Source organism: Hemitrygon akajei, chromosome 16 (genome assembly GCF_048418815.1).
Source record: "Hemitrygon akajei chromosome 16, sHemAka1.3, whole genome shotgun sequence".
Classification (NCBI taxonomy): domain Eukaryota; kingdom Metazoa; phylum Chordata; class Chondrichthyes; order Myliobatiformes; family Dasyatidae; genus Hemitrygon; species Hemitrygon akajei.
The window spans coordinates 33,446,509-33,518,597 of NC_133139.1; the positions used below are offsets into that span (position 1 = coordinate 33,446,509).

Below are 72,089 nucleotides of genomic sequence, written 5' to 3' on the forward strand. Positions count from 1 at the left end.
ACCACCTTGCACTATGTCAGTAAGACCAAGGAATTGATTGTGGAATTAAGGAAGGGGAGGTTAAGGGAACACACACCAGACTTATCAAGGGATCAGAAATGGAAAGGGTAGGATCTGGACAGTCGTTATCGGTGTACAAGGTGACAACAAGTGAATTCTAACAACAGTGCGGAACAGTTCACCCCACTGAACGGCACCGCCCTTCCACTGCTGCCCGGTTGTCAGGACCAAACAAGACGGCCTGCGATTGGCTGGACGTCCCACCAGTGAAAAGCCTCGGTGTTGAACGTGTCGTAGAAACAACATGGCGGTCAGGGCAAGTGTGAAAGCGGTGACCTCTCGGAGACTGAGACTACCGACCAGAGCAGCCCTGGTGCTAGTAAGTTGGGTTAATTATTTGAATTAATTTAAACTAACCAGTACAGTTTGGCCTACTAAAGTCATCGCAGCATATTGATTACATCGGTAATAGAAATTAGTAGGTCGGGACGCTGGAAATCAGCAGGTCATGTATCTGTGGTAAGAGAAACGGGGTCAGTATTTCAGATGGGAAACCCTTCTCAGAACTGCAGGAAGCGAGAGAAGAAATGACCCTTTTGGGTGGCATGCAATAAAACTTTTCATTGTATCTCGGTACACATGACAATAATAAGCTGCAAGGATGCCAGGACTATGTCTTTGATAAGAAAAAAACTGGGCTGACTATGGGGATAAAATGTAAACTAGGTGAAGTGGGCAGCGAGTCTGCGAGCAGTTAGAGAGTGAGAATATAAAGATAGACAAAAGAATATGGGAGGTACGAAATGCAGAGCTGAAGGACAAAGTCATCAGGTTGGGTCGCGCAGGTCCTCCACTCCCGGGGAGGAAGAGAAAAACAATCTAACTTCATTAATGGATGACTGTTACAGATCCAAAAGTCAGGTTACTTCAAGTTCTACAATTCAGTGTTGAGTCTAGACGGTTGTAATGCAGAGAATGAGGTGCCTTTGCTTATGTTTGTATTGAGCTTGTTTCTTATTTCTCAATGACACTCCACTCTCCATTTCAAGAGGCCTAAGTACAAATGCAGTGGTCGAATACTATATTTGTAATGGTATTTGAGAAGTTATGGTTAAATATCTTAATGCAGTTGAATGAATTTTATGTTGCCATGTTGGATTTGGAGAATTGTATGCAGTTTTGGCCTCTTTACCTTATTAAAAAAATTGCTCCAAAGTAAGACCAGCGAAGATATTTTTTCCCAAGATATTGAGAAGTGGTCTCTACCAATGTGTAATTAATACATAGAGAAGTTGTTACACTGGGACTGGACCTCAGAAGTCTGAGTCTAGTGGTATAAGTTATCGTCACAACTGGGGTCTTCCTTGGTTGACCATGATTTTTGTACCTCGTCATGCCTTCTCTCCCCAAAACGTTGCAGAGCAGCTTTCCTGGCCTTTGGATGACACTGTTGATCTCATCTGCCCAGTCCGGTGGAGCTGTCTTTGCATGCTAAGATGAGCATGTCCCTATCTCACCTGGCTGTCTGGCTGCCCTCACCTGGTTTAGCTTGCCTGTCAAAGGGGACAGGGTGTGGCCACTGTCGCATGCTAATGGCTACTTGGAGCCACAGGTGAGAGCAGAGTGTCCGGGGGTGCGGGGGGGACCAACGGTGAGTGTGCTGTCCCAGAATGGACACAACAAGCCCCTTCATCAGAGATACTACCCTCCCTGGACACCCCATACAGGTTTCACTGTGCACTGTGTACAGGTGCACAGGTTTCTTGTCAGTGTTGGACGTGACGGACAACCACCAATCTACACATGAATGGAAATTTAAACAAGTAGGTAAACACTCAGCCCTGACACAGCAAAGACTTACTTGGAAGAGAGAGAAAATGATTAAAATATATTCTCAGATTCTCCCAGCAATTGGAGGGTGGGGGTATTTAGGGAAGGAAAATAGTTTAACATCCTCATTGACCCATTAGCTCATTACTACTCAAAATGCAGAATGAACATTCTGAATGGCATGGAGAGCCTGATCTTTACAGTAGCACATAAAAATCTAATGAGAATTGAAGGCGGAATGCATCACCTACAGTATTACCCATCAAGTAATAAGCTCTTGTCCCATCAATGGCTGTCTATAGACCCCTTATTTTGCTTTTTTTATGTGCTTCATTAAGCATCTTGGAACCCACAAAACTGGAGTAGAAAGAAATCATCTTTAACCTTGAGGAACCTCCTAAGATGAAAGGTTGATGATGACAAATTCTTTGCTTTTTTTAAATTCCCCAAGAATTTTTAAATATCAGCAGATTCAAATCCATTTTAACATAATAGCTTAATACAAATACATTGCATTTGTGCTTTCCACAGAAGCTCGAGGCAAAGGAAATAGTGCAAACATTAGTAGATGCAGATTCAGATTTATTTATCAGATATACATTGAAATATACAGTGAAACAAGTCATTTGCATCAACAACCAATACACCCAGGGATGTGCTGAGGGCATCCCACAATTGTCACCACACATTTCAGCACCAGCATAATGTGTCTACAATGCTTGGCAGAACAACACAGACCACAACAAGGAACAAACAATAACAACAGAACAAGCCTCTTTTCTCTCTTGCACTGTTCCTCTCATCCACACATGGGTCCTTCAAATCCAGGACAAGCCTCTAGGCCACCAGCCCTCCAGGCTTTGGCTATTGGGCTACGACTTCAGGACTTCTGATTGAACTTTGGGCTTTAATAGATGCAGTTGTAGTGAAGGAAATGGTTAATTATGTAAATTATTTAGTCTTTGAAGCAAGGCATCCAAAAGCATTCTTAACGTCTAATGACTATGTGATATATTATATAAACTCCATCAACAATTGACATCCACTGGTAGTGAAAGCTGCTTAGACCATTAAGTATCACTGTCTTAAATGATTCATTTGTAAGAGCAATTCATTTAACAATTGCCTTTCGAAAGGTACTCTGTTCTTGTGTATATATTAATGCAATAGACACTTTGCAGTAATAATTAATGTTAATTCTTTCACAGAAGAATATTGCTGTGAAATTTTTAATGTTATCTAGAAAAAGCAATGGATGCTTTGTTTTTACCTGCTTCTGAGCAATAGCAGCACTGATTCATACAATTGCTTGTGCCTGGTAGGAATAATAAATACTCTGCTCTGTTGTATTCTATATTCACAATAGTTTTTACCGTTTTACTATTCTTTCCCATTGTGACAATCCAATTCTTTTCTAAGTATGTATTCAACATCCCATTTTCATACCTTGGGCTATGGAACAGTACTTGGAAGGCATGTCATATATAAGATATATATTTATGCTGTTAAATTAAAAATCTTAGATTAAATATGCAGAAAAGAAACAGTTAACGTGTCTGAGTATTCAGTCCAATATCTTTAGATCCCTACCATCACAGACAGTCTTCAACTAATTCTGCTTTGCTTACGATATTGAGAAACAATGCCATTAGTTTCAAGGTAATTATGGAAAAGGATAGGTGTGATGCTTGTGTTGAGATTCTAAATTGGAGGAAGGTCAATTTTGATGGTATCAGAATGGATCTGGTAAGTGTGGATTGGGACGGGCTGTTCTCTGACAAATATGTACTTGTTAAGTGGGAGGCCTTCAAAAGTGAAATTTTGAGAGTACAAAGCTTGTATGTGCCTGTCAGAATAAAAGGTATAGGCAAGAATAATAGCTTTAGGGAACATTGGCTTTTGATAGATATTGAGGACCTGTTTAAGAAGAAAAAATTGCATAGCAGGTATAAGCAGGCAGGAGCAAATGAGGTACCGTATTTGAGTATAAGAAATGCAAGAGAACACTTAAGAAAGAAGTCAGGAGAACTAAATGAAGGCATAGGATTACTCTAGTGGACAAGGTGAAGGAGAATCCTTAGGGCTTACAGATATGTTAAGAGCAAAAGAATTTCAAGGAACAAAATTGTACCTCTGGAAGATCAGAAAAGTATTCTCATTTAATTTTAAAATCTTTTTATTAATTATTATTGAAGATTAACCCAAAAAAGATACATTAAGTCAATATGTCATTATAAACAATAAGGAATTAAATTAGCAACCAACTGATTAACAAAGCTAAGCAATATATCAATAATATTAAGAGAAAATAAAGTGTTAAGAATATTTTTTTTCTTTAAGTGGATTTGAGTTGGCGGATTGATTTTTTTCAATGGAAGCTTATATGATGTATAGCTCTGGGGTTATGCTCCCAATGGGTTATTTTTTTTGTTTTTTTTTCAGTTAGGGGGTTTTTTGCCTTCTTTTTCTTTCAGAAAAGTAATCTTTGCATGGAGCCAAAAGAGATGGGGGAGATCAAAATGGATTTTTTTTGTGTCTGTATTCACTCAGAAGATGGACACAAAATCTATGGAAGTGAGGCAAGGCAACAGTAAGGTCATGGACCCAAGACAGATTACAGAGGAGCAGGTGTTTTCTGTCTGAGGCAAACTAGGGTGGATGTGGACAAATTCCTCAGACCCTGTGGGAGGCTAATGCAGAAGTTGCATGGGCCCTAGCAGAGATATTTAAATAATCCTTAGCGACAAGTGGGGTACCAGAGGATTGCAGGATACCTAATGTTGTTCTGCTGTTTAGGGAAGTCTCTAAGAAAAAAACAGGAAATTATAGGCCACTGAGGCTGATGTCAGTAGTGGGAAAGTTATTGCAAGGTATTCTAAGGGACTGGATATGTGAATATTTGGATAGACATGGACTGATTAGGTATAGTCAGCATGGCTTTGTATGTGGTAGGTAGTGTGTACCCAATCTAATTTAGAGTTTTTTGAGGAATTTACCAGGAAAGTTGATGAAGGCAAGGCAGTGGATGTTGTCTACATGGACTTCAGCAAGACATTTTTCAAGTTCCCACATGAGAGGTTGGTCAAGAAGGTTCAGTCACGTGGTGTTCAAGATGAGGTAGTTAATTGGTTTAGACATTGGCTTTGCTGGAGAAGTCAAACAGTGGTAGTAGATGGTTACCTCTCTTATTGGAGGCCTGTGACTAGTGGAGTGCTGCAGGGATCGGTGCTGGGTTGGTTGTTGTTTGTCATCTATATCAATGATCTGCATGATCATGTGGTTAACAGGATCAGCAAATTTGTGAATGACACCAAGACTGGGGGTGTAGTGGATAGCAAGGAAGACTATCAGTGCTTGCAGTGGGATCTGAGTCAGGTGAAAACATGGGCTGAAAAATGGCTGATGGACTTTCAAGCAGACAAGTGTGAGGTGTTGCACATTGGGAGGACCAACCAGGGTAGATCATACATAATGAGCAGTAAGGCCCTGAGGAGTGTGGTAGAGCAAATGGATATAGGAATAAGGTCCATAATTAATTGAAAATGGCATCACAGGTAGATAGAGTAGGAAAGAAAGCTTTTGGCATTTTGGCCTTCCTATTGATTACAGGAGTTGGGATGTTTGTTCATGTTGTGTAAGACATTGGTGAGGCCTAATTTAGAGTATTGTGTGCAGTTTTGGTCACCTACCTACAGGAAAAATGTAAATAAGATTGAAAGAGTACAGGCAAAAATTACAAGGACATTGCCAGGACTGGAGGACCTGAGTTATAAGGAAAGATTGAATAGGTTAGAACTTTATTCCCTAGAACGTATAAGATTGAGGGGAGATTTGAAAGAGGTATACAAAATTATGAGGGGTATAGATAGGGTAAATGCAAGCAGGCTTTTTCCACTGAGGTTGGGTGAAACTACAACTAGTGGTCATGGGCGAAAGGTGAAAAGTTTAAGGGGAACTTGAGGAGAAACTTCTTCACTCTGAGGGTCATGAGAGTGTGTAATGAGCTGCCAGCTCAAGTAGTGGATACTATTTTGATTTCAATGTTTAAGATCAGTTTGGATAGATACATGGATGGGAGGGCAATGGAGGACTAAGGTCCAGGTGCAGGGCAATGAGACTAGATAATTTAAATGGTTCAGTATCGGCTAAAGGGCCTATTTCTGTGCTGTAGCATTCTATGACTCTGTGACTCTAAATAGCTGGATGCATTGGATATATCAAGGCTGTGGGTCCAGGCCTACAACACTGACATCTATCTGATATCGGGCCGCAAAGCACTCTAGCATGTGGTGAAAACTGCCCAGTGGATTATTGGCACTCAATTGCCCACCATTGAGAACATCTACCATAAATGCTGCCTGGGCAGGGCAAAAAGCATTATCAAGGATGCATCTCACCCTAACCATGAACTTTTTACTCTCCTCCCATCCATTAGGTGCTACAGGAGCCTCCGCTCCTGCACCAGCAGGCACAGAAAGAGCTTCTTCCCTGAGGCTGTGACCCTGCTGAACCTCACATCACAGCGCTAAGCAGAATTGCACCCATATTGTGCTGTGTCAGTACGTTTATATTTGTGTGCTGTAGCACTTACTTTTTATTCGCAGTTATTTTGTGCACTTCTGGTTAGATGCTAACTGCATTTCATTTGGCTTTGTATCTGTACTCGGCACAATGACAAAAAAGTTGAATCTAATCTAATGTGATTTGTCATGTAAGCAAAAATCAGGACAAATTCAATCTAATTACTGCCTGATCCGTTTGCTCTCAAGTGTCATTTGGTGTTGTCAGGCAGTCGTGTATTTGCCAATAAGCTGAACACAGATGATCAGATTAGGTTTTGTCAGACCACTTAATTCCAGGAATTAAATTTCAGAGGCAAGATAAAATTAAATGCACCTGATCTGTGACCATTATAGCGTTAAGGGACACTGGTAAAATTTAGTCGACATCAAGGGTTGGTCTCATACTTTGTTCAAAGGAAGTTGGTTGTGGTAATTGGAAGTCAATCTCCTAGGACATCCTTGTAGGAATTCTTCAGCAATGCCTTAAGCCTAACCATCTTCAGTAGCTTCATCAGTCATCTTCATTCCAGGATAAGATCAGAAATGGATATAGTTACTGTTTGCAAATTGAATTCAGATTATTTAGCTCCTCAGGAAATGAAGCAGTCCATGCATCTCACAAAATTGTTGGTGTCCATCCCCAACAAAAGTCAAACAATCTGTCCTTGATATTCAATGGTATTGCAATCAACAAGTCCCATGCCGCCAACATCCTGGAGTCACCAGTGGTGAATAAACTTGGCTAGATCAGCCATATACATATGGTAGCTACCAAAGCGGGTCAGAGACTTGGTGTTCTATGCTGAGTGACTCGTGATTTATTGATGCTGAAAACGCTGTAGGTATCAGGAGACAAGTTTGATGGAAACCTTCCCCTTGTCTAGAAAAGTACAGTTCCAACTGTTCTCAAGAAATTTGTCACCGTCACAGAAAAGCAGCATGCTTAATTGATACCACAGCCACTACTACTTTAAAAATATTCATTCTCTACCTCATCAATGCACTGTGGTAGCTGTATGTACTGTCTTCAAAATACACTTCAGTTACTTGCCTAATCTGCTCTGACAGTACTTCCCAAACTCTCAGCCTCTACCACTTAGAAAGACAAGAGCATCAAGAGTACCCCTTTCTGCAGGTACTCTTTCAAGTATGTCTGGTCCTTCATCATCATGGGGTTAAATCCTGGAACACCACCACGTGGACAGATTAGGATAAATATAAATATTGACCGTGTTGGTGCTATCTGGATGGCAAAAACAGAATTTTTAAAATTAAAACTAGTTTTAAATCTGCCTTTAAATTCATCTTTGCTAGTTTTGAGACTAGTTTTGAAGTCTATTCTTCACTTGTTCCGTCTTCTAGCATTTGACTCTACATTTATTTTTCATTCACAGACCTCATCTGCTGTCAACAGAATTAAAAGTCTTCTACAAGAGAGACCAGAATGCGTAAGTAAAAGTGTAGTTAATGTAAGATTTTATGCCCCAAATAGCAACTGGCTTGTTACTCATACTGTGAATGATGAACATGATTGTAAATTCCTTTGGAAGAGTGGATTTTGTATATGTGTGGGTGAGATTGTAAAGGTTTGGTGGTATTTCTTGATGGGTCGCACTTGCGAGTCTCAACTGTATAGCTATGGAAGAATCTCCTCTGTTACAATAATGAATCTCAGATCTCCCAGGCCCATGTTATTAAAGACTGCGTTGAAACTGATATTTTCCACCTGGTCTAAAGAAGTTGCTTTTAAAATCTATGTCCTAAATTACTTTTGCCAACTTTTGTGGTGTATAGTTCTCTTTTTTAATCTTTGCTTAACACAGTAATTAGGTTTAGTTGTGTGTCTCTTTGACTCTGGGAATTCTCCATTCAAATTATTTTGTTTGATCATACAGTATATAAAATTACTGAGTAATTCACTCATAACAAGGCTCTGTGCTTAGCCTGCTGCTTTACTCACTAGCTGCCTATCACCTCTCATATGATTCTGCCTTCTACTACCCATAGTGCTTTCCCCTTACATTCCTCCTCCACCTCTCCTGCCTATCCCCTCCCTGCTTCCCCTTCCCCACCCCTTGATCTTTCCTCTGATTGGTTTTTCACCTGGCACCTTCCACCCTCCCCCACCTTCTTTATAGTGCCCCTGCCCCCTCCTCCTTCAGTCCTGACGAAGGGTCTTGGCCCAAAACGTTGACTGCTCGTTTCAATGGATGCTGCCCGACCTGCTGAGTTCCTCCAGCTTGTTTGTATGTGTTGATTTGACCACAGCATCTACAGTGTACTTTGTGTTTACTCACTTTATACTTGTGATTGTGTGGCTAAGCACAGCTCCAATGCAGTATTTGCTGATGACACCAGTATTGTTGGCTGGTGATGAATCAGCATATAGGAGAGAGATTGAAAATCTGGTTGAATGATGCCAGAACAACAACCACCTACTCAATGTTGTCAATGCAAAGAGTTGATTACCATGGGAGGACCCCTCAGCTATCAGGCTCTTGAACAAAAGGGGATAACTAAACTCATTTAGAACTCCTTTATATTTTTATTTCACACTCGTTATTTATATCTGCATTTGCACAGTTTGTTATCCATTGATCCTGTTTACAGTTACTGTTCTATAGGTTTGCTAAGTATGCCTGCAGAAAAAGAATCTTAGGGTTGTATGTAGTGACATGTAAGTACTCTGGTAATAAATTTTACTTTGAACTTTGAGAAAAAAGCTGGAGGTCTATGAGCCAGTCCTTAGGGGATCTGAGGTGGAGAGGGTCAGTAGTTTTAAATTCCTTGGTGTTATCATATTGGAGGATCTGTTCCGAGGGTAACATGTAAGTACCAACACAAGGAAGTCACGACCGTGCCTCTGTTTTCTTAGAAGTTTGTGTAGATCTGACATGTTACCAAAATCTGTGACCAACTTTTAATAGGTGCACTGAGGAAAGTATCCTAACTGGTTGCAGTTAGGATACAGCCATCACAGGCAAAGATCTTGCACTATTGAGTATGTTCACATGGAGTGCTGCCACACCATCCAGGCCATGCTTTCGTCTTGCTACTACCATTGGGTAAGAGGTATAGGAGCCTTAGGTCCCACATCATCAGATTCAGGGACAGTTATTACCCTACAATCATTAGGCTCCTGAACCAGTATGTAAGACTTCACTCACCACTACTGATTCCACAAACTTTCAAGGACTCCAGTATTGTGTTCTCAGTATTAATTTTTTGCACATTTGTTGTTTGTCAGTCTTTGTTTATGTAGTTTTTTTGTAAATTCTGTTGTATTTCTTAATTTTTATGTAAATAACTGCAAGAAAATTTCAAGGTAGTATATGATAAACATATGTACATAAATAATTATTACTTGAAAAGGCAATATCAAAAATCTACCTCTGTCTTCGTGTATTAGTAGGAATCTCAATGTGTTGAAGCCTCGTTACATATCCCATTAATAGTAACTGATTATAAAATGAAAAGTCATTTTTCTTTTGCCAGCTGGTAGTAATTACTGACTGCACATTTATATTGCTGTCAGTGTTTGATAAGAACTCACACCCTTTATCACTTGGTGAGAATTGGAAGAGCTCTATTACATAAAAGATTAACAAGCTTATTTACTTAAGTATGTTGTACATGTTTGAACTATGGAATTAAAACAACTGTTTCTGTAAAAGGAAAAGTGGGAAATCTAGGAACTTTGTCCAGTTCCAGTGTCAGAATTTTTTTTTAAAAAGGCTAAAAAATAGATAAAAAGGTTGTGGATTCAAATTTCACATCTAGAGACTTGAACAAGCAAACTATCGTCACTCCAAAAGCCACTCCATTTTTTTAGATGTTAATGTGAGCCCCATCTTACCTTACAGGTAGATTTAAAAGATCCTATGGCATTATTTTTCAGAAAAGGCAGTATTGTTGTTTCTGACTAATATTTATTTTTCAAAACATTTACCAAAAAGAGTTTGTCATATTGCTATTTGTGTGAACTTGCTGCACTTAAACCAAAACAAAATGGCTGTGGAGTTTAACAGTAATGGCACTCCAAAGTGTATTGATTGGTAGCAAAGCACTTTTAAAATGCTTTAAAAGGCATACAATAGGAATACTAGAACAGCAAATTTTTCTTTCAGATTTATAATAGCCTATGTATACTTAAAACATGATTTTTTATAATATTTTGAGGTCAATTTTGTAAAATGCTATTATTTAATTTGACTGTTTACATTTTAAATTGCATTCTATGATATCTGTCAATAAGCTTAATTTTTTTCAATGGCTCAAAAAAATGTGTTTTTATTGAGTATTAGTGAACTTTTGTCTCAAAAATGTTTTACTAAATTACTGATTTCCTCAGTGGTTGTGAAGATGTTGCAGTCGATTATTCAGGATGAGGTCTCGGGGTAATTGGAGGCACATGATAAAAAAGGCCATTGTCAGCATGGTTTTCTCAAGGGAAAATCTTGCCTGACAAATCTGTTCAAATTGTTTGAAGAAATAACAAAGGAGAATCAGTTGATAAACAAAGTGCACTGCAGATGCTGGGGTCAAAGCAACATGTACAAACCAGCTGGAGGAACTCAGCAGATCAGGCAGCATCCGTGGAAACGAGCTCGCTTCCACGGATGCTGCCCAACCTGCTGAGAATCAGTTGATGATGTGTACTTGACAAGGTGCTAAACATGAGGCTGCTTAACAAGCTACGAGCCCGTGGTATTACAGGAAAGATTTTAGCATGGACAAAACAATGGCTGATTGGCAGGAGGAAAAGAGTGGGAATAAAGGGAGCCCTTTCTGGTTGGCCAGTGGTGTTCTACAGGGGTCTACGTTGGGACTGATTCTTTTTACATTATATGTCAATGATTTGGATGATGGAATTGAAGACTTTGTTGCAAAGTTTGCAGACCATATGAAGACAGGTGGAGGGGCAGGTAGTTTTGAGGACGTAGGGAGGCTACAGAAGGACTTAGATTGGGAGAATGGGCAAAGAAATGACAGATGGAATACAGTGTATTGTCGGGAAGTGTGGTCATGCACTTTGGTGGAAGAAATGAAAGAGTGGACTATTTTCTAAATGGAGAGAAAATACAAAAAACTGAGATGCAAAGGGGCTTGGGAGTCCTTATGTAGGATTGCCTAAAGGTTAATTTGCAGGTAGAGTCTGTGGTGAGGAAGACAAATGCGATGTTAGCACTCATTTCAAGAGGACTAGAATATAAAAGCAAGGATGTAATGTTGAAACTTTATAAAGCACTGGTGAGTCCTCACTCTTGGAATATCATGAGCAGGTTTGGGCCTCTTATCTTAGAAAGGATGTACTGAAACTGTAGAGGTTTCAAAGGAAGTTCATGAAGGGTCTCGGCCCGAAACGTTGACAGTGCTTCTCCTGCGGATGCTGCCTGGCCTGCTGTGTTCACACCAGCATTTTGTGTGTGTTGCTTGAATTTCCAGCATCTGCAGAGTTCCTCCTGTTTGTTCATGAAAATGATTCTAGGATTGATGTCTTGTCATGTAAAGAGTGTTTGGCTCTGGGCCTCTATTCACTAGAATTCAGAAAAATGAAGAATGACCTCGTTGAAACCTATCAAATGATGAAAGGCCTTGATAGAGTGGTTGTGGAGAGAATGGTTCGTATGGTGGGAGAGCCTAAGACCAGAGGACACAGCCTCAGAATAGGGGGGCATCCTTTTAGAATGAAGATGAGGAATTTCTTTAGCCATAGAGTGGTGAATCTGAGGAATTCTTTGCCATGGGTAACTGTAGAGGCCAAATCTTTATGTATACCTAAGACAGAGGTTGATAGATTCTTGATTGCTCAGGGCATGAAGGGATATGAGGAGAAGGCAGAAGATTGGGGCTGAGAGGAAAATTGGATCAGCCATGATGAAATGTCATAGCAGACTCGATGGGCCAAATGGCCTAATTCTGCTCCTATATCCTATGGTCTTATGGAATGTGTTAGCATGAGGTCAAATGGGAAGACAAATAGTTAGGTATGGCATTGGAAATAGTCAAACTGCCACTATGATGGTGAATTTGGGAAAGCAGGATAACGTTTTTAAATTGGGGAAATGGCGGTACTTTATTCATAACTTTTGGGATTGCATTCTCTTTTCAGACCTATTCATACATAAAAACTGTGATTTTACGAGCCTGATTGAATTTTTTGAGGTTGTGACTAAACACATTGATGAAGGAAGAGCAGTAGATGTAGTGTATATGGACTTCAGCAAGGCATTTGATAAGTTACCATTTGATAAGGCATTTGATGTGGATCTAGAACTGGCTTGCCCACATAAGGCAAAGAGTGGTTGTAGACAAGTCATATTCTGCGTGGAGGTCTGTCACCAGTGGAGTGCCTCAGGGATCTGTTCTGGGACCCTTACTCTTCATGATTTCTATAAATGACCTGGATGAGGAAATGGAGGGATGGGTTAGTAAGTTTGCTGATGACACAAAGGTTGGAGGTGTTGTGGATAGTGTGGAGGGCTGTCAGAGGTTACAGCGGGACATTGATAGGATGCAAAACTGGGCTGAGAAATGGCAGATGGAGTTCAACCCAGATAAGTGTGAAGTGGTTCATTTTGGTAGGTCAAATATGATGGCAGAATATAGTATTAATGGTAAGACTCTGGCAGTGTGAAGGATCAGAGGGGCCTTGGGTCCAAGTCCATAGGACGCTCAAAGCAGCTGAGCAGGTTGACTCTGTGGTTAAGAAAGTGTATATAGTGTATTGGCCTTCATCAATAGTGGAATTGAATTTAGGAGCCGAGAGGTAATGTTGCAGCTATATAGGACCCTGGTCAGACCCCACTTGGAATACTGTGCTCAGTCGCCTCACTACAGGAAGGATGTGGGAGCCATAGAAAGGGTGCAGAGGAGATTTACAAGGATGTTGCCTGGATTGGGGAGCATGCCTTATGAGAACAGGTTAAGTGAACTCAGCCTTTTCTCCTTGGAGCGACGGAGGACGAGAGGTGACCTGATAGAGGTGTACAAGATTATGAGAGGCATTGATCATGTGGATAGTCAGAGGCTTTTTCCCAGGGCTGAAATGGTCGCCACAAGAGGACACAGGTTTAAGGTGCTGGGGAGTCAGTACAGAGATAGATGTCAGGGGTAAATTTTTTACTCAGAGAGTGGTGAGTGCGTGGAATGGGCTGCCGGCAATGGTGGTGGAGGCGGATACGATAGGGTCTTTTAAGAGGCTTTTAGATAGGTACATGGAGCTTAGTAAAACAGAAAGCTATAGGTAAGCCTAGTAATTTCTAAGGTAGGGATGTGTTCGGCACAACTTTGTGGGCTGAAGGGCCCGTATTGTGCTGTAGGTTTTCTATGTTTCTAATCTACACCTGAAGATGTGGTAGTCTCCAATTTCATTTTGTTTGAAGTTTTGGGAGTATTTATTGTTTTGATGCAGTTCAAGCCATTTTTTCCCTGCGTTTCAGGTTGGTTTGAAGGTAGGAGTCCGCACACGTGGCTGCAGTGGTCTGTCATATGTCATAGAGTATGCAACGGAGAAGGGAAAGTTTGATGAAGAAGTTAATCAAGATGGTATGGAATATCAACAATTACCATGTTTAATTGTTGGAGTTACCGTGCTTTATCTTAATCCTAACTGAAAATTCTCAATTTGCTATAAATGTAGTCTTACATAATGTTAGCTTTAAGACTTCATTGTCTCAAGTTGTTGGCCTGCTAATTATGAACACTTAATATCTAGGTTGGGTTTGATGGTTGTAGCAGAAAAACTGGGACTTCTGTCTCTGTCTTTAAGAATTGCTTCTGTTGAATACTGTTTTAAATTCATCGTGCAATTGCAGTGAAATTGTGACTTTTATCTGTTTTATTAATGGAAAGCAATGAATATAGTTTGTTCCTCAGTGTCATCCAGTCTATTCATAAACTTTTGTTTTCTTCACAGGTGTACGTGTGTTCGTTGACCAGAAAGCACAGTTAACCCTACTTGGAACTGAAATGGATTTTATTGAATCAAAACTCTCTAGTGAATTTGTTTTTAATAACCCAAATATTAAGGGAACGTGTGGATGTGGTGAAAGTTTTACAGTATAAATTAAATATTTAAAATATAAGCAATATGGGATCATATAGATTTATTTTGAAATTCACAGAAGAATTGGATAAGTGGTTGAGAGCCTTGCAGTTCTTTTGGAAAGAACAGGTGTAATGGGACATTTGGGATTATTCCACGAGGAGTCAGTGTATACGTTAGTCTGAACAACCTCCATCTGTGCTGAGAGATAAACTGTCTCAAAATCATACAGTTGAACATCTTGTCTTAAAGTCTTGAAGCAAAGCTATTTGATATTTACACCATTTGCCAAGATATGGCTCATCATTACTGCTTAAAGCCCTTGCAATGTATAAACCAAGTAGAATTTTGCCCTTGAAGGTATTCAATTGAATTGTGCATTTGTTCTAAGTAAAAATCCTGTGTGCAAATATTTGATTTATGCTGCTATCTTGCTAAATCAGTTAGAGGCAATGTGCTTAACAATTGAATCATTGTATTCAACTTTGGGGGAAAATCTTTAAGTAGTTCCAAATCATGGAGTGTATCTGTGAATTAGGAAGTACTTTACTCATTGCTTCACAGCTGGACATTCAGAAACCACACAACTTTGACTTAAGGGATGAGAGTTATTTGGAAATGCCTTATTGTCTAATAAAATAGGCCATTGCAATTTGAGCTTAGTGGAATGTGGGAATGTTCATTCATTCAAATTTGTAATGAAAGAAATATGCTGTAAAATTTTTGTAGAATAAAGTTTAACTTGCCATCTGAAAGCTACAAATTTCACTAATTTACTGCATCTGTTAATATTTTAGGACTTTGAGGATAAAATTTTACAAAGAAGGTCAAGACTAGAATGAAGATTTAGCTCCACACTAATCAGGATTTGATTTTTTTCCACTCACATGTGCATACCCAGATATGATAATGAAGCAATTGAATCAGGTCGAAATTGAAGGTTTTATAATAACTTCTATTGGGCTCTAACAATAGTTATTTAATTTGAAATGAATATTCAAGTATGTTTTTTTTCCGCTAGGATAATAATTTCCCACCATCCTATTCACTTCACAGAACACAAATCAGGTCTGTGCTGTAATTTGCATTCATCATCGGACTTCGAAGAACACTTCCCACAATGTTCAAATGATATGCTATAGCTGGCTACTGCTATCAAGTCAATTCAAGTGGAGGCGTAGTGTGCAGAGTTTGAAAGTTTAATTTTCAGCTTGCTGAAAGAACTTGAAAGATCCAAGACTAAGACAAATGCTGAAACACAAGTTTGCAGTTATTATAGCTCATTACACCTCATGCAAATACCATTCTCTAATGTACCTTAGAGAAATCTGCAAATTTTATAATCAGTGAGGTCATACCTTTCCAACTCCCAAACTGACTTATTCATCTGCTTTACTTAATGTTTCATTGAACAACTGTTTTGATTTCCCCCCTGCCCCCCCCCCCCCCCAAAATCAGTTGCTTCGAGAACCTATGGATCCAAGCTATGAACTATAATCCGGAGCAAAATTTGGAACAATGTCAATCTCAGTCCTACTTCTCCCTCTCTTTCACTAGTACGAGGGTAAGTTTTTCAGCATGCTGCTTGTCCTGGTCTAAACTAAGAAAAAAATCATTACTTTTGCTGCTAATTTCCATTTTGCACCAGGGTTCCCTCCCTTAATTACTATTTTAGCGTATGGTCTACTGTTCAGTATGCCCTAAGACAAGTTTCCTTGACTACACTTCCCTCCATCCAGCCTTTTGAAAGGACTCAATTGGATTCTTCCATTACTAAAATCTGAGGAAAAAAGTCCTTAATCTCACTAGTTACCTAGTTGTCACACATTTCCAACATCTTCTGCTCTAATTTCAAAATGCATCTCCATTAGTTCTGGCAATGATTGTGTTCCTTTTCATCTCAAGTATTTTTTTTGTTTTAGCATGCTGCTTGGTATTGAGGCTTATCCAGTCACTTAAAAACAACATTCCCAGAATTTTGCTAATGAAAAAAATAATTAGTTAAGTAAATGCACCCAAACTGTAAATCAGTGGCAACTTTATTAGGTATAACTAATGCAAATTTGTGTTCAGCCAATCATGTGGCAGCACCTCATGCAGATACAGTCAGGGGTTCAGTTGTTGTTCAGACCAAGTGACTTTGACCGTAGAATGAAGTGGTTGCAAGATGGAATGCAAGATGGAGTGGTTTAAGTATCTCAGAAATTGCTGATCTCCTGGAATTTTCACACACAAGTCTCTAGAATTTACAAGAAATGGTATGAAAAACAAAACTAAAATCCAGTGAGTTCTGTGGGCAAAAACACCTTGCTAATGAGAGAGGTCAGCAGAGAATGGCCAGACTGGTTCGAACTGAAAGGAGGGCAGCAGTAACTCAAATAATGCATTACAACAGTGGGGTGCAGTAGAACATCTCTGAATGCACAACACGTCAATCCTTGAAGTGGATAGGCTACAGAAGCAGAAGAGCACACCAGGTTCCACTCCTGTATCTAATAAAGTGGTCACTGAGTATAGATATTGGGAGTTGGTCAGCACTTATCTTACAAAGCACCTTTAAATGTTTTTGCAATGTTGACTGTGGGTAGCGCTTGTCAAAAATTAGTTCACTTTGCACAGAAATGAACAGGAGATCAATGATAACGTGAAGCTTTGTTGTAATATGGCGCTTTTGTGGCTGATTATTCTGATCGCCAGTAACTAAAGAAATCCAAACAGCATGTTTATGCAACATTTACACAGATCCAGTAGGCAAGGAATGAAGATTTTAGAGGACCAGTGAGTGTGACTCGATCATATTTATTTCAGCTGAGAATGATAAAATAGTAAAATTCCACACAATGAAAATGACACATAGATGGTTATCCAACTGAAGATCTATCTATTATTTTGACAAATTTTATAAAGCACCATACGCTTAAAATATCTTTTTTTAAAACTGAAAACCACTGGTGACTAAGGTCACAACATCATAAATTGAAGCAAGTATTCCAAAGTAGTAACAACATCCATACAGCATAATTCACAAAATACTATCCACATAATACTTAATTCCAAACCTTTCTTCTTTTAAGATGCACGCAAAACCAAATGATCTTTTCACAAGTTTAAAAACAAGTCTTTCAAAGATCAGATCCTACAATGTCAATATTTATTTTCCACATGCCTAATTATTTCTAACTTCAAATTTGTTTTACAAACATTTTAAAACAACTTTTCTAGTAACCTTGCGTCTTAGAAACAACACACACAACATGCTGTAATTTCCTAACTGACATCAGTTTGTATCCCTGGTCTATGCAATGTTAAGTGGAAGCCAGGGCTTAACAATTAACATGAGAAATTTTCCAAGCGTTACACTGTGGGTAAGAGGACTAATCAATATGAGGCAACTTTGATAAGAGGCATGGTAAAAAGTGGGTAACAAATATTGTAATAAATTCTATTAAGTAATAATAGTGAATTGTACAATCATATCAGATATATTACTAAAAAAATTCAATTCAGAATGCACTTGAAAGCATTAAAGAAAATTTGGGGTAATATATTTTTTGAATCCTCAAGAAAGATTTATGGTTTAAAGTATAAAATAATTTATAACTTTATTCAGAAATCAAGGTGTTTGTTTTAGTTCCTTGTGACCACGCAGCAGGGAGAACATTTTATATTAGTCTTTTGGCTGCAGTTGATCAGGTTCGTCCAACATTTATGGATTAGCTAGGGAGGGACAGATTTCATACAATCAACTCTGCTGCTCCAAGTAGACAGATAAAAGGGGTACTGGGGGCAGAAAGTCTGTCCCTTTGTTGCTTACTTCGGTTTGTCTTTTTCCATTGCAGTCAGAACCTGTAAAGATTGTACAAAGGTTTGTTGAATTACATGTAAAGTTCAATAATGTAGCAATTAGGCAGGATAATAAAATCATGTTTATAAGTTCACTCACTTTGTGAAATGAGATCCAAATACTGACACAGAGCATGAAGCAACAATCTCTCATAGCTGGAAAAAGGAAAACATGCAAATCGTTAACAGCTTCTGGGCTGCTCATCAAATGGTCACATTTACACAAAGCAGCTCGATGCAGGCAAGATATTCCTTTCAAAATAAAACAAAGCTGAAAACTCAAGTGCCCTTTCATCATCACTCCCTCCTGTACAAAGAAGAATTTCACTTTCAATTTGGTCAGTTTTGACATACAACCGTTTTGAATCCATAATATGGCTGAGAATCTACCAAAAAATAGGACTATTTACACTATATTCCATCCATTTCACATTATTTCAATCCATCTTTATTTTTCCTATAATTACATAAACAACTCAGCATTTGGAACATAGGGGTAAAAAGAAACTTTAAAATGTTGCATGTCAGTGTTAAAAAGTGACATACTGTTTAAAAAAAAATCATATTACCTGTTTTCCAGCATTGCCTTGTACACAGATTGTGGCTTCATGGCAAAGAATCCAGTCAATTCCTCTTCCAAAAATTCTAGGGTACCCTGAAAAAAGGATACATCCAAAACTATATCATAAAGGGAGAAGCGCTGTCGAAGTCCTGACGAAGGGTCTCGGCCCGAAACGTTGACAGCATTGCCCAGCCTGCTGTGTTCCACCAGCATTTTGTGTGTGTTGTTGTTTGAATTTCCAGCATCTACAGATTTCCTCTTGTTTGCTCTTTATCATAAGAACTTGTTCTTATTTAACTGATGTAATAGAATTTTCAGGAATAATTCTGCAACACCTGCTACTATGCCTTAAAATACAATATTTTTTGTATATGTCCTCTGAAACCAAAACTGAGGTAGAATTTGTAGGTGTTCTAGTCCCATCCACAAAAGTTTACTTGTGCTGACAAATATTTTTACAAAATATACACTTACTTATATTTTTTCTTTCATGGAAAAGATGGAATCATTGTCACACAAATCCTAAAAATCTACAGTATCTTAGAATGATATTTGACTTGTCAAATCACAACCTAGTTCTTTTTCATCTATATGGGATGTTCCAGCAATTACTGCTTTAGAATATGTTTTATACTGCCACACAACACACTAAAACTGGCTAAGAAAGGAATGCTAACCATGGGGATCTGACGTCGTCTTAGAGTAGTACGCAATCTTCTGTCAATCCTCTGGAAACACTCCTTGCCTGTGCAGCCAGAGTGTTCTGCAAGAAATTATAAGTTAAAAGCATGAAACAAAACAATTAGCTACTCCCGGGCATAAGACTTGGTGGAAACAGAAGAATTTGAATATTCAACATCCAGTGACAAACTTGTGCTAACTTATGACTTCATGCAAAAGGGTAACAAAATCTTGTGCTTCAAGCTTTATTCATTACATTAAAAGGAAGCTTAAATGAAAATCACATTTATTAGTTAACCTGCCAAACAATGATCATATTGTATAAGAATCTATCACTCAAAAAAAGGCAGAGTTTGAACAAATTTCACTCAAAAAAATGGCAGTTTGAACAAATTTGAACTGATCACATGGGTGTGTGAAAAAGTCAAGCTACTGATGTTGTTTCTGTTGAAGTAGTCACTGAAATGATGGATAGAAGAGCATCTATGGGGTATTTATAAGCAAATACAAGAGACATAAATAGGTTCTATTAAAAAGATTATTGACAAAAATTTTAGGCAACCTTACAGTATTGGTAAGAAATTGGTTAAAAGGTGGAAACAGACATATAGATTTGTTAATCCCAAACATGAGAAAACCTACAGATCATTATTAACAAATTGTTCATTAAAAATGTTGAAAAACTGAGGCACCAAGATAAAAATAGCAGAGAACACCATTTAGCACATCACATTATTCAACAAAGTCTATAACAAATCCAAAGCAACACATAAAATGCTGGAGGAACTCAGCAGGTCAGGACTGAAGAATGGTCTCGGCCCAAAACATCAATTGTTTACTCGTTTCCATAGATGGGGTCTGACCTGCTGAGCTCCTCCTGAAATTTGTGTGTGTTGATATAGATTTGTTATGGACATTGTTGAATAATATGATGTTCATAATAATGGTGTTTTCTGCTAATTTTATCTTGGTGCCTCAGCCTTTCAACATTTTTAAATTAAAAATTTGTTTGAAGCAGTTGAGTTATATGTATAAAACGTAGAGATAACATTAAGTCAAGATCTCAGGTACTAGTATGGTTAGAAGCAGGTAATTGTGAAATTATAGATTCTTAGAATAGGTAAAACCAACAAAAGGAGGTCAGTGTTTGAAAGTGGGAGATATCTTGAAAAAGGTGAGAAGCTAGGAATCATAACATCCAAGCAATTTGGATGCATTGAAATAACCAAAAAAAATTCACATGTACAGAAACATAATTACATATTTTTCTAAAAGGCTTTGGATTTTTGGCCATTTTCATTGGGCTGATATTCAAAGAGAAGGAAATTATGCTTCAATTGTAAATAACAAGTTTTGTGTATCAATTAAGTAATTCGGTAATGTTCCCTTGAGGGAAGGGAGACACAAAATATTCAAGGCATTTTAAATGATAAAGAGATATTAATGCTTCTAATGGAGTTCAAAACAAGAGCCATTTTAAGATCAGAGCCATCACAAGTGAAATGTGAAAGTAGGATTCCTACACGTTAGACAGTAGAAATGTGAAGCAACAAACAAATGCTGGAGGAGCACAGAATTTGGTCAAGATATAGGGTCTCAACCTGAAACATTGATTGCCCATTTCTCTCCACTGATGCTGCCTGACCATCCATCACACACCACCCCACCCCCCAACTTCCTCCAGCATTTTGTTTGTTGCTCCAGACTCCAGCATCTGCTGTGATGGTGTCACACCAAAAGATTAGATCCAAGATCAACTGAAACTTATGTTGAATAAATCATTTTTTACCAGTTAGAAGAATGAAAGGAAGGTTGAGGTGCTGATCCGCCATGACCTAATTAAATAGAAGAACAGGCTTGAAAAGCCCAAGGATTCTCCCATTCTCAAGGGCAATTTCTTACCCCCTTTTGCATCCTGGGAATTTGAGCACACTTTCCTTTTGTTCTTCTTCTTTGCCTCTTCCTCCAAATAATGTAAAAACTTCTCTTGCTCTTCACCAGAACGGTTCATAAAATCATTCCAGATCTGAAAATTAAATTAACCAAAGTTGTGTGACACACCTACCAGGTATCAACAACAGGTGTTTCAATATTAAAAGGCTGTCAATTCTTACACGATTTGCTATTATACTGCTCAGAGGAGGAAATCCTCTCAGAATATTACAATTTCTTTTAACTTAATATCTCTTTAAGAATTAGGTTAAAATGTAAATAAAGGTCCTGGAACAATTCTACACAGACAATAATTTCAGAAGGTCAGCATAAGTCTGATAATATACAAAAAATAATAAGATCTTCCATAATGCTATCTTCTCTGAATCGAAGGGAAAATCCCTCATTTCCTTGCATTTGTTCTTCCTTGCAAAAGTAACAATGCAAAAGAAAATTATTCTCATTATATTGTGTGTTCCTCTGCCACGGATACCAGCACCAGTGGTGGGGACAGTGAAAGTATGGTCAAGAGAGACAGAAGAGCATTTATAGGACTGCTTTGAATTGTGAACTAGACCATTTTCAAATCTGAATGAATATACCATAGCAGTCACCAACTTCATCAAGACCTGTGTGGATGAGTGCGTGTCTTCGAGAACATACCGAGTCATTCCAAACCAAAAGATTTGCAGTCTGCTGAATGCTAGATCTGTGGCGTTCCGAACCAGCGATCCAGAACTCTACAAGAAGTCCAAGTATGACCTATGGAAGGCCATCGTGAGAGCAAAAAGGCAATTCTGTGCAAGTTAGACAATAAAGTGCATGGCAGCTGTGGCAGGGTTTGCATGCCATTACTTCCTACAAGATGAAACCTAATAGCATAAATGGCAGTAATACATCACTCCCCAGTGAGCGTAACACCTTTTATGCATGCTTTAAAAGGGAGACTCTGTGATTTTGTGTCAGAGTCTTACATCAGAGCATCTTTCAAGAGGGTGAACCTACACAGTGTGTCAGGTGCTGACTGTATACCTGGCAGAGTACTATAAATCTTTGCCAGCTGACTATCTGGAGTGTTCAAGGCCGTCTTTAGCTTCTCACTGTTGCAGTCAAAGGTTTCCACCTGCTTCAAAAAGGCATCAATCAAGAGAAAGATGAGCAACCACATTGACCATCACCCGGATGCACTCACATCTACTGTGATAAAGTACTTTGAGAGATTGGTCATGGCTAGAATTAACTCCTGCCTGAGCAAAGCTCTGGACCCACTGTAACTTTTTTACTGCTACAACAATTCTGCAATGGACGCAATCTCACTCAGTTTTGGACCACCAATACAAATGGAAAACATATCAGGCTGCAGTTGATCAATTACAGCTCAGCATTCAAGTCAATCATCTCCTCTCTACTAATCAATAAGCTTCAAAATCTGGGCCTCTGTACCTCCCTCTGCAACTGAATCCTTGACTTCTTCATTGTAAGTCCAAAGTCAGTGTGGATTGGTAATGACATCTCCTCCTCATTGCTGACAATCAACACACGGTGCCCTCAAGGACGCATGCTTAGCTCACTGCTCTACTCTCTCTATGCTGATGAATGTGTGGCTTGGAACAGCTCAAATACCATATATCAATTTGCCAATGACACTACTGTGTTGGCAGAATCTCAGATGGAGAACAGGAGGTGTATAGGAGTGTGATAAATCAGCAGGTTCAGTGGTATCCACAACAATCTCACAAGACCAAGCAACTGATTATGGAAGGGGAAGTTAGAAGAACACACTCCAGACCTCACTGAGGCGTCAGCAGAGAAGAGGCTGAGCAGTTTCAAGTTCCTGAGTGTCAACTTTCTGAGGATCCATCCTGGACCCAACACTTTGATGCAATCACAAAGAAGGTATGTTAGTGGTTCTACTGCATTTGGCGTTTGAGATTTAGTACGTCATCAAAGCTGCTTCCAAATTTCTCCAACTGTCTGGTGGAAAACATTCTGACTGGTTGCGTCACAGCCTGGCATGCTCAGGATCACACGAGGATCTGGCCAGTTCTGTCATGGAAACGATCTTCTCCACCATCAGGAACGTTTTTAAGAGGCAATGCCTCAAGAAGGCGGCATCCATCATCCAGGACACTCCTGTTTCTCTTTGTTACCACTGGGGGCAGTACAAGAGCCTAAAACCAACACTCTACATTCTAAAAACAGCTGCTACCCCTCCACTATCAGGTTTCTCAACGGTCCACGTACATTAGCTTGTTATTTGTCTTTTACACTATTTATTTTGTAACTTGTAGTGATTTTTATGTCACGTGCTGTACTGCTGCCACAAATCAACAAATACTGCGATGTATGAGAGTGATAACAAACCTGATACTGGTTCAGTTCCACATTATATTGCACAATAGCAGGGTTGTCCAGGAACTTTCTTAGTATGTAAAATTTTGATGCAGCATTCATACCAAGGATAGCATGTGGATTTTATTTATTTATTTATTGACGCCGCGCTGAACAGGCCCCTCTGGCCCATACCCAAACCACACAACTATGCACCTGTTTAAACGTGGCCTGATCACTGCAGAGTTTACAATGACAAATTAACCTACTAACCAGTACGTCTTTGGACTGTGGAAAGAAGCCCAGCAGCATCCCACACGTTCATGGGGAGAAACTCCTTATAGAGGATGCTGAAACTGAACTCGGACACCCCGAGCTGTAATAGCATGCAGCTAACTGCTACACTACCGTGGCACCCACATTCCTGCTATCCATGCAGGGCACAGACAGGCTTTAGAGGTTCTGTCAAAGCAGCTTTGGTGAATTACTGCAGTAAGAGCTTTATTTGTTAAATATACATATAAACAGTTAAATAGGTCATTTTTGTCAAATCAAATCATCAAGGATTGTGCTGAACAGCCCATCAAGCTTCTGGTTTCTACATAGCATGCCCACAACTCATTAACCCCAACTTTAGAATGTGGGATGAAACCAGAACACCCGGAGGAAATCTGTGCAGTCATGTGGAGAACGTGCAGACAGCAGCAGGAATTGAACCCTGATCTTACAGCTGGCCCTGTAAAGAGTCGTGCTAAACACTACGCTACCCTGCTGCAAGATATATCTAATACAACACAGTCATCGTGTACTGGTGTGGGAGGAAGTGAATGTTCTAGGTCAGGGAATGGGTGTCAAACAAGGAGGCTATTCTGTCGTGTATGGGGTCAAGCTTTTTGTGCGGTGCTGAGTTGCACTCATCCTGACAACTGGGGAGCACTCCATCATTTTTACTATGCACTGTATCAGCAGTTATGGTCGAAATGACAATAAAAGTTGACTTGACTTGACTTGATAATCCTGATTTGTACTTTGTCAACAATGTGAATATTTTGGGAAGCCAGGAGACAATTCATTTATCTGAGAATATCCAGCCTCTGATTTGCTAAACATTACTGAGGTTGAGGATTGACAATGATGAAAGCCAAGAAAGGTTAGTTAAGTCATCTCTCAGCAAGGAGTGGACATTACTTTCCATCTCAGGTACAAATATTGTTCAGATCTTGTTGTATTAGGAACGTCTATGAAGGTTCTCAGTCATCCAGGTCATTGTATATCAAGCAGTAGTAAATAAGGCAACTGGACTTGCTGCGTTGTCCAGAAGCCATTTCACCACTCTTCTTCAGTTCTGATCCATGGTGGGCAGTTTCCCGGCTTATCAACTCTGTGAGTTGTTTAAAAGGTATAGCAATCACATGAGGGCTGTTAGGAGTCATAGAGTTGAATGAGAGGGTCATTAGTCTTATCTTTGCATGAATGGAGGTGTGACCTGTTGTGGAGACACCGGGGTAGAGATGTTAGGATTGCATTCTAAGTACAGGTAGCTGACAGGTGGTGTCGTACCTAGGGTTGCCAACTGTTTCATAGTAACTGGGACATCCCGTATATTGGGCTAAATTGGTTTGTCCCGTATTTTCCTTGCTTAGGTAGAGTGTTCCTATGAAACTGTTCCTAAGCTGAAATGGCGTAAAGCGAAGAAGCAATTAACATTAATTTATATGGGAAAAATTTTTGAGCATTCCCAGACCCAAAAAATAACCTACCAAATCATACCAAATAACACATAAAACCTAAAATAACACTAACATATAGTAAAAGCAGGAATGATATGACAAATACATAGCCTATATAAAGTAGAAATAATGTATGTACAGTGTAGTTTCTCGTAACAGAATCGGGAAGATTAAGCCAAAACCAATATGTAGAAAAAATGTACACGCATACGCACACAGGTGCCCACGCAAGGCTTCATGGTCGTGGTAGTCTTTCTTGGGGTAAACACAAGTGTCCCGTATTTACCTGCTACTTTTGTCCCTTATTTGGGAGTGAGAAAGTTGGCAACCCTAATCGTATCCCACCCTCTCTGTTCAGGGATGGGTTTTCCAGTTTGACAAAGATGGCTTCTTTAACCCCTCTTTCAAACCACCTGTCCTCCCTGTCCAAAATGTGCACATTGTTATCATCAAAGGAGTGTCCCATGTCCCTTAGGTTTAGATATACAGCCAAGTCTTGACCTGAGGTGTTAGCCCTCCTACGTTGGGACACCTGTTCGTGAAGTGTTTGTCTTGCCGATATACAGATCCTTGTCAAACTGAAAAACCCATCCCTGAACAGAGGGGGTGGGGTACGACACGACCTATCAGCTACTTACAATGCAGTCCTAACTCCTCCACCCATGTCTCTACAATAGTTCACCGGTCCATTCATGCAAAGATAAGACCAATGACCCTCTCATTACTTCTACGACCTTTACCGATCCTCATGTGATTGCTAGACCTTTAAACAACTCACAGAGTTTATAAGCCGGAAAACTACCCATCATGGATCAGAACTGAAGAAACCTCTCGGATGAGTGGCGAAATGTCTTCTGGACAACTGCTGCTTGACACCCACAAAATGCTGGGTATGGAAATTAATTAACAGTCGACGTTTCAGACCTTAAAAATTCATCAGGAAGGGGAGAAGATGTCAGCATAAGAACTCGGTGGGGGGGGGGGTGAAGAGGGAAGGGGATAGGTGAAGCCAGATGGGTGGGGGATGGGGGATGAAGTAACATGCTGGGAAGTAACAATCGGACACATTGGTTCAAGGCCTCTTGTTCTGCTGAAATAAGGCCACTCTCAGGTTGGAGAAGTAACACATTATATTCCAGATATGTAACCTCCAATCTGATGATGCAAACATTGATTTCTCCTTCCAGAAATTTTATTTCCCGCTTCCTCTTCTTCTATTCCCCACTCTCACCTGTTACCTCTTCTCCTCACCTGCCAATCACTTCCTCTGGGTCTCTTCCTCCTTCCTTTTCTCCCATGGTCCATTCACCTCTCCTATTAGTTTCCTTCTTCTCCAGCCCTACGCCTTCTCTAATTATTACCTCTCGGCTTCCGACTTCATCTTTCCACCCCCACCCACCTGGCTTCAACCATCACCTTATGACTTGTCCTCCTTTCCTCCCCCCCCCACCACATTCTTATTCTCGCATCTTACCCCTTCCTTTCAAGTCCTAATGAAGGGTCTTAGCCAGAACCAGACTGTTGATTCACTTCTACAGATGCAGCTTGACCTGCCGAGTTTCTCTAGCATTTTGTGTGCGTTGCTTTGGACTTTCAGCACCTGCAGAATGTTGTGTGTTTATGGTATGCAGGACCGAAAGGCTTTCGCAACTGCAAGACGTGTAAATGGAACTGAACACTGTGTAAACATCCTTATTTTTGACATTGTGATGTAAAGAAAATCACCGATGAAGCATCAGAGATTAGTAGAACTGGGGCATATCCTGAGAAATTCTTGTTAACAATGCTATCTCTATTACTGCTGAATGACAATGCTATCTCTAAAACAGAATCATAATATCATCTCCATTAGACCCCTTAATTGTGCAGAATCAATGCAAACATAAAATCTCATTCATTCAAACCTCTTAATTCTGATGCTACATTATTTCAATCAAATTGAAGCTGATGAATTGTTAATAAATTAGAATACCTCGATATAGTCAACATTACAACAAGCTTCTGTGAAGATTGTTGGGGAAGCTGGGTCTGCCTCGACTTCATCCTTGACGCAGTCATCTTGCTCCATAAGATTCATCAGATAATGAGCTATAAAGTAAGTGAATTAAAGTGAAGTTTGACTTTCATGGAGCAGTAGTTACAGAATAACACAAAGCACTACTTCTTAATGGTTGAAGAACTGGATTTCACAGCCACAGCTAACCAATGGTGCTCACAGTGACTTGAACAAGAGTTCCCAATCTGACAGGAACCTTCCCTTTTGCTATGTTGGTTCCTGTCTGATGACAATTCAAAAAGATCCCTGGTATCCACAAATGGTCATAATCAATAAATAACACTCAGGGAGCAAATCAAAATTAAAAGACACAACTTTTAAAGTTGATACTTTTACACATTTTGCAAAGCATAAAATGTGCACCGGATTGTAAGTGACTTGAAATAATAGCCAAACAAAACAATTTTGAAATACTTATCTGAAATTACAACCTTCACACTTAAGGATCTTGGAGAAGTTTAATGGATGATTTTATATTTAATACTCCATGAAGAAGTTCTTATCTGGTTGAAATGTCACACTATTGTATTGTGCACCAAGCTGAAATTTTGCCAGTTCATTGATTTCTACAAGTTATACTCGGAAAGAACTACAAAAAGATTGCCCTGCAGAGCAGTAATAAATCATGAATGGTATCTCTTAGATTTTGCTATTTAATTTACATGGTGTCAATGACTGACAGTTTCGCCATCATTACTGGTAAAATCCAGGCCAACGTAACTGCAGTGAAATAATGAGACTTTGTTTCATGGTATTCCGTTCTGTCTTAAAGACTTTACATAAAGGTTGCAAGGTTATTAGCTTTTGTCCAAATCCAACAATCAAGTAGTGAAATGGTTCAACCATGGTTTCGGAATTGCAAAACCAGTTAGTTCAGTTTTAGGACCAGCAGAAAAAATGCAAACTACTATTTTCTTATGGTACAGGCAATTCCAGCATTATGACCATTCAAGTTAAGGAAATTTGTGCTTACAGAATTCACAAATCACTATGCAAAATTTTGAAATACAAAATAATATTTACACTGGAATTTATGCAGAAAAATAGTCAACATAATATTTTTACAGCTTACATTTGTAGGGCATATTCAGGTGACCCAGCTTCAAGTTATAGATAATTGTGCCATTTTTTTTAATGAATGCAACCATGCTGCCAGTCTTTTCCATCTCCCCAACCCCTCGCCCCAATAACATGGGTGTTGTTTGTACAGGAGGAGGAGGCTACTCCGCCCATCCAGTTTCTGCTACCCTCAGGACCATCTCATTAATCCAACCTATTCACTCATATAAGTGGTTTATTAACGTGGACATCATTGTCTTATCAGCCATTTATACTAAGGGCAATTAACCAGCAGACCTTGGAACATAGGAGAAAACAAGTGCTTGTAGGAAATTGATGCAGTCATACGGGAATGTGCAAACTTCACATGGACAACATCATCAGAATCACAATGTCAAAATTGAAGCTGGGTAGCTGGGGCGGTCATTTCGCTGAATTAGTTGCAGTGATTTACACAAATTGTAACTTGGTGCATTTCAAACACCAAGTTACAATTTGTGTAAATCAATAAAAAAAACTGCAGATACTGGAACTATAACTTTAAAATAAAAACCCAGAAAATACTTAAAACTACTTAGCAGTTCAGGTCACATGGATGGGAGGAGAAATAGAATCAGCTTTTCAGGTCAAATACCCTTTGTCGGAACTCTGTTACACTAACTTTATTTCTCTTTCCACTCTTGCAGTCTGATCTGCTGAATATTTCCAGCATTTTTGATTTTAAGTACAGAGTTACAATGATGAGAGGCTTTGATCATGTGGATAGACAGAGGCTTTCTCTCAGGGCTGAAATAGTTGCCACAAGAAGACACAGGTTTAAGGTGCTGGGGAGTAGGTACAGAGGAGATGACAGGGGTATGTTTTTTACTCAGAGAGTGGTGAGTGCGTGGAATGGGCTGCCGGCAACGGTGGTAGAGGCAGCTACAATAGGGTCTTTTAAGAGATTTTTAGATAGGTACATGGAGCTTAGTAAAATAGAGGGCTATAGGTAAGCCTAGTAATTTCTAAGGTAAGGACATGTTGGGCACAACTTTGTGGGCCGAAGGGCCTGTATTGCGCTGTAGGTTTTCTATGTTTCTATTAATTTAGTAGAAATGGTCCATAATCAGAATTTCAGACTTGTTTGAATAAATAAGGTTCTATCTATTGTTTGTTGTACAAATTCAGAATCTATGCTAGTTACTCTTATTGGAATCTCTAGCCATGTTCATTATATATTTCACCCCTCTTCTGAAAGGCTCATCACTGGAAAATTCCACAAGAATTTTGAATTCCTCTTCAAAACTAAAGAATTTCTTTTACTTTTGTATGAACAAAAGGAGTAATGAATAGAAATGTCAATGCATTTCAATGAATATGCCCAAACACAGCAATTGAAATCACATTTTATTCTGAAGCATGTTAATCATAGATATTGTTCAGAAAAAAAGCCAGGTTTTCCAAAATATGTAGCAAAATACCTTTTGTAGAGGAGCAAGAGAGAGTGCTGCAAGAGAATGAGGGAATAATGAAGGACAAAAAAAAGGAGAGGGAAAGAGATATGTCAAGGGAAAGGAAAAGAGAGACAGTAAGTGAGTGAATACAGAGTAAGAAGTAGAAACACAACAAAGAATTAATCAGATACCAATGCTTTATATCCATTGGCTTGAGAGGCAACTACTTTTGGGGTAAATACATGCAACTTTTATTGATGGAAACTTCTCTGGGTCCTGTTGTTTACTGTTCCAGAATTCTGGACTATTCAGTGTTCCATTCCTGAGAAATGTCTGTAAGCAGCCTTTATTTTATTTAGAGATACAGTGCACTAACAAGCCCTTCCAGCCCAACAAGCCTGCGCCACCCAATTACACACGTAATGAATTAACGTGTGTATTTCATTCGGAATGTGGGAGGAAACCAGAGCACTCAGTAAGTCAGAAAGGTCTACAGTTCCCCACATCATATTGCTCAACGTGCACTTGCTGTAATTCTTTCATATCATTCATTACTAACCTAAACATTCCTCATAAATTAAGATAAAGAATGATATATTGTAATCAGTCATTAATGAATACCATAAAACATTTTATTATTATTGTTTTGAAAAATACTTTAAAAATGTCTGGGAGTATTTGCATAAAGTTGTATTTCACTAAGTCAGATCAATCCGAAACCTGGGAAGCTCTTTTAAATCAAACTAATTTTTGTATGTGTACTTATCCAACACTGGCATATAACCTATAATGTATATCAGCTCTATGATACACTCCTGCAATGTATATATTATTTTCACAGGTTTTCCTACTCCTCTGAGCTCTCCTATCAAGACTAATGAAAAATCTCAGGCACGCAAGCCCTTCCAAATTCCCACCATTCATTCAGATCTAAACTTGAACATATAATTACCACTTTTTCACTGTTGCTTGGTTAGAATCCTGTAATTCCCTCACAACAGCATCACGGAAGCAATTCATCAGCTCCCTAACAAGTTAGGACATGCAATAAAAACATTTATCACTGTGACCTACCTTCAGAACTAAGAGAAGTTGACAAGTGTTGAACTTTAGAACTCAACTGTCCTAAAATGTTCTAAACTCCATCACTAGACTTACAGAAAGTAAACCATTGTGGTGCTACTTGTAAGACTATCTCTAAAAGTGTTAGAATGTTTTAATGATTTTTTTCAATTGCTAAACAACTTAAAATGAGAAATGTACTTGACCCATTTACTTTTACATAGAACTTTAAAAAAATAGAACGGTACAACACAGGCCCTTTGGCCCACAATGTTGTGCCAAACCAATTAAATTAGTAATCAAATGGCTAACTAAACTATTCCCCTCTGGCCACTTAATGCCCATATCCTTCCATTTTCCTCACATTTGTATCTCCTAAAAGTCTCTAATATTAGTTCTTCTACCACCACCCCAGCAGAACATTCCAGACACCTACCACACTCTCTGTGTAAAAATCTTGTCCCACACATCTCCTTTGAACTTCCCTCCTCTCACCTTAAATGTATGCCCTCTGGTATTGGACATTTCAAAAAGATATTGTCTGTCTAGTCTATCTATGCCTCTCACAATCTTATAAACCTCTGTCAGATTTCCCCTCAGCCTCCGAGAAAACAATCCATGTTTGTCCAAACTCTCATTAAAGCAGATGCCCCTAATCCAGGCAACATCCTGGAAAACCTCTTCTGCTCCCTCTCCTAAACCTCAACATCCTTCCTGTACCGGGGAGACCAGAACTGTATACAATGCTACAGATGTGGCCTAACAAAAGTTATATAAAGCTGAAATACAACTTCCTGAACTCAATGCCTGACTAATAAGGGCAAGCATGCCATATACCTTCTTAACCACCTTATTAAAATAGTGTAGCCATTTTCAGGGAGTTATGAACTTGGACCCCAAGATCCCTCTGCTCATTAAAACTAGGATCATCTAGGATTATTAGGACGAAGATCTTGCTGTTAACAGTGTACTGTCTCTTAACATTTGACCTAGGATTTTTCTAGGATTATCACTGGTTCCCTTCTTGAGTAACAGAGTCCTTTGGGACCTTGACTGTGGCTTAAGTGGACACAAAGGTATCGGTCAAGGCCTCAACTATCTCCTCCCTTGCCTCTCTCAAATCCCACCAGGCCCTGGGATGAAGATCTTGCTGTTAACAGTATACTGTCTCTTGTTACGTATTCAGGCAACAATAATTATAGATGAGTTAGACGAAGGGTTTTATAACAAATAACACGTTTATTAAACACTGATAACAAACCCCCTTCAAAAGTAAACAAACCCAAACAATGACCCGAAACCAGCTGCTGGCAGCTGAATCAAACAGTTCTTAATAGCGTTGCCGAATACCACTCACAAGCGAATCAAACAAAAAAAAATCGAGCAATCCCCGTTACCAAAACACCGATTCAAAATTCAAAAAACTTTTTAAACTCAAATAATTCAATTCCGAACGTAGCCCCCATAATTATGTTACGTATTCGGGCAACAATAATATAGATGAGCTAGGCAAGGGGTTTTATAACGAATAACACGTTTATTAAACTCTGATAACAAACCCCCTTCAAATGTAAACAAACCCAAACAATGATCCGAGCTCAGCTGCTCAAACAGTCCTTAATAGCGTTGCAGTCCCAAACAGTCTTTAAAACGGTACCGAAAAGAACTCAGTTCTCCAAAGCGATATGCCGAAAGAAAACAGTATTTTAAAACGATATGCCGACAGTTCAAAAGCTCACGGTACTTTTAAAAGGAGAGACTTTTTAAAGCGATGTAAATTCTCTTCCACGTCAATGTCCTTCGATTCCCAGCGTCGAACTCCCACGTCGAATTTTATTAAATATAACAACTTAAAGTGACTGACCTTCCTTCCACAATATTCTCAATCTCCCGCTTTTTCCAGCGGAGACTATCGTGAGAATAGTAAACGAAATCCTTCCGAATGAGGATCACACAAGGTCGAAGTCAATCCATCGAAAATTGATTCTTCTCGATCTCCATTTTCCAAACTTTTCTTCACTCTCCCTTAGCAAAGAAACCGTTGGCTCTGACCTTTTAAACTTTAGGCATTATATAAAACTTCATTTTTAACTAAACTGCGTCATCACATTAAATCACACAGTAACATGAAGTCATCTTGGCAAATCCAGCCACGAACTGCCCCATCTGACAGGGTGGGTCTTCCTTTTATACCCTGTAGAAAAAACCTGTCACATGACCTCTACTGGCGGGAAAATGACATCACTCCACCATTACCTCATGTCCAGTATAACTTCAACCCCAGTCACGTGACAAGGGTACCACTGTCACGTGTCACGGGTACGTAACACTCTTAACATTTGACCTACCAAGCTTCACATTTGGCCAGTTTAAATGCCAGCTGCTATTTCTTGCTTATATCTGCAACTGAACCATATCCCATGGTATTCTTTGCCAGCCTTCTACACCATCAATTTTTGTATCATCTGCAATTTACTAACCCACGCATCTGCATCTTCATCCAGGTCATTTATATACCTGACAGACAGCAGAAGACTATCCTGTCTTCTATGGGCAAGATTGTTATAATCCAAAGGGCAAATTCACCATAGATCCCATACATCTTAATCTTCTGGATGAGCCTCCCATGAAGGACCTTGTCAAAAGCCTTACTAAAATCCATGTAAACAACATCCACAGCTCACCCTCAACACCTCATCAAAAAAAACACGATCATGTTAGTAGGACATGACCTGCCCCACACAAAGCCATGCTGGCTCTCCCTAATTAGCCCATGGATTCCAAATGCTCTTAAATCCTATTCCTAAGAATTCTCTCCAGTAACTTTCCTACCACTGACAAGAGATTCACCAATCTATAGTTTCTAGGATTATCACTGGTTCCCTTCTTGAGTAAGAGTCCTTCGGGACCTCGACTGTGGCTTAAGTGGACACAAAGGTCCCAACTATCCCCTCCCTTGCCTCTCTCAAATCCCACCAGGCCCTGGGGACTTATCAATTTCAAGATTAATTATCATTCAAAGACACACATGAATACAGCCAAACAAAAGAGCATTCCTCCGGGGCCAAGATGCAAAACACAGTATCGACAATCACACACGGCACAAAACACATATAATTATGAAAGCAGTAAAACATACAGTCACAAACAATAAATAAGTAATATAGCACAGGTGCCTGTGTCATGGCCTGTAGATTGATGGTGCATAGGATGTTGTCCTGGAGCCATGTTCCTGCAAGGACAAGTACGCAGCAGTTCCTCATCACACGCTATGCAGCTGCAGATGAACAAAATCCACCTTAATGCTCTTTAAGAGACCCAACACTACCTTCTCCTTTACCTCATAGTGCCCTAGCCTGTCAATATGCTCAACATTGATCTCCCAATCCCCCATGTCCTTCTCCTTGGTAAATACTGATGTAAAGTACTCATTAAAGATCCACATCCTCTGCATCCAACAAATGCGCCTCCCTCTTTTATCCTTGAGTGGTCCAACCCTATCCCTTGATATTCTCTTGCTCCTGGTGTATATGTAGAACACCTTGGGATTCTCTTTAATCCTACTTGCCAAAGACTTTTTATGACCTGTCCTGATTTTCCAAATTCCCTTGACTTCTTTTCTGGCTTTTTTATTCAAGGGCTGTGTTTGATTCTAGCTTCCTAAGCCTTACATACTTTTCCATTTTTTTCTTGACTAAATTCATCACTTCTCTCGACATCCAAATTCTTCTAAACTCCAGTAAGTACAGGCCCAATGCTACTCATGTTAACCCTTTCATTTCTGAATCATTCTCGTGAACCTCCTCTGGACTGAGCCCCAATACCAGCACATATTTTCTTAGATAAGGGGCCCAAAATTGCTCACAGTACTCCAAGTGTGGTCTGATCAATGCCTTATCAAGGCTCAGCATGAGATCCTTGCTTTTGTATTCTAGTCCTCTTGAAATGAATGCTAACATTACATTTGCCTTTCTTACTGCTGACTCAACCTGCAAGTTAACCTTTAAGTAATCACTGCACCTCTGATTTTTGAATTTTCTCCCAATTTAGAAAGTAGCCCATACCTTAATTCTTCCTAACGAAGAGCATGATCATGCACTCCCCTACACTATGTTCCATCTGCCATGACTTTGCCCATTCTCCTGATCTGTCTAAGTTCTTCCTGCAAACATCCTGTTTCCCCAGCACTACCTGCCCCTCTACCTATCTTTGTATCATCTGCAAACTTGGACACAAAGCCATCATTTCCATCATCCAAATCATTGACATAAGTGGCCCCACGCTGACCCCTGTGGAACACCATTTGTCATCGGCAGCCAACCAAAAAAGGCTCCCTTTATTCCCACTCTTTGCCTCCTGTCAGTTTTTTGTCCATGCTAGTATCTCTCCTGTATTACCACTAGTTCATATCTTGTTAAGCAGCCTCATGTGCGGCACCTTGTCAAAGGCCTTATGAAAATCCAATTACCAACATCCACTGACTCTCCTTTGTCTATCCTGCCTGTTATTTCCTCAAAGAATTCCAGCAGATTTGTTGGGCAAGATTTCCCCTAGTAGGAAAATTAGCTGACTTTAGCCTATTTTGTCACGTGCCTCCAAGTATCTTGAAACCTAATCCTTAATAATAGGATAAATTTGATCATATTATGATCACTGCTTCCTTATAGTTCCTTTACCTTAAGCTTCCAAACCAAATCTAGGTCATTACATAACACCCATTCCAGAATTGCTGTTCCCCTTCTGTGCTCAACCACAAGCTGCTCTAAAAAGCCACTTCATAGGCATTCTACAAATTCCCTCTCTTGGGATCCAGCACCAACCAGATTTTCCCCATCTACCTGCATATTGAAATTCCTCATGATTTTCCTTTTTACATGCCTGTTTTATCTCCTATTGTAATTTGTAGGCTACGTCATGGCTACTGTTCAGAGGCCTGTATATAACTCCCATCAGGGCCTTTGTATCCTTGTAATTCTACATCTTCCGATCCTATGTCACCTCTTTCTAAGGATTTGATTTCATTTTTTACAAACAGAGCCATCCCACCTCCTCTGACTATTCTTTTGATACAACATATATCCCGAGATGTTAAACTCCCAGATCTTCTTTCAGCCATGACTCAGCGATGCCTACAACGTCAGACCCACCAATCTCTAACTGCGCTGCAAGATCATCGACCTTATTCCGTGTACAGTGTGCATATAATCACAACATCTTCATCCTTTTCGATTTTGGTATCATGTTAAACTTTAACTCATCCAATGACTGCAATTTTTCCCTATCATCAGCCTGTCCTTCCTGACAGTCTCACTACTCACTACTACATACCAACTGCACCATCCTAGCCCTATCACTCTGGTTCCCATCCTCCTGCTAAATTAGTTTAAAGCCGCCCCTACAGCACTAGCAAACCTGCCCGCAGCAAGGATATTGGTCCTCCTTGGGTTCAGGTGTAACCTGTCCTTTTTATACAGGTTATATCTTCCCCAGAAGATATCGTAAAGTTCTATATTAGGGAAGATGAAGTCCACCATGACAACCCTATTGTTTTTACACCTTTCCTTAATTTGCCTGCACATCTGCTCCTCAATGTCCCAGTGGCTATTCGGTGGGGGGAGGCGGTCAGGAGTAGAATCCCATTAGAGTGATTGTACGCTTCCTTATTTTTAAGTAGACTCAGAGAACGAGCCCTCCATTATATTCCCTCTGAGTACAGCTGTGATATTGTCCTCGATTAATATTAACATCCCCACCTCTTTTACCTCCCTCTCTATCTCTTCTAAGTCATTAAAATCCCTGGGATTTTAAGCACCAGTTCCTGTCCTCCTCTAAGCCAAGTCTCTGCAATGGCCACCCTCATCAATGTTCCATGTACAGATCCATACTCAAATTTCATCATTTTTACCTATAATACTCCTGGCATTAAAATACACATGCTTCAAACTAGTCAGTCTCATTGAATCTATTACTTTGCTCCAGCCTGTTTTTACTGGCCTTGACATCTACCTTCTTGCCCATCCCTTCACTTCTGACTTGGTGTTCCAGTTCCCAACCCCGTGCCAAACCTGTTTTAACCCTCCCGAGTAGCACTAGTGATCCTCCCGGCCAGGATATTGTTTACCCTACAGTTAACGTGCAACTCGCCCCTCTTGCACAGGTCACCCCGTCCCAGAGAAAGTTCCAATTATCCAAGAACCTGAAAACCTGTTTTCACAGAGATATTTAAAATACTTTTGGAAAACAAATAAAACTGTAGGTATGAAAATCTGAAACAGAAACAAGTGTTTTGGAAGAATTCAGGCAGTTAAGTAGCATCTGTGGAAAGAAAAAACAATCAACCTTTCAGATTGAAGACTTGTCCTCAGAATGAGATACCTCATTTTATGGTGCCACATCACCAGCCTTTGATCTTTCCAAGAATACTTAATCTAGCCTAAATCTGAAATATCAAAAAAGTCACTTCTCAGCCAAATATTTAAACATAATTTTATGGTCCCACGTCACCAGCCTTTGATCTCTCCAAGAAAAGTTGATCTATTGTGAACCTAAAATATCAAAAGGTCGCTAATTATTAGACATTTAAAAACAACTGAAAAGGTCCTCAACACCAAGCTATCAAAAGGTTGCATTGCATTCCAGGACAAGGAATCGTGATCTACCATTTGCTACCTAGCCACAGCTCACCCCTGTTCCACCTCACAGCACAATCGTGACATCCAGTTCACAAGGTTGGTTGACTGGAGCCACAGAACTGTAAGTGGTAACTGAGGCTGTGGAAAGACAGCAAGGAGTGCGTTGGGATAATGGGCCAGGTTCAACCCTTCAAAGGAAGTGTCTGCCTGGTTTCTTAACCGCAAATGTATTCAAACTGCACATCATTTCTACACACATTTTAACTGATCTTATTTGTCCAAATATACAAGTTGCAAGAAAAAGTTTGTGAATCCTTTTACAATTACCTGGTTTTCTGCATTAATTACTCATAAAATGTGGTCTGATCTTCACCTAAGTCACAATAATAGATGAACACAATCTGCCTAAACTAATAACACACAAACAATTGCACTTCTTCTCGTCAATACTGAGTTCATCACTTAAACAATCACAGTCTTGGTTCAAATAAGTATGTGAGCTTCTGGGGTAATGCCTTCTACAACAGCTATTTGGACTCAGGTGTTCCAATCAATGAGATGAGACTGGAGGTGTGGGTTGTTGAGGTGCCCTGCCCTTTAAAAAATACACACAAAGTCAGGTTAATGAGAGAGCCTGCTCTTCTCAAGAAAGATCTGTTTATGTGCACCATGCCTCCATTAAAACAACTTTTAGAGGACCTTAGAAGAAGAATTGTATGAAGCTGGAAAAGGCTACAAAAGCAATTCTAAAGACCAGAGTGTTCATCAGTCCACAGCAAGAGAAATTGTCTACAAATGGAGGAAATTCAGTACTGTTGCTACTCTCCTTAGCAGTCCTGAAAGATCACACCAAGAGCACAAAGTGCAATGTTAAAGGAGGCAACAAAGAACCCAAGAGTAATAGCAAAAGTCCTGCAGAAATCTCTAGAACTTGCTAAAGTCTCTGTTCATGTGCCCACTATAAGAAAAACACTGAACTATAATGGTGTTCATGGAAGAACACATGGAAGAAACCACTGGTCTCCAAAAAAAAACATTGCTGCACATCTCAAGTTGGCAAAAGACCACCTGGATGTTCCACAACGCTTCTGGGACAGTGTTCTGTGGACAGATGAGACAAAAGTTGAACTTTTTGGCAGAAATGCACACTGCTACATTTGGAAGAAAAAAGGCACTGCACACCAACACTGAAACCTCATCCCAACTGTGAAGCACGGTGGAAGCAGTATCGTAGCTTGGGGCTGCTTTGCTGCCTTAGGGTTTGGACAGCTGGCAATCGTTGAGTGAAAAATGAATTCAAATTTGTATCAAGATATTTTACCGGAGAATGGCTGGTTAGGTGTCTTTCACCTGACGCATAATAGAAGGTGGATGACACAATGATCTGAAACATAAGAGTAACCCAACAGCAGAATGGTTTAAAAAGAACATTTGTGTTTTGGAATGGCCAAGTCAGAGTTCAGACCTTAACCCAATTGAGATGCTGTGGCATGACCTGAAAAGGGCTGTTCGTGCAAAGTATCCCAGAAATATTGATGAACTGAAATACTTTTAGTATGGAGGAATGGTCTAAATTCCTTCTCACTGCTGTGCAAGTCTAATCAGCAGCAACAGGAAATGTTTGGTGGAGGTTACTGCTGTTAAAGGAGGTTCCACCAGTTACTAAATACAAGAGTTCACATACATTTTCCAACCTGGACTGTGAATGTTTAAACAACTTGTTTAATAAAAACATGAAAAGTACAATTGTTCGTGTGTCACTAGTTTAGGCAGATTGTGTTTCTCTATTATTGTGACTTAGATGAAGATCAAACCACATTTTTATGAGTAATTAATGCAGAAACCCAGATAATTGCAAAAGGTTCACAAACCTTTTCTTGCAACTTAGATATGCCTGGAGTTCAAAATGCAATTGCATTGATAGCACAATGATATGGAATCTTCAGTAGCTGTGGAAATAGAACTTTATACTGTGTTGCACAATAGGAAGTGTATTTACTCACTAAGCCTTTAGGGAAGTTGAGTAAGACAAATTGTTTCGATTATCTACAATTCAAGCCAGTTTTACTTCCAAGAGAGAGAAAAAAGCATAGTGGAAATTTTGCATTGTTAAAATTCACTTCTTACTATTCTCAAGTCTTCTCAAACTTTTTCTTCCCTTTGCTTTGGGAATGAGATCAGAGTTACGGATTGCTTGATTGATGTAGTATTGCTTGCGTTTTGCAGGTGATGTGCGCTTTGCTGGAGAGTACTGCAGAGGAGGAAGGCAATCTTCAATCAGGCTGAGAATATTAAAAAAAATCATTAAATTGGTACAGAATTAACACCTATTTTACAATTTCCTATTACAAAAATGCAGTATTTACCAAGTTCTCTAATAGGATGAACTGAGGCTAGCTATTTCCTCTTTTACAAAAGGTACAAATTTGTAGCTCATTAAGGAGACATAGTTATTAAATAAGCCTGATATGAAAATTTGGTGCAGGAATAGGCCAATTGCCATTCAATACAATTACAGTTGGTCTGATTGCAACCTAATCTCCACATTTTTACCTAGTAATTCTTCATATACTTATTTATCAAGGAAGGATTATTGACAAAAAAGATAATTTCTATATTAAAAAAAAGCTCAGGTTATGAATAGACTGCAGTGTTTCAGGTTGAATAGAAGAACAATGGGTGCAATAGAGTGATGATGTTGCAGGAAATGCAGTTTGAAGAGAGAGGGAAAATAAGAGGACAATTAATTGTTGATATTTATTTCTGGCTGGTATGTTATATAATGTAAAATTTTAGTTTGCAGGTAGAGCTCCCAACAAGAAAAGCACCATTCCTCTGAAGGACATTAACTGGTTGGGTTGATGTGACAGGTGAAATTTGGAAAAACAAAATGATGTATCACAATTAAGAGGTCAACTGAATTTTAAGGAGACACCCACTCTGCATGTTCATGGTCTGTAAAGAAGAAAGGACAAGCTAAAAGGTCTGGAAAAACAACATAAGGGATCCATGGCTACAAGATGGTATGTTAAGTCTTTGTTAAACAACAGAGCTTGAATTTAGACAGCACACTTAATGTTGCTTCACTGGGTCATTGCCAAACAAAATATGTTATCAATTCAGATAATGAGATAAAAGGCAGACAAGTTTAGATAAGTAATTTTACAGTTCAATAACTTGTAATAGAACAGGACAGTACAGGAATATACCCTTCAACCCACAATGTTACTAATTAAATTAGAAATCAAAAGTACAATTAAACTTACCCCTTCTGCCCAAACTATTTCCATACCCTACCATTTCATGCACATTCATATGCCTAAGAGCCACTTGTACCCCTTTGCTTCATCCCAAAATTAAGATTTATTCCTCTCCATGGATGCTACCTGACTTACTGAATTCTTCCAGTATTTTATGTGTGTTGCTCTGCATTTGCAGCATCTACACAATCGCATGTTTATGATTTGCATCTCTATTGTATTTGGCTCCTCCACCAACCCAGACAATGCATTCCAGGCATCTACCACACTGTGTAAAAAAACACTTGCCCTGCACACCTCCTTTGAATTTATATCCTCTCACCTTAAATGCATGTCCTCTGGGTTACATTCCAACCCTGGGAAAAAGAAGGAACCGGCTGTCTACTCTATCTATGCCTCTCTTAATCTTATAAACCTCTATCAGATCTCCCCTCACCTCTGCTGCTCCAGAGAAATCTGTCCCTCTCCTTAAAGCAGATGCCCTCTAATCTGGGCAACATCATGGCAAACCTCTTCTGCATCCTCTCCAAAGTCTTGATATCCTCCCTATAATGGGGCAACCAGAACTGAATGTAGTACTGGATGCAGCCCAACTAGAGTTGTATAAAGTTGTAACTTAACTTTCTGATCCTTGATCAATGCCTCGACTAACAAAGGCAAGCATGCATACATCTTCTTTAGCATCCACCACCTGTGGTGTCACTTCCAGGGAGCCATAGACTTCAACCCCATGATTCTTCTGTGCATCAACACTGATAAGGGTCTTGCCATTAAGAATATACTAACTCTTTGTTGTGCCTTTGCAAATACTTACCAATTAAAATAAAAGCATGCATGCGGGAGATGGCTTTAACTGGTGTAGTGATGAGAGAGCGAGAGAAAATAGACATGCGTAGACAACAGATCATGTGTAATGCTATGGGGAGTCATTGCTCTAAAAGAAATAGATCCATACATCACATTTCCTCCCCCTTTAAATTAATGTAATATAAAACTATATGCAGAAAACATTAAATTTCCCTTTCACAAACCATATTCAAATAAACATGCATTCACAAAAACAGTCCATAACTAACTTTACTGTTCTAAAGATTCAGTCTTTTGGGTGCCTCTGGACCTGTGGAGTGGCATCAGGTTTGGCAGGTGTCTTGTCAACAACAATGTTCTCTTGGTGCCTCTGGACCTGTGGAGTGGCATCAGGTTTGGCAGGTGTCTTGTCAACGACAACATTCTCAGTTGCTGGTGTCATGTTGCTGTCAATGACATGATCATAATTGAGAGGCAAGTCCGCTGGCTGTCTTGCTGGATGCAATTGACTCGGGTGTGTTCTTCATTTGAGCTTCCAGCATCTGGTCCACATGACATCTCCACGTCTGATCTGCAACATCCACTGTGTACATCAGTGGTCAAATTCTTGTAGCTCTCCTATTGGGTGTCCACTTGTCCTCTCGGTAATCACATGCTAGGACTTCCTGTCCATCCTCGAAGCTCCTTGCTGATTCACTTGGCAACTGGCTGAACTGTTTATTCTGCACTTCCCTCCGTCAGTCTGGTTTTGGGAGGTCCATGTGAAAACTCATATTCCTAATCATGCAGATGTTTGATTTGTCACCACATAAACAGAGTTCCGATACACAAAAAGGAAACTGTCCACCTTGTGTTGTAGAGAAATGTCTTCCATGTCCATTACTTTAATAGACTTACTGAAGGTTTGGATAAACCTTTCAGCTAACTCATTCATTGTTGGGTGGCAAGGAGCTGACTTGAAATGTCTGATGCCTTTTTTCTTCATGAACAGTCAGAATTCTTCCGACGTGTATTATGACCCGATGTCACTCACAATTTATTCCGGTCAGCAATTTCTGGTGAAGATAGTCCTTGGTGGAGACAGTCTTTGCTGAGGTGCTGGACTTCATTGGTTTAACCTCAGGCCACTTTGAATGAGCATCCACAGCAATCAGGAACACGAGTCCATGAATGGCCCAGCAAAGTCAATATTTACTCTTTGCCACAGTGATAGTGGCCACTCCCATGGGTGTAACGGTGCCTGTGCAGATGGATTTTGAACTTTTTGGCATCCCATACAGCTTTTGGCCAAGTCATTAATCAGTTTATCTATTCCTGGCCACCACACGTAGCTCTGGGTAAGACTCTTCATCGTGACTGTCCCCAAGTGTCCTTCATACAGATTCCCCAACACTCTGGTGTGCAGTTTAGAGGGAACCACAATATGGGATCCACACATCAGCATCCTTTGATATACTGACAGTGGTCTCCCTATGAACTCTGGAAACAGGGTCACCATGAGATGGCCATCCCTGCATCGTGATTTCATTGACTTCTGACATTCTTAGTTTCTCTTTTCATTTCTGAAGTTGCTCCCGGCAACTGGTCACAGTATGAAGACTCTTCTTCTTCAGTTGCCAACAGTGGAAGATGTGACAAGCCATCAGCAATGCCATGTTGTTCGGTACCTTTCAACTCTATGTCATAAGAGTGGGCTCCTACGAACAATGCCCAATGTTGTAACCAGGTAGCAGTCATCACTGGAGTTCCCTTCTTGGGATTGAAAATTGACGCAAGGGGCTGGTGATCTGTCACTAGTGTAAACTTTTGTCTGCAGAGGTAGTGATGGACCTTCATTATTACCCCATACTAAACTAAAGGCCTCTCAGTTGATCTGTGCGTTGTTGCATTCTGCGCTCACCAGTGATCTTAAATCAAACACAATTGGACGTTCAGATCCATCTTTTATAGTGTGTGACAAAACAGCTCCAATGCCACAAGGGGATGCATCACACGTCAATCTGATGAGCAGCAATGGGTCATAATGGGTGAGCAGTTCATCTGAAGTTATTAGTCTCTTTGTTTCCTTTTTCTGACCATTCCCACTTTGCTCCTGTTTGCAACAGTGCGTTCAATTGGTGCAGCACTGTAGCAAAGTTTGGGAAAAACAGGTGGTAGTAATTTACAAGGCCCAAGTATGACTTGAGATGTGACACATTTTCCGTTTTGGGTGCCTGTAGCACTGCTTCAGTCTTCTGTTGTGACTTATGTAAGCCATGCTTGTCAATGACATGTCCACATAATGAGATTTCATTCTTGAAAAACTCAAATTCCTTTCTCTTTGTGCGCAGACCATATTCACTCAGTCTGGTAAGGAACTTTACCCAGGTTCTAGATGTGCTTTTTATCATTCTTGTCAGTCACAATGATGTCATCAAGGTAACATTGTGTTCCTGGGATATCTTGGAGCACTTGTTCCATTGCTCTTTGCCAAATTGATGGAGCTGATGCGACGTCAAAGTCGAGATGATTATACTAGAACAGTCCCTTGTGAGTGTTGATTATGAGGATCTTCCTGCTTGACTCCACAATCTCAATTTGCAGAAAGGCTTGTGACAAGTCCATCTTTGAAAACCTCTCCCTATCTGCCAAAGATGCAAATATGTCTTCTATTTGTGGCAAGAGATACTGCACGTTACACAGCACATGAATGATGCTCATTTTAAAATCCCCATATATGCAAATGACTCCTGCCTTCCCTTTCTTGATCACCAGGACAACAGGCCCAATCACTCCACTCAACCATGGAAAGAATTCCAGATGCCTGGAATTCAATATCCACTTTCGGACAAAGTGCATAGGCACTGGATGCACTTTACGGAATCTTGGTGTTGCTGCTTCATTCTATTTATTTCTGGCCTTCATGCCTTTGAGTTTACTGAAACCCTTCTCAAACACCTTCTCATTAAGCATCTGAGACAGTCATTAGTTAGTGCAACCATTCCGGTTGCAGTTGCCTGTTGATGAGACATTGAGAGCTCTAATTATGTGCCAGTCTAGTTGGATTTTTCTCAACCACTCACATCCAAAATGTGACAGTCTTCCACTTTTCTACGCATAAATCTCTACCTGCCGTGTTTGGTCTCCATGGGTCACATTCACTTTCAGTTTGCCTTAGGGAGACTTTTCTGCCTATGTAGGTCATCAGCATCACTGAGGTTTTTTCTAATAGAAGCTTAGAGAACAGTCTGTTGTAGTCAGCCTCTGAAATTATAGACAAAGCTGACTCTGTGTCCAGTTCCATTTTCAGTTTTACACCAGACACATCTACTGTGATCCATATGATTTTGTGATCTGCTTCAGTAATACCATGCAATTCTAGGTTTGACAGCTCACCTTTATCAGACTCTGTGTTTTCTGTTTCCTAGAAGCATTTGCTTAGTTTTGTGTTTGAAACTTTTCACTTGGTTGTGCTTTTTGACTGACTTGCACACTCTTTATGTGACCTCGACTGTGACACTTTCTGCATAGTTTTTTTTGAACCAACAGTCATTTGCATCATGGGAGGATTTGCGACATCAATAACTTTTTTGGCGTTTTGCACCATTCAGGGACATTTTGTGCATTTCACATTCTAACCTCTTTTTCTGTAGTTCAGCTGCATCCTTTGCTGCAGTCTCTAATGATATTGCAATAGTCAATGCCCATATAAGGTTAGGTCTCTTTCTGACAGATGCCTCTTCTGAGTGCTTTGACTATGCATGCCACATACAAGCCTGTCCCTTAACGCATCAAAAAGTCCATCTCTAAAGTCACAGTACTGGGAAAATTTGCACAGTTCTAAAATGTATTCAGAAATGCATTCATCCTTTGACTAATTCCTTTTGTAAAATCTAAATCTCAGCTATTACCAGCAGTTAAGCACTCAAGTGATGTTATAAAATTGTAATAATTTTGTTGAATGCCTTGCTTGATGGCTTTTCTGGGGTCACTAGGTTGTGCAAGAGACTGAACGTCCTAGCACCCATTAAGCTAAGAAATGTGGAGGGACTTTCTTTTGCTCATCCACAGTGTTCGCCTTACAATACAGTTCAACCCTCTCGATATACAACTCCGAGCCTTCATTAGCACTATCAAATTCGTCAACTTCCCCAACTGAAGCTTCCCCAAACTGAAACCACCACATAATTTTCACTTTAACTTTGCTAGTTGTACATCTTTCACTGTGTACTATGCTGTACTCACACATCCCTTTTGTTAGCGTCCATGATGGCCTACTTTGTACTGTTTAAACCTTTCCTCTCACTGTTTCATCCCATAACTGTCAGTGCTGTTGGTGATATTCTCTGACATTCAGGTTCATACTTGTCGTCGATTTGTTATGTCTTTGCAACTACATTATCAATTAAAATAAAAGCATATACGTGGGAGGTGGCTTTAACTGGTGTATTCACATTGCAGCGAGAGAGAGTGAGAGATAAATGCGCATGTGCAGACGACAGATCATACATAGTGCTAAGGGGAGTCATTGCTCGAAAAGAAATAGATGCATACTTTACGCTCTTTACATTTTTTTCTTCCAAAGTGCTGCGTTAAACTTAAACGGAAGGAAAGACACAAAAAAAATTGAAGTGTGTAAAATTGGGGATGCTAAAGACAGCAGCACTGGAACTTTGCAGAGCTGCAAGATATTACATGGAGTGGGAAGTTAGGGTGGTCATGGAGGGATTGAAATCAAGGATGCATTTTAAAAAGGTGTCTCTTGATCAGGTCCTAGAGCAATGGAATGACCAACGAATGGATTTGATAAATGCTTGTGGGAGAGTTGCAGAGTTTTATTGATGTCGTTTATGAAAGATAGATTAAGGGAAATCAGGTAGGTATGTAACAGATTACCCAAGTCTGAAGATAAGATGATGGAGGAGGGTTTTAGTAAGTAAGCTGAGGCAGAATGGAGTCAGGCAATATTTATAGAGGTAGAAATTGATGGCTTTGGTCACACCTTAAATTTTAAAAAATTATACTTAGTTGTTAATCCTCTAGTTTAGCCTTATAGTTAAAGAGGATATGATTGGACTTGATAGGTTCACCAGCATCAAGATCTTTAAAAGTTATTAGATGGAGGAAATTATTTGGAATATTGTCTGAAAGCATGGAAGCGACTCAATCATAACTTTCAAAAGGAGAAGTGAATAAAAAACATTGTTAATGCTTCAGATACAGTTTTGCACCATACAAGGCATTGCACTTCTGGAAGTCACGGCCCTCATAAGGTGCAAAAGAGATTTACTATTTTGGTCCCAGGAGCTAAAGATTTCAATTACAGTGGCAAGAAACTGAAGACGGTGAAGTGATCTCTGAATGGCAGGCACATTAAGAGATTTGACGGGGATCTTCAAAATCATGAATAGTTTTTTGGACACCTTTTGGACACCTTTTAGCAGTTTTTTAAAATCCCCATACTAACATCAATCATTGGAAGCCAAAATAAAATACTGAACTTGAGACTAATATATAGCTCCATAAAACAACCAGCACAGACACAAAAAACCAAATGGCCTACTTCTACTGAGAATAGTAGTGTAAAAAAATGAATGGAAATGGAATCTATCCATTTGATAACCCAGAAGATGCCACCACTCATTCGGCTACCCCACAGACTCTAGGCAGCAGGTCTCAGGAGTGCAAATAAGGGATATTAACATCTAGTCTTGCATAACATAGCAAGTTACAAGTTATAGTGAAAAATGTTAATGTTGTCAAGGCCTTGACAAAAAGTATTTTCATGGATCTCTTTTTTTAGCATGTCCAGTTCTACACTGAATTGCAAATATCTGAATCATTTCCAATTATCTTTTGCAATGAGGAACACGCCAATGAGTAATGGTTACATACACAAAATGCTGGAGGACTCAGCACGTCAGGCAGCATCCATAGAAATGAGAAGCAGTTGAACCAAGACCCTTCTTCAGGACAAGAGTAATAATTTTTCATTTGGCTACATGCAGCATTATTTGTAAGGCCTGGTTGTTTTGACAAAGATGCATGCCCATTTGACATTTCTGAATAAATGCCTTTCATTCCTTTGTACATCAAAAGGGATTGTGGAAAAAGAACTTCCCTGGATGCCCTACAAAAAGAAACCAGCAGCCTCAAAGGAAACAAGCTGACATGAAATCTCTCAGATTTGACTCCCTGCTACTTCGAGCTGACAATCTACCTGGCACCCTACATCCTGAGAACTTTCCCAAAGCAAATAAATCAAAGAGGCCACAAAATAACTGACATAATGTAATCTATTTGAACCCATAAACTGTTCCCCTTCTGGGTACGTTAACGAGTGAAGCATTTCTTTTTAAACCCGACATCAGTTTTCATCTCATTTTTGGGGAAAGCTGCAGTCCACCCCTTCCCATTCCAGTATCATTGTTAATCCACATAAATTCTTGTCCAGGTGTCGATTTTAACCACCTGGACCCGGCTGGACGCCCGAGAACAGCTTAACCCTCATATACGCTGGTTAAGCAATAGATATATATATATATAATATATATATGTTATATGTTATATGTTATATCCTTTTTTCAAATGTTAATTTTAAGTATAATATGGTAGATTCATCCATTACCACCCACGGTTAAAATATTATTATCATAATGGCATCAATTCTTCTATTCTTATGGGTTCCACTCTCTGTGTAGGAGGGCCTTCAACTTAAGTCTTTCTACATGTTACTGTGGGCCACTGAACCAAGCATCGGTGCATCCTTTAGTATGATCTCTGGTCTTGGGAATATGCTAGCAGTCAAAGCAAATTCCCACAAAGAGCAATGCCAGTCATTACTAACAGTATGTACCCCCCCCCCCCAACCTTGCTTCTCTGACAGTCGCGCTGCAAGTGAACCCAGCCGAACCCACCTTCCTTTTGACCCTGATTGGTCCAAAGGCACCATCAATCATCACATTCGCAATATATTGTTCCGCGATTGGTTCCTATTCTGTCAATCAAATGTAACATCGTAACCTTCCTACTAAAGAACTAACCTACAGATATTTTAAGGAATTAACTACATGAGGGTGCAGAATTCACTTACACATAGTCTTCTGATTCCGTCCGGTCCGTTACATCGTTCCGGTTCGCGATCACCATCCTGGATTTCGCGAACACAAAACCAACAGCGAATAATCACCCTCCCTCGCGAAGGTCCCGCCCACCCCTTGCGTCACGTACCACGTGGTTCCTAACTGATGCCATCCGCGAAGGACGTCGCTGAGGTGTCGGTTGGGTTTGGTGGTCTTGATTCAGTCAGTTACTGGAGAACCTGTTTGGGCTGAAATGTATTTTAAAATGTAGATCTACTTTAGTGTTTTAATGGAAAATAGCCTCCTTCCTAAATTGGAGATACATATATCTGCAGATACTGTAATTTGAATATACACATCGACAGATTTTTGCCCACCCACAGCGCTTTTTGTGTTATTCCAGATTCCAGAATATTGTGCCTTCACGGGTCTGTCAATTTCAGACGGTGTCTGACCAGCTGAGGTCCTCCAGCAGTTGCTTCTTCCCTGAATTTATCAAACTTTTGCGTATTCAAAGGCGGCTTTGTGGCCAGGAGTTTGTTGGAAAAACGGATGCTCGTGTCTTGTGAGATTTTTAGGTTTGGAATTATTGATTGGGAAGTCATTTGTACAAATAACACAAATAATTTGTTACAAATTGAATGCTCTAAAACAAAAATAGGAGCGTTATTGCCCATATGGCTCTTTTGAAAGTTGTGATGAGCACCTCCTTGAACTGTTGTGGTTCTTGTGGTAAAGATGCTCCACAGTGCCATAGTTAGGGAGTTAGGTTGTTGATGATAATGAGTAGTGTCAATACCAAAAAGCAGAAACAAATGGAAATAGGTAATCAGTTTTATATTATTTTATAATATAAATCTACTTTATATTAATCCTACCCGAGTCCATTTTGTTCTCCACCTATATATTAATCTAGCTTTGATTAGACTGAGTATAATTTCAGATAATAGAATATCAGGGAAGTAATAAGGAGTGATAATTGATGAGATTTGATGTAGAGAAATGATGAATTTTAGAAAGAAAATGAGAAAGGATATGTACTTTGTTTTAAACAGGTGGTTGTAACAGACAATCCTGATGATTCCTATAAGTTAACAAGTTGAAGACTTAGAAATGAAGCCTTTATGAATGGAGACAGTATTATGTCTGTGTATTGTAAACCTTTATAAATCTCAGGTTATATTCCAGATAAATTGCAATGGCATTTTCTAGGTATGACATACAAGTACTTGAAAGTGCAGAGAGATTACTGACAAGAAGGAGAGATCTTTAAAAATGGCATTGTTCCTCTAAGATCAGAGCAGGAAATAATAAGGAGCCATTCAAAATTTTAAGAGCTTTTACAAAGATTAGATAAATCAAGGTGGAAACAAGGCTAGAGAGAATGGTATTAAGATGGGACGTAATAAATATATTTTGCTGGAACAGATAAAACATACAAGGTAGATAAGGCTACAGGTTACAAAGACGGAAGAACAAAACACAAGGCTCTAACTGAATGCAGGTTGTGTTTGAAACAAACAGATAAACTGAGAGTACAAATGGAAATAAATTTGACATGATAGCCATTACTGAGACATTATTGCAGATGATATAGATTGGGAACTGAATATTGTGTATTTGATATTTAGGGGCATTGAAGGTAAAGTAAAAGAACAATGGAGATAATTTTCTTTTTAACTGACAGGTTTTAATGTTCTGAAATGAATTGGTTGTGTGGGTGATGGAGGAAGATTCAATTGTAACATTTGAAAAGGATTGAAGTGTAGGCTGAATGATATCTTTCTGTGATGTGAGGTTATGTAGTTTAAATTTTGACAAAATTTACATTGCTTTAAAAAAAAATCATAATTCTTCAGTTACATAAAGGGTAGGTTAAATTAATTAGCTTTTCAAAATTTCATCATGGTAATTTTTCTGCCTTCTGCCTACAGCTAGTTTCATCAATTCCAAATAGCACTGACTTCATATGAATGTCATAAATCCCTGTTCCCAGCTCTATCAGTGATAACTCTAAAGTACTGGTGGGTAGTAAACTTCTGGCTTATTTTTGAATTTGTTCTCTTCTTATTTTCATGCTTCTTTTTAAATGTAGTTTAAATTCTCAATCTATAATAGTGAAATTTGGATTCAAATTCTCTGGCCTCTGAATGCCTCATCCAATAACGTGTTCATCGCACAACTGAACCTCTTTAATTCTTGTGAGAAGAAAGTCACCTTTAATTTTTTTCTTCATTTCTTTCTTGTTCCCACGCAGGGTCAATGAGCTGCATATTTACGTTTGCAATTCACATTTTCTCCTGGGCTTTCATCTCAGTCAAAAAGAATGGATTTATTTTAAATGTCCAATATTTGAACTGCTGAAGTGCTCTCCATTGTTACGAAGGATGAACAACTCTGATGGGCAGAAGGGTGCAGAGTCGCCCATGCCCCCTCCCCTTTTGGAAAATCGCAAATCGCTACTATTTCGATGCTGCTAACAAGGAAGTAAGAGAGACTAAAGGAAATCTGCCAGGGCAGTTGTTATTGATAACAGCTCATGAAAGTTAATGAGAGAGAGACGGCTAAGAGGTACCCCATGGTGGAACGTCTCCTACTGACAAAAGCCATTGATTACTGCTATTGTCTTTTGGAGAAGGATTGTTTACTTGGTACCGTTCTATTCATTGAAACCCCTCAGGGGGCAACCAGAGTGGGCTGGTTTGATGGGTTACATCATCCCAACCTGATTGACACCTGAGACCCCGTGAGTGGGGATAAAAGTGAGGTCTGGGGGTAACACACCTCAGACGCACCAGGAGAAACACTAGTGAGAATCAGAACCCCACGAGACAGGGTGGGAGATCGGAGACCGAATGAAGGGTCGATAAATTTTAACTCACAGTGTTTTGTAGCGAGACCAGTGGGGGCTTGTGTGTGTGTCCACCCTTGCCTGGGTGACGAGTCCACCACGGAAGAATGGTCTAGCTAAAAGGACGGAGGGGTCATACGTGAATGGCCACAACAACAATGCATCGACGGATCAAAATCATAAAGGAAGGTTGGCAAGATAATAGCTGTTACTGTTCACACGTTTTCTCTCTCTCTCTCTCTCCAACAATTGAAACACAGCGACTAACAACTACCGCAGCCTGCATGAACGGAACTGAACTTTATATTTCCATCTGACAATTCATTATCCCCTAGACAACGATAGAGCTTGTTTCTTATTGATTATTATTATACCCGCACTTTTAGGTTTAGTATTGCTGACGTATATTATCTGTATATTTGCATTGATATTATTTTTGTATAGTTTTACTAATAAATACTGTTGAAAATAGTATCACCAGACTCCAACGGACACTTCTATCTTTGCTGGTAAGACACCCAGTTACGGGGTACGTAACACCATTGAGAATGCAGCTAATGCTAGAGAGGAGAAGGAAGGAAGCAGTGTATTACCATAAGCTTCCTTTCCATAGATGAGAGCAAATATTGTTTACAAAGCATATAAAAGGATTGTCAAGTATAGCACCAATACCTTGGAATTTGGGAGTCCCATTCCCCATCTCTAACCTGAACTGAGCTAAAAGTATGAGATAGCATTAGAGCATAGAACAGTATAGTGCAATACAGGCCTCTCAGCTTACTATGTGTACTGACTTTTTAACCTACTCCAAGAGCAATCTAACCCTTGCCTTCCACAGAACCCTCTGATTTTCTTTCATCCATGTGCCTATCAAAAATATCTTTTAAACCTCTTGAATGTCCCTGTGTTAGCCACCACCCTGGCAAAGCATTCCATGCACTCAGCACTCTGTGTGTGTAAAACAAAATTTAAAAAAAAACTACCCATCACTTCTCCCCTACATCTCTTCAGTCACCAGTAGGGTATTCACTGCTCTGATCCTGTGCTGCGATTTAGTAAGAAACTGGTTGATCAAATAATGGCTTTAGCTTTCCTGATCCCTTTTTGGGAATCAATCTCAGCCTAGAATATTTCTTTTTAGAAATACGGTGTGGAATAGGCCCTTCTAGGCCTTTAAGCTATGCCGCCCCAATAATCCCATTTAACCCTGACCTCATTACGGGACAATTTACAATGACTAATCAACCTACCCAGTACATCTTTGGACTCTAGAGCTCCTGGGGAAATCCCATGCATTCCATGGGGAGGACATACGGACTCCTTACAGACGGTGCTGGAACTGAACTCCGAACTCCAGATCGCCCTGAGCTGTGATAGCATCACGCTAGCCATGGTGCTACTGTACCATTCTTAATGATTCAGTATCCACAGTTGTATGAGCTGGAGACTTTCAAAACTTCACTTACAGTATTTTGAGAGAAGAGAAAGGACATAGAAATCTTTGAAAGCAGTGAGACATGAAAAAGCATCAGGACCTTCCTCATCACCCGAAGCCCAATCCTGAGCATTAATTTGGCTGTCTCTCCATGTATGGCTCAGGTTAGTGAGAGGGAATGGATACTCACCCTCTAATAGAGGTGAGTTGGTGCAATAGTCCAAATCCAGTGAATTATACTGCAAGCTATGTTTGCAATTGTACAGTATATTGCATGTTGATGGAAGAGGTGACTAAGCGTATACAATAGATTTGCATGGTTTAATGTATGACATGGAAAATCAACCACACCCCATGAAGTTCAGCAAGTCCTTGGTCAAAGTCTCATTTTGACAACTGACTGAAAAGATGAAAGGCTATAGGGTCCAGGGCAATTTGGCAAGTTGGATCTGAAGTTGTTTTGTTGACAGGAGCCACAGAGTAATGGTTAAGGGTTGTTTTTGCAAATGGAAGCCACAATGATTTGATGCTGGAACCCTTGTGTTCATTACAAACATTCACAATCTGGATGTGACGGCGGAATGTATGATTAGTAAGACACCAAAAATTGTTTGTTGTTGATGATAGTGAAAAGGCTCATCTTCTGCTACATATGGTATTAGTTTGTAAGATGGGCAGAAAAGCGAAGATGGAATTTTTTCAAGAAAAATGTGAAGCAATGCACTTTGAGATATATACAATGAAAAAACAGACTTTAGGGAGTACTAAGGAGCTGTAGTACAGTTATATAAAATGTAAACCACAGTGGATCATTGTGTGCTGTTCTGGTCACCACAGTCTAGAAAGGACTTGTTTGTACTGGAGAGAATGCAGGATAAAATTCGCCTGGGATGGAGAATTTCAGTTATTCGAAGAGACTGGAAAGGCTGTTTTCCTTGGAGCAGAGGAAGTTGAGAGGTGACCTGACTGAATTAAACAAAATTATGATGAGCATAGATTGGGAGGAAGTTAGAAATCTTTCCCCTTAGTAGAGGTGCTTTTAACTAGAGGAGATAGGTTTAAGATAAGGACTAGAACTTGAGAGTACTTAAGAAATAATATTTCACCCATAAGAAGGTTGAAATCTAGACTGCACTGATAAAAGGGATGGTGGAAGCAGATACTCTCAAAATATATAAGTATTTAGATGAACACTTGAAACACAATACAGAAGGCTAGTAGAAAATGAGATCAAAATAGATAAGCTTGGCACATCTATGACTGCTTCTTAGGATTGCTAATATAATTCTTGTAACTTGTCACCAATAATTTGTGAATTTGCTACATACATCTTATTTACATAGATTTTTTTTTGTAAAGTTGATAACATGTTTGCCGTTACAATTGAGTCTCCATTACAGTTTTCAGAATCGGGTTTATTATCAATGACATATGTTGTGAACATTGTTGTTTTGCTGCAACAGTGCAGTGCAAAGTCTTACAATTGTCACAGTAACACAAAAGACGAATAATGCCATTCAGAAATTTGATGGCAAAGGAATATAAACTGTTCTAAAAAAAAGTCTGGTGTGGGTCTTAAGGCTCCTCCCCTATAATAGTAATGCAAAGACTGAATGTCCCGTATGGTGATGGTCTTTAATGATGGATATTGCTTTTGAGACACTGCCTCTTGAAGATGTCCTTGATGGTGGAGAGAATTATGCCTGATGGAATGGAAAATGTACAACCCTCTGTGGCCATTTGTAATCCTGTACATTGGAGGTTCTGTACCAGGCCGCAATGCAACCGGTACATCTGCAGAAATTTACAGATGATTTTGGTGACACACCAAATCTCCTCAAACTGCTAATGAAGTACAGCTGCTGATATTCCTTCTTCTTGATTGCATCAGTACCACACCTATAATTTTCCCTGCCCTTATTTGAGTTGATTTCATACTTGTCCTTATAGTTTATTTTTCACCTCTTCCTTATTTTCTTTATTACTATTGATAACCGAGGCAATATTTCTGCCTGCTGGTAAATAGTCCCATACCAGAAGAATTGAAGAATGCAACAATAATTATTCTTCATAAAAATAAAAGAAGTACAATGGATTGTAAGCAATATTGCAGTAAATCTGCTCAGTATAGTTGAAAAAGTGCTTGCATGTACAGTACTATGTAAAAGATTTTTTTATATGGTTTCAGATAGCAAGACCTTCACAGAACCCTGATCTCAACATCAATGAGGCTGTCTGGGATTACCTGGAGAGACAGAAGCCTGGAGAGTCTGCAGAAGAACTGTGGCAAGTTCTGCAATGAACAAATTGGAGCAAATTTACCTGCTGATTTTTTTAATATATAAAACTGCAGGACAGTGCAGAGATTTGATGTTGTTTTAAAGGCAAAGGTGGTCACACCAAATATTGATTTATTTAGTGTTTTTTTTGCTGTTTAGTGCTCTTTGTATTTTTTTTATATTTAGAAACTTCAATTCATTATCTTGAAAGCATCTTTGCTTTACAAATTTTTTTACATGTGCCCAAGACTTTTGTATTGTATTGTAATTTGCTTAAAAATTAGAAGTTATTGCTCAAAGAACCAACAACCCAGAAAGCCAACTTCGTTTTGGAGCAAGAAATTCTTTGCAGATGGTTGGTACCATAGTTATTGCTAAATTGCATGATAGACTGCTGCTTATGATGAAACAATTTTATGATGCTTGCAGCAAATTTGATGTGACTTGATGTCGGCTTAAACAAGACAGTTCTCTGATCACAAGGCACTTTTTCTGAATACTCACTCAAACAATGAAGAATTTGATAACATGGAGCACTTCTGCTGTGATGGGTCACATGTTACCACCCCAATAAACCTCATCGGAGAACAGGATAAACAAACTGGCAAACTGGAGTAACAGGCTAATAGGAAGGTCTCAGCATATCAAGATTATATCTTAGCACTACTTTTGCCTGTAAAAGAGCAGTTTCTATTAAAGGAAGAGGATGAAATACTGAATGAATGCCTCAAAACTGCATATCTACAGATAGCAGGTATGCACTAAACAGCCAGCCTAAGCATAAGAGAAGACCATTGCTTCATTGAACAGACATAAACAAGACCTGTAGAAAGTCAGTATCCCTCTTGAAGGTTTCAACAGCCTTTTCCCTGAGTGTCTGGGAGGGTGACGGGGGTGGGACTGGTGGGACCAAAGCTAATATTTTTACTGCTGGCCACCACCATTAAACAGTGACTGAACTTGGTAGCAAAGCTAGGAAGAGAATGGATCTCTGTTCCTCCTGAAGAATGGATACAATTTACCATGGGATGTTTTGGCTTCTTTCATGCTACATCCTTGCATCCCTTTGCAATCGTCGTGTCAAGATGACACACGACTCTGCTGCAGTCCTTATTATGTATATTCATTGCAATTGAAAGAATTCCTGTCTCTGATACAATAACATGTTTGCTCTTGATAACATAATTATATTTATTATATTTGACAATAATTTTGTTCTACTTCCTAATAAAATTACAATTTATAATTTTTATGTAAAGACCTCCATAAATCATGGGATGAACTTTAAAGAAATGGACCTGAATTGCAGGAGAGAAAGTCAAGATTACAGAGGAGTAATACTTTCTTTAAATTGTGGGAATTAGCAGAAGATAGACCTTACAAGAGCAGGTGAGAGTGACCATGGAGGACAAGAGGGAGGCCTGAGATCCTGTGAGGGGGTAGACTGGTGGCCTGAAATAACAGGAAGTCCAGCGTTTTGTGTCTTCATGGGTTCCCCAGGCACTGTGGCTCCTCCACATATTGAAAAAGTGCTGGTTAACTGGTTATTTGGGCTATAAATATGACCCCTGGTATAGGTATGTAGCAAGAGAGTCAAGGGTAGTTGGAGGAAAACAGACTATAAGGAAATTAATGGGGAATTGGGATTGACAGGATTGCTCTGAGGATTGCACAGAACTGACAGGCAAGTGGATCTTTCTGTGTCGTAAGGAAATATATGCACTATCAGAAAAATCTTTCACTAATGGCCTGGAAAGTTTTAGCTGCAAACATTCCTTTAGCAGCCATTGCCCCCATAGCTGAAAAGTGATATAATGCCATACAGTAAAATACAATGACTTATGTATTCATTGTATCAAAATAGATTTTCTTAATGCCCTAATCCTACAAAGAGAAGAAAATATCAAAGATTGGAAAAAATAATATTGTTGAGTTTTCTTGGTGAAGATAGCAGGGATTGCACAGTAATGATTTTTCAAATGACTAATATTCCTTGAGAATGATACCTTAATATCACTGAAAAAAAACAATTGTACAATTTTCCCTTGCTTATACAAGCAGCTAACTGGGTGGCAGTGAGATCAACTCATTGGCGACTGAGGGTAATAAATAGAATTTAGTTATGGGTGAACTGAACCTTCAATATGAAACAAAAATATTGTTTCAATACTGAAGATAAATTATAAATTGTCAATGTTAACCCTTGGAATAACTTTCATTTGAAAATGTCCGCTATTGTTTGGAAAGATTGCCCATACAAGTATTTGTGCAGTTAGATCACAAACAAAGCATGCACAGATAATGAACGCAAGAGATTCTGAAGATGCTGGAGATCTTGAGCTACACACACAAAATTCTGGAGGAACTCAGCAAGCCAGGCAGCTTCTATGGAGGGGAATAAACTTTCCCTTCAGCTTGAAAAAATGAATGTTTATTCCCCTCCGTAGATGCTGCCTGACTTGCTGAGTTCCTCCAGCATTTTGTGTGTGTAAAATAAGCTCAGTCTCAGTATCAAAGAGAGTAAGAAATGAATATTAGTAACAAAACTAGTACAAAAATTTAAAACATGTCCTAGATTTAAGTCACTGTATATTCAAATTACAATTTCTGTGAGAGAACACGTATTCCACTGTGAAATGGTTGTCATTTATTATGGAATTTGCAGCTGGAACACATACTGTCATTTCTTGGTACCACATTATTTTTCCAGCCTCCATTCTAGTCTAAAGTATAGGTTTATCAAGATCTGCTGGGAATATATACTGATTAATGTGTTCTATGACTGTCTCCTCAAAGAATGAATTGGTTTTAAATGGTTTGAAGTATCTTAAATGATTCAAAGACATGAGTGAGATACAACAGACAAAATGCACATTGCTTTGGGGCACAGTGAACCACAGCAAAAAAAAGTATTACATTCTTTCAATATGTGACTATCAAGTAACCATAGAGTGATTTATTCTGTATACTGGTGGTGGGCATGATGGTTTCATTCTACAACAATCAGGACTCCATTACACCATGGCAAACCGAGATGTAAATATTGAATGACAAGCACATACTGTATATTATGACTCTGGTGGATAGCTCAAGTAAGTGTGGAAGCATAAACCCTATGAAATCCATGCTCTAAGTGAAATGTAAGGCAGCATGGTAGCATAGCAAAACAGCGCCAGTTATCAGGGTTCAATTTCCACCACTGTCAGAAGTTTGTATGTTCTCCCTGCGATGGTGAGGGTTTCATTTGTGAACTCTGGTTCCTCCCTCATTCCAAAGAGTGCAGGTTCATAAGGGATGATATGTTGTGGGCATGCTTTGTTGGCGCCAGAAGTATGATGAAACTTGTGGCCTGCCTCAAGTACATCCTTGGACTGTGTTGGTCATTTACTCAAATGATGCATTTCACTGTTTGTTTTGATGTGACAAATAAAGCTAATCTTTCGCTTTAACTGTGATAGAAAAGACTATTGGGATCCTTAAATAATGTTTCTCCTGCTGGAGCACAGTGGGAGTTGATCAACAATTTTGCCATCTTGAGGAGGCCACCAAGCTCCTCAAACTTGCCCTGCCATTCAATATGATCTTGGCTGATCTATGCCTCAACACAAGCTGGATTTTAATTCAGGGCCAGGTGCACATTGGCAAGACAGGTATCAAAGAGCCCAGGTCTGGCACATAGTCACCTTGGAAATTTTAATTTTGGGGAATGAGTGCTCAACATTGTTCAGCATTGATGCAGGAAAGCTTTAAGGTGAGAGAATTTGGGGTAAGCTTGGGCAATGGCAGGCTAAAGTTATCCTACTCCTGCTCCTCCGAGTTCTGGAAGGAAAGTTAAAGAAAAGCAGGTCGAATCACCCTTTTGGGTATTTTCATGCTGACATGGATCATGCAGAAAACTACAATGGTTTTCAATCACATGCTTTCAATTAAAAGTGCAGACAGCAATTGTATTTACATGCCTATTGTGAAAGAAGAAATCCCAATGCCTTTTGACAAATGTGTCATTCACCTATCTATTCAAAATAATTATTTAAATTTGAAGCTCAGGAGGTGGTGGGGATTATTGCAGGTATGTCTCATGGGTTATTTTAACTGCTCAGTAGCCATACTTGAAAGGATAGAATCAGCTATGTGAGTTGAAGTAAGTTTATGTGATGAACCCCAAAATTCTGTCAACCGCAACCCCTTTTTAAAAAGTCTGAATGAAAATGAGGTTTTCAGTTATTCAGCATTTCATTAGGAAGAACAACAGAAAGGCAACAAAAAAATCTATAGGTCTCGGCCTGAAACGTCAACTGTACTCTTTCCATAGATGTTGCCTGATCTGCTGATTCCTCCAGCGTTTTGTGTGTGTTGCTTGGATTTCAAGCATCTGCAGATTTTCTGTTGTTTATCAAAAGCTATTTGGCCCCCTTTTTTAAATTCCTGCTATTAGATTAGTATATCCATTATCCAACTTTATCTTGGACCATTTCAAATATTCACCATCCTTTAAGTTAAAAAAAATTCTTCTGATAGCTACAAACAAAAAATATATACTTTTGTTTTCAAGAGGTTGCAGAAGAAAGCAATCAGAATCATTGAGTGATGGATGGATTGAATGAGCATTGAGGAGCTGGTGTGTAAACAAGTTATGATCTCACTCAAAAGAATCTGAGCAGTGATTATAATTGCTGATTTTAGCACAGTAAAGGGACCAGGATAACAAAATCGACTGGCTGAGTCTTCCTTCATCTGCTAATTCTACAGTTGCTCTTTAAGACTATTTTTATTACACTTTTTACTGTTTTAAATATTGAATGATGGGATTGAATATGTATTTCAATGCATATACTCACATTCTAGATTTTAACTGGCTTCCTGAACAGACAAGAGGAATAACTGAAGAAAAAATGGCCTTAACCTAACATGCAGTTTATGAATTAACATGTTTCCTGCTTTGGGATACTTATGAATTGGAAATTTTATAGTAAAAGAAGAATTTGACAAAGAGAAGACTAGCCATGGACAGAACTTCTACCCAGAGTACCTCATTGGCCTTTTTTAAGAGGAGGGAGGAATGTGTTGAAATAAAACAATAGGCAGGGATTAGTTGTTATGTCCATTAATCCCTCCAATAACTGCAAAATTACCATGGGGCTTGTGAGGACATACAAGTACCTGGGGTGCACATAGATGACAGACTTGTGTGGAGCACCTACACAGAGGCGGCTTAAAAGAAGAGCCAGAGTTGCCTCTACTTCCTGTGGAGACTAATGTCCTCTGGAGTATGCAGACCTCTCCTTCATATGTTCTACCAGTCTGTTGTCGCCAGTACAGTCTTCTATGTGGTGGTGTGCTAGTCAATGGCATCAACATGGACTATGCCAACAGGCTCAATATGCTGATTAAAAAAGGTTGACTCTGTTATAGGAGCCAAAATGGACACACTGGAGGCTGAGGCTGAACAAAGGACCCTGCTGAAAACCTTGGCAATACTAGACAATATTCCTCACCCTCTGGATGTCACCTTGGGTGAACAGAGGAGCACTTTAAATAATAGACTAAGACAACTGCGCTGCTCCAAATTCTTAGGCTCTATAATGAGTCAATCTACGGCCAGGGAAGTGATGACCCCCTAATATTAGACTGTTTGAAGTAACTTATTTTTTATTCTTTTTTTTACTTCTCTCCTAATATTTGTATATCTGTGCACTTGTAACGATACTGGAACACTGTAATTTCCCTTGGGATCAATAAAATATCTATTTCCATCGGTCATACATTAATTCAATAATACAACATTACTTTGCGCAATATTTTAATCCTAAAGTTAAATCAGTACAATGAGGATATTTTAACTAGTTTATAGCACTGAAACCACAAGAGAGTTGTGCTGCCCACACTGAGCTAACATCCTCCTTTTATGTAAGAGTACTTAGAGGACATTTAAATTTATAAAGGGGTTGCAATAGCATTAAGAAATTCAGAATAAGGAACAAGCGATTGTTTTTGCTAAAATGTCAACTGAAAGATAGGAAAATGTAGTAGAAAATAATAATTACTGTAAAGATTACAAATGAATCTTTAAATGGTGGAATACCCGAGTCATTTGTTATTATGGCTTGGATTAAAATGTCTTGATATTTTGGTTGGGATTTGAGTCATTGCAGTTTGAGTTAAATCTCACTGAACTTGAGCTCCGGGTTTCAGGAGTGCGCACCTCCTACCCAATCCTCCGCTTTGATTTCACAAACACGTCAGGAGCTCTTCGGGAAAGAGAGAGAGGGAGAGAGAGAGGAAAATCAGCCCCTGCACTCACCCTGCTGCTGCTGCAGTCGCCTTCCTTTGCTCTGACTGGTTCCTACCAACGAGTTCTGGGTAAGATCGTAGATGCTACAAACATTGCGCGGGACCGATTCGGTTCCATCAGTCTGCACTAAGGCTTCTAAATTTCATCTACATAGGTACCATCACTGACCGAGAGAAAAGCCAGTGTGGATCTCTCGGGCGACGTTCATGTCCATGTTCCTTTGTACATGTGGCGATTTTAACAGCATCTCATTTATTTCGTTCGGCAGACCATGGGTTCTTCTGTGACCCCCTCGATAAATGAATCATTACAATATTTGACCGGGTCTTGTTTGGGATACAACTGCAGTAACACAACAACTGCTCCCAGCCCTCCGGTGTTAATGGACGCCTGGCTAGTACCTCTCTGCTTTGGGATTTTGATGGTGGTTGGACTCGCTGGAAACTCGCTGGTGATCTATGTAGTAACGAAGCACAAACAGATGCGAACCGTCACCAACTTTTACATAGGTAACAACATCCATGTATTTCTAGAATATTCTACAAGTAAGTAGATTTACATGTAGCATGCAGATTTAATGAAGAATTATTAAAATATTGGTCCATAAATCCCTTTGAAATTAACGTAAAGTCAGTTACAGTAAAACATTTCGATGTACGTTAGACCAAGTTCAGTGCCTAAAAACAAAGTAAAAATCTAAATGTGCACTTCCAAGTTAGTATTTTGTTTGCAATTGAACCAGTGGAAGTTAAATGCTGAATGTGATCTTATTTAATTCTTTATAAATTCGCAATTATAAATCTGATGTACGGATCACTGAGACAAGACTGATTTGGTTCTATAACGGGGTAATATAAAGGAATAGTTTATACAGTGTGCTTATTATTTTCTATGAAGTGAATAATAATTCATCTACCTAAATATGTCGGAATGCATTGAATTATTTAAACTCTGACTACAATGAGATAGGTCTTTAGTATGTAACCAGATTTGTTCTCCTAACCTCTGCTGCATCTGAATTGTTTTGAACTTTTTCTTTTCCAAGCAAATTTAGCTACAACCGACATAATTTTCCTGGTGTGCTGCGTGCCTTTCACCGCAGTCCTATATCCTCTCCCAAGCTGGATTTTCGGGGAGTTCATGTGTAAATTTGTCAACTACATGCAACAAGTAAGCTTTCCTAACATTTTTTTCTCTCTCTCGATTGACCCAATTGACACTTGTTTCTCCTGAGCTCAGTTAATCGTAATCTCTAGTTGTTGATGCAGTGATTTAAATAACATTTTAGTGCCAAATTTCACTCCTCATATTTGCAGTTTATTCTACGAAATATAGCATCTACCTAATATCGTGAATTCTGGTGACCGAAAGGTAGTTTAAAGGTGCACCTGTCGTTAGTCTTTCATAACAATGAGTTGGAATGGAACAATGAAAAATCAAAGCAATCACGGAGCATGCCACTGTGTATCGAAGACGGAGCAATCGTCGCATTCAATCTGAATTGACGCTCAATCTTGTCACAAAACATTAAGTATCCATCGCTTTAGCAAAACTGGAACTGCCCTTTCCCTTAGCTGAACAGTGGATTATGAGAAGAGATGACATACGTTTGCTTGGTATCCAGCCAGAGCCAGCAGGTTTGGTAAACAGGTTATTACGGGCTCCGTTGATAGGTCATCGATCTAAAAAGTCAGCTCTTTTCTCAATCGTTGGACACTGCCTAACTTGCTGATTATTTCTTTTTAAGTTATTACAATTTTTTTCAACTGTGTTTAGTCACTATTTGAGGCTAGCAACCAGCTGAGGTTGGCGGAAAATGAACAGTTGGCTATTTCAGGTGATAATCTGCTCGTGAAAGACACTGGAATGGTGCAGGTGAAAGACAGATGACATAAATTTTGCGGAATTCAGTTAAATTGCGGGCAGTTCTCCACCAGGAGATTCATGTCATTGATAGGTAAGATTTCTTGAATAGTGTAAATATACAGTCGGTAAGTCTTTTAAGACTAGCTTCATTTCAACTACATTAAACATGGGTAGTCAGGAATATGGTAATTACATTAAAAATGAAATAATGTTTAAACTGACTCATCTCATTGAAGCCACCGTGTAAGGCAATAATCGACCAGATTGCTGAAATGACAACAGGGGATCACTTAGCCCATTCCATTTCCCTGCATGCAAAGGAACCCTTATGATCCCCATCTCTCAATAACCCATAGGGTAAAGCATTGTGCAAACCATAGCAACATAAAGTAAAAATTATTCACCATTAATCATTATATCATGTTCATCTTAGTAACTAACAGAACTATAAAGCTTCAGATCTAACTAGATTTTATTCAAACAGGGTAACCACAGTTGAACACCAGAAACAGATCTAATTGCATTAGCCCTGAAGTGAAAAGAAAAACACACTTTATTGGCTAGAAGCACACCTGACACATGGAAAGTTAGTTCTAATAAAAGATCCATAAGAGAATGCAGATGCTGGAATCTGGAGCAACACATGAGATTCCAGAGGAACTTTGTGGGTCAGGAGGCATTTATGCAGGTAAATAGACAGTTGATGTTATGGGTCGAGACTCCCTAAGTCTGGACTAAAAGCTCCAAGGGGCAGATAATATAAATGTGTGGAGGGAAAGGGTGGAGCAAGAGCTAGCAGGTGATAGGTGGATCTAGGTGGGGGGTGGGGGGAATGATACCAGAAGCTGGCAGGAGATAAGTGGAAGTGACAAATGGCTGGAGATGATGCAGTCTAATAGATAAAGAAGGTGGAGCACAGAATAAAGGGAGGGAGGTGGGAAACAAGGCAATGTGACAGGTGCTAGGTAGATCAGGAAGGAAGAGAAAAGGAATGAGCATGTAGTGATTACTGTAAGTTGTTCAAATTACTAGGTTGTAGATTTCCCAGGCTAAATATGAGCTGCTATTACTTTAGTTTGTGTTTAGTCATAACTTACATTAGCCCTTACTATCCCAAATATTTGTTCCAGTGGTATTAAATATTGGGGAGTTCTGACTCATTAGCTATAGGAGGAAGGTAGGTGGTACTGAAGAGGAAATTTCCTTTGCCATATTTGGTCTAATCCCATGAGACTTCAAGAGGTCTGGGATCAATATTCAGAACTCCCAGCATCACAGCCTCTTGCAGTATACACCTATGCCTTTCATGCTCGAGTCTGCCACTGGGCAGGATTTAGATCATAAGACATAGGAGCAGAATTAGGCCATTTGACCCATTAAGTCTGCTCCACTGTTCCGTTATGTCTGATTTATCATCTCTCTCAACCCCATTCTCCTGTCTCCTCCCCATAACATAGAACATAGAACACAGAAATTTACAGCCCACAATGTTGTGCCAACCATGTAACCTACTCCAGAAACTGGCTAGAACTTCCCTTGCGCGTGGCCCTCTATTTTTCTAAGCTCCATGTACCTATCTAAGAGGCTCTTAAAAGATCCTATTGTATCCTCTTCTACCACTGCCGCCGACAGTGCATTCCATGTACCCACCACTCTCTGGGTGAAAAACTTCCTGCTGACATCCCCTGGGTACCTATTTCCAAGCAGCTTAAAACTATGCCCCCTTGTGTTAGCCAATTCAGCCTTGGGAAAAAGCCTCTGGCTATCCACGTGATCAATGCCTCTCATCATCTTATACACCTCTATCACATCACCTCTCATCCTCTGTCACTCCAAAGAGAAAAGGCCAAGTACACTCAACCTATTTCTCATAAGGTACACCCTCCAATCCAGGCAACATCCTTGTAAATCTCCTCTACACTCTTTCTATAGCATCCACATCCTTCCTGTAGTGAGGTGATCGGAACTGAACACAGCACTCCAAATGGGGTCTGACCAAGGTCTTATATAGCTGTAACATCACCTCACAACTCTTGAACTCAATCCTATGTTTGATGAATGCCAACACCAGACGCCTTCTTAACAACACTGTCAACCTGCGCAGCAGCTTTGAGTGTTCTATTGACATGGACCCCAAGATCTCTCAGATCCTCCACACTGCCAAGAGTCTTGCCATTAATATTATTCTGTCTTTAAATTTGACCTATCAAAATGAACCACTGCACACCTATCTGGTTTGAAGTCCGTCTGCCATATCTCAGCCCAGTTCTGCATCCTATTGATGTCCCGCTGTAACCTCTGACAATCCTCCCAACTATCCACAACACCCCCAACCTTTGTGTCATCAGCAAACTTACTAACCCATCCCTTCTACTTCTTCATCCAGATCATTTATAAAAATCAAAAAGAGGAGGGGTCCCAGAACAGATTCCTGCGGGACACCACTGGTTACCAACCTCCATACAGAACACAAACCATCTCCAACCAGCCTTTGCCTTCTGTGGGCAAGCCAATTCTGGATCCACAAAGCAAGGTCTCCTTGGATCCCATACCTCCTTATTTTCTGAAGGAGCCCTGCATGGGGAACCTTATCAAATGCCCTACTGAAATCCATATACACTGCATCCACTGCTCTACCTTCATCAATGTAACCTTTGACGATCTTTTACTAATGAAGGACCTATAAACCTCCACTTTAAATAAACCACATGACCTGGCCTCCACAGTTGTCTGTGGCAATGAATTCCACAGATCACCAGCCTTTGGCTAAAGAAATATTTTCCTCATCTCTGTTCTAAATAGACATCACTCAATTCTGAGGCTGTGCCCTCTGTTTATCGACTCCTCCACTATAGGAAACATCCTCTCCACATCTACTCTATCTAGGCTGTTCAATATTTGATAGGTTTCAATTAGATTCCCCCCCTTTCTTCCAAGCTCTAGTGAGTACAGGCCCAGAGCAATCAAACACTTCTCACACGTTAACCCTTTTTATTCTGCAATCATCATGACATCCTTTGGACCGTCTCCCATGCCAGCACATCATTTCCTAGATAAGGAACCCAAAACTGCTTATCTAAGAAATAATGTTCTGGTATGGGAGATTTGTCATGCAAGATTTCCTTGAATGAAAACCATGCTGATTTTGACCTATTTTATCATGTCTCCAAGTACCCTAAAACCTCAATGTTAGACTCCAAAATCAGACTAACAGGCCTATTATTTCCTTTATTTTTCCTCCCTCCCTTCTTAAAAAATAGAGTGAATTTGCAATTTATCCAGGGATTATGATCAGGGTGACTGGAATACATTTTAGGAAGAGGATGTGCTGGAGTTTTTGGAAAGCATCAAGTTGGATAAGTCACTGGGACCAGATGGGATGTACCCCAGGCTTCTGTGGGAAATGAGGGAGGAAATTGCTGAGCCTCTGGCAATGATCTTTGCATCATCAATGAGGATGAGAGAGGTCCGGAGGATTGGAGGGTTGCAGATGTTGTTCCCTTAATCAAGAAAGGGAGTAGGGATAGCCCAGGAAATTATAGACCAGTGAGTCTTACTTCAGTGGTTGATAAGATGATGGAGAAGATCCTGAGAGTCAGGATTTACGAACATTTGGAGAGGCATAATATGATTAGGAATAGTCAGCATGGCTTTGTCAAAGGCAAGTCGTGCCTTACGAGCCTGATTGAACTTTTTGAGGATGTGACTAAACACATTGATGAGGGTAGAGCCGCAGCTGTAGTCTATATGGATTTTAGCAAGACATTTGATAAGGTACTCCATGCAAGGCTTATTGAGAAAGTAAGGAGGCATGGGATCCAAGGGGATATCGCTTTGTGGATCCAGAAATGGCTTGCCCACAGAAGGCAAAGAGTGGTTGTAGATGGGTCATATTCTCCGTGGAGACTGGTGACCAGTGTGCCTCAGGGATCTGGTCTGGGACCTCTACTCTTTGTGATTTTTATAGATGACCTGGATGAGGAAGTGGAGAGATGGGTTAGTAAATTTGCTGATGATACAAAGGTTGGGGGTGTTGTGGATAGTGTGGAGGGCTGTCAGAGGTTACAGTGGGACATTGATAGGATGCAGAACTAGGCTGAGAAGTGGCAGATGGAGTTCAACCCAGGTAAGTGTGAGGTGGTTCATTTTGGTAGGTCAAATATGATGGCAGAATGTAGAATTAATGGCAAGACTCTTGGCAGTGTGGAGGATCAGAGGGATCTTGGGGTCCGAGTCCACTGGATACTCAAAGTTGCTACACAGGTTGACTCTGTGGTTAAGAAGGCATACATAGCATTTGCCTTCATCAAACGTAGGATTGAGTTTAAGAGCGGAGAGGCAATGTTGCAGCTATTTAGGACACTGGTCAGACCCCACTTGGAGTACTGTGCTCAGTTCTGGTTGCCTCACTACAGAAAGGACATGGAAACCATAGAAAGGTTGCAGAGGAGCTTTACAAGGATGTTGCCTGGATTGGGGAGCGTGCCTTATGAGAATAGGTTGAGTGAACTCAGCCTTTTCTCCTTGGAGCGACGGAGGATGAGAGGTGACCTGATTGAGGTGTACAAGATAATGAGAGGCATTGATTGTGTGGATAGCCAGAGGCTTTTGTCCCAGGGCTGAAATGGCTAGCACGAGAGCGCATAGTTTTAAGGTGATTGGAAGTAGGTACAGAGGAGATGTCGGGGTAAGTTTTTTATGCAGAGAATGGTGAGTGCATGGAATGGGCTGCCAGCAGCGGTGGTGGAGGTGGAAACGATAGGGTCTTTTAAGAGACTCCTGGATGGATACATGGAGCTTAGAAAAATAAAGGACAATGGGTAAGCCTAGGTAGCTCTAAGGTAAGGACATGTTCGGCACAGCTTTGTGGGCTGAAGGGCTTGAATTGTGCTGTAGGTTTTCTATGTTTCTCTGTTTCTATAAGCTAGAAAAAGTAAGTGTGTGTCACCGCTCTGGCTTGATTAGACCATGGGACAAATCTCTTAATTTATAAAGCATTACCCAGATGTTTGTGAGGAGAATTTTGTAATGTCAACTGTTCTGAGATTTAAACATTATGGTGTTCGCCAAGCTCAGAGAACACTGCAACACTAAATGCGTCAACCTGAGGCATTCACCTCCATTTAAACATTATATTCTTCCAATTGAGAATTTATACCATTTATTTATGATCCAACAGACCATGTGGTATTATCTTAATTTGTCACTTCACGCTCATCCTGAGCTAAAATAAAGGCCTAGAGTGTATTTTACCCCGTTTCCAAACTCATTTGAATTAATAGAAAATTAATGCATTTTGTGATAGTATCCTCAAGAAAGCAGCAAAAGAGCACCACCTGCTGGAGGCTGCTCAGTGCCTATAGCTCTCAGTGCATTTACTGATGGATGGCTAAATCATATTTTAAAAGAATATATTAGTTATGAAAGAAGAGAATCATATTGTTATACAGCACAAAAGCAGACCCTCCAGCCCAACTTGCACATTGTGTCTTCCTGAGCTAAAACCATTTGACTGCTTGGCCATTGTGGCTCTAAAGCTTTCCTATCCATGATGATTTTTAAACAGTGTACTTGTACCACTTCTACTATCATCTTTGGCTGCTCATCCCATAAACCCACCATCTTCTGTGTGAAAATGTGCCTCTAAATCTTTCCTTTCTCAGTTTAAGCACATGTCTTCCAGATTTTAGATGCCCTAACCTTGGGAAAAAATAAGGTGACTTATCTATGCCCCTTGTGATTTTTTCAACCTCTCTATGGTCACCCTTCAGACTTCTTTGCTCCAGGGAGAACAGTAGCAGCCTTTCCATCAATATAATGTTCTAAGCTGATCAAAAAGACAGCATTTGATAGAAGAACAGTATTTGAAGAGAACTAATGATTGTAGACTTCCATATTTTTATGTATCACTGGTTAGTAGACCAGGATAGGATTGGGTAACCTTGTAAGCCTTACCATGGTGGGATAATCTACCAAAACTCACAGAATATATTCCAACCAAACAAAAAAAAATCCAAAGAGAGGATCTACCATGAATGGTTAATCAAATAAGATGGTGGTAGACACTGTCTACATTGACTTTAGCAAGGTCTATGTCAAAATCTGAAGGTCCTGCATGAAGTTCTGGAAGTTTAGATCCCTTGGAATTGAGGGTGAGCTGATCATTTGGATACAAAATTGATTGGTGAAAGGAGTCAGAGGGTGGTAGTGGAAAGTTGTTTTTCAGATTGGAGGCCTGAGACCAGTAGTATGCTGCAGGGATCTGTGCTACCTCTACTGTTGTTTGGCATCTCTGTTAATGATTTGGATGGCAACACTGTCAACATGTTTAATAAGTTTGTGAATGATACCAAAATTGATATAGTGTACAGTGAAGTAGGTTATCTGAGATTACAGCAAGATCTGGATGAAATGGGGAAGCAGGTAGAGGAATGGCAGAAGAATTTTAACTTGGACAAGTACAATGAGTTGCACTTTGGTCAGTTCAACCAGGGCAAGACTTACACTGTAGTTAGTAGGGCCATGGAGAGTGTTGTAAAACAGAGAGGTCAAGGGGTACAGGTACGTGGTTCCCTGAAATTCGGGTCATAGACAGACAGGGTGGTGAAAAAGGTGTTTAGCATGCTTGCCTTTATCAGTCAAGTCATTGCATAGAAAAGAGGGATGTTATGTTGCAACTTTGCAAGATGTGGATGAGACCTCTCTTAGCATATTGAGTGTAATTCTGGTCACCCAGCTATAGGAAGGACATCATTAGGCTGGAAAGAGTGCAGACAAAATTTACATGGATGTTACTGTGACTAGAAGGCTTGAGTTATCAGGAGAGGCTGGATAGGTTTAGAATTATTTCCATGGAGGAAGTTGAGGAATTACTTCACAGAGGAATATAAAATTATGAGTAGCATTGATAAAGTGGATGGTTACAGTCTTTTTCTCAGGATAGAGGATTCTAAAACTGAAGAGCATGAATTTAAAGTGAGGGATAAAGATTTAAAGGGGACCCGAGGAGCATAATTTTCATTTAGTGGGGTTTGGTATATGGAACACACTACTAGAGAATGCAGTAGATGGGGTACAATTACCATATTTAAAAGGCATCTGTCATTGATAGAGGCATTAAGCCTAAAGGGATATGTGCCAAATACAGTCAAATGAATTAGCTCAGATTGACATCTTGGTTTACTTGGACAAATCGAGCCATTGCTTCCATGCGGTATGACTCCATGACTTTAAAAAAGTTGAAAGATTATATTAAACTTAAATTATAAGAACCTAATTTTGTAAACCTAAATGGCAGGCCAGAAGATTGGACAGAATATAAAAGAGTAAAGGATGATTAAAAAGTTAATAAGGGAAGGAAAATTACAAATGAAGCTAACCAGAAATACACAAAAAATCCTATACTTCCTTTAAGCATTCTATAGATATTTAAAGAGTAGCAGAGTGGTAGAGGGGATAAGCTCCCATTACCTATTAAATGCTCCCAAAGGCACGAGTCTCAAATAACCTCTGACAACCAAATCCAGCTCCTGGCCTTCACATATGGCTTAGCTACTAAGCCTGGCGGAATTGCTTCTACTGACAAGAGGAGGGGCCTTAAAACCAGTTAGGTTACTGGTGCCTTAAAACCAGTTGCTCTGGGCAGATGAGGCTTGTCAGCCGTGGTTGGCAGCTCATTCAGGAGAAGGAAAACTCTAATCCTGAACCTCCACTGCCTTGCAGCTTTACCCACTTATGAGGAATTCTTCAGCAGTAAACAACGAGGAAAAATCCAGAGCTGGAGTCCCTAAGGCAGTCCTACTGTGGCGAACTACATATACCTGTCTGGACTCGCCTCCTGCTGACTGCTCCTGTGGCTCCTCCCACAGACCCCTGTATAAAGGCGATTGAGGCCTGAGCCCGGCCCTCATTCTCCAGGATGTAGTATGGTGGTCAACTACTGCTTGTTCTTTCTTCCAGTCAATAAAAGCAGATATCTCGACTTCACGTCTCAGAGAGAGTTATTGATGGTGCATCACCTACGTTGAGTTCAACACTGACTGGCAACTCCTGTGATGCTGCTGGTACCAAACTGTATCGGTCTCTGCCGTTCCTTTGGGCTCATCAGATGTGTGGAGAGGAGGAGCTTGCTACACGGGCAACAGCACTGCATAGCACGCCAGCTTGCGTATTATGTAGACAGGTGGGACACAACATCCATGGCCAACTCCGACCAACGGAGGGCTTCAGTAGAGCATTGGTCCTATAGGAAGTGAGTCTGTGTAATTAATGGGGAAAGGAAATCAGGAAATTATTATTGCCAGATAAGTGGTATTGAAGAAATTAAACAGAATAGCTTTACTTGTCGCATATACATCAAAACATATAGTGAAATAAGGCGTCTTGTGTCAATGACCAGTGCAGTCTGAGGATTGCTGAGGGGGCAGCCTGCAAGTGTTACCATCCTTCCCGCACCAGCGTAGCTTGCCCACAACTCAC

The 72,089-nt window shown here is 39.7% G+C and overlaps 3 protein-coding genes and 1 long non-coding RNA gene across 6 annotated transcripts in view; 3 read left to right on the plus strand and 1 right to left on the minus strand.

Annotated features, from left to right (window-relative positions):
- Positions 1-225: 225 nt before the first annotated feature.
- On the plus strand, positions 226-15,194 carry LOC140739954 (iron-sulfur cluster assembly 1 homolog, mitochondrial-like). The gene is made up of 4 exons (XM_073068659.1): positions 226-379; positions 7,787-7,840; positions 13,835-13,940; positions 14,311-15,194. The coding sequence occupies exons 1-4, from the start codon at positions 305-307 to the stop codon at positions 14,457-14,459; spliced, it is 384 nt and encodes a 127-aa protein (XP_072924760.1). The 5' UTR covers positions 226-304; the 3' UTR covers positions 14,460-15,194.
- Positions 15,195-17,222: 2,028 nt separating this feature from the next.
- On the minus strand, positions 17,223-49,028 carry r3hdm4 (R3H domain containing 4). Its single transcript, XM_073068660.1, has 8 exons — positions 48,900-49,028; positions 39,888-40,042; positions 27,491-27,606; positions 21,428-21,551; positions 19,522-19,607; positions 18,852-18,937; positions 18,383-18,438; positions 17,223-18,285 (listed from the first exon to the last, which is right to left on the minus strand). The coding sequence occupies exons 1-8, from the start codon at positions 48,953-48,955 to the stop codon at positions 18,182-18,184; spliced, it is 783 nt and encodes a 260-aa protein (XP_072924761.1). The 5' UTR covers positions 48,956-49,028; the 3' UTR covers positions 17,223-18,181.
- A 28-nt stretch (positions 49,029-49,056) lies between these two features.
- On the plus strand, positions 49,057-52,213 carry LOC140739957 (uncharacterized). Its single transcript, XR_012101775.1, has 2 exons — positions 49,057-49,713; positions 51,146-52,213. It is a non-coding gene; the product is annotated as an uncharacterized lncRNA (long non-coding RNA).
- A 9,488-nt stretch (positions 52,214-61,701) lies between these two features.
- LOC140739956 (G-protein coupled receptor 54-like) overlaps positions 61,702-72,089 on the plus strand; it is a 21,598-nt gene continuing 11,210 nt past the window's right edge. The window contains exons 1-3 of one of the 3 annotated variants that reach the window (XM_073068661.1): positions 61,702-61,813; positions 62,014-62,290; positions 62,791-62,915. In XM_073068661.1, coding sequence (XP_072924762.1) covers positions 62,017-62,290; positions 62,791-62,915 — 399 coding nt within the window. In that variant the 5' untranslated portion in view covers positions 61,702-61,813; positions 62,014-62,016. Of the gene's footprint in view, positions 61,814-61,946; positions 62,291-62,790; positions 62,916-72,089 lie in introns of those variants that run through there. The other 2 variants (XM_073068664.1, XM_073068663.1) reach the window with 2 other exon arrangements.

Coding starts and splice junctions, on each gene's coding strand:
- LOC140739954 (XM_073068659.1), top strand. CDS start 305: ATGGCGGTCAGGGCAAGTGTGAAAGCGGTGACCTCTCGGAGACTGAGA. Junction 7,841..13,834: donor TACAAGAGAGACCAGAATGC/GTAAGTAAAAGT, acceptor CCTGCGTTTCAG/GTTGGTTTGAAGGTAGGAGT. Junction 13,941..14,310: donor TGAAGAAGTTAATCAAGATG/GTATGGAATATC, acceptor TTTTCTTCACAG/GTGTACGTGTGTTCGTTGAC.
- r3hdm4 (XM_073068660.1), bottom strand. CDS start 48,955: ATGGTGATCGCGAACCGGAACGATGTAACGGACCGGACGGAATCAGAA. Junction 18,439..18,851: donor AAGGCAATGCTGGAAAACAG/GTAATATGATTT, acceptor TCCTTTTTCCAG/CTATGAGAGATTGTTGCTTC. Junction 18,286..18,382: donor TTTGGATCTCATTTCACAAA/GTGAGTGAACTT, acceptor CAATCTTTACAG/GTTCTGACTGCAATGGAAAA.